The 62,887-nt window shown below is 35.0% G+C and overlaps 1 protein-coding gene across 4 annotated transcripts; it reads right to left on the bottom strand.

Moving 5' to 3' along the window:
- Positions 1-9,176: 9,176 nt before the first annotated feature.
- LOC104906171 (uncharacterized) lies at positions 9,177-41,499 on the bottom strand. 4 transcript variants are annotated; one of them, XR_007271009.2, is made up of 18 exons: positions 41,216-41,499; positions 41,008-41,084; positions 39,371-39,436; positions 39,184-39,255; positions 30,583-30,655; positions 30,376-30,413; positions 30,177-30,293; positions 26,312-26,431; positions 26,138-26,218; positions 25,986-26,054; positions 20,549-20,623; positions 20,297-20,446; positions 18,588-18,695; positions 17,732-17,800; positions 17,595-17,657; positions 17,359-17,510; positions 15,713-16,133; positions 9,177-9,304 (listed from the first exon to the last, which is right to left on the bottom strand). XR_007271009.2 is itself a non-coding variant. In XM_048638511.2 (18 exons), the coding sequence occupies exons 4-18, from the start codon at positions 39,410-39,412 to the stop codon at positions 15,839-15,841; spliced, it is 1,524 nt and encodes a 507-aa protein (XP_048494468.1). In that variant the 5' UTR covers positions 39,413-39,436; positions 41,008-41,084; positions 41,216-41,229; positions 41,343-41,497; the 3' UTR covers positions 15,177-15,838. The 4 variants fall into 4 exon arrangements, 3 of the variants coding, with proteins under 3 accessions (XP_048494468.1, XP_010693188.2, XP_010693189.2); XM_048638511.2 differs by lacking the exon at positions 9,177-9,304 and having other exon boundaries at positions 15,177-16,133; positions 41,216-41,229; positions 41,343-41,497; XM_010694886.4 differs by lacking the exon at positions 9,177-9,304 and having other exon boundaries at positions 15,177-16,133.
- Positions 41,500-62,887: the final 21,388 nt, after the last annotated feature.

Here is a 62,887-nt window from a genome sequence, read left to right as displayed (position 1 = left end):
AATATTTTCTTAAACTCCTAATATGTGCCCAGAATAAATTCTTGCTCACTCGAATAAATAAATATTTAACTTGATTCCTCCAAAAGGGTATTATTAAATAATTGTTCTAACTATAAGATTATATTTTCCTAAAAAGAAAAGTACTATAAAACAAATCTAATCATTGTTGGCTAACTATCCAACATTATTATATATTATTATTTTTCTTTAACATAAATACATAAATAGTGATCTAAGGTGCAACATTATCATTCTTGTCCTTAGATTGCTTGTACCGTTCAGGCGTAAAGATCTCATCTTCAAACTCATCTATGTCCTTAGTGTTATAGTAGTCCTATTTAGGTCTGATATATTTTCAAATATAAAACTTAGAGAATCATCAAAGCATTATCGCCCGTGTGATAACGTATCGACTTATTTATAATTTTGCAGCGGAAAACATATAACTAAACTTTAGAATTGAAATATAATAAATAACAAAGTAACTTTAAAACCAAACAATGTTAACATTGACTTCAAACCAAACTTAAATATAATGTATCTACTATAAAACAATAAATAATCAATATGCTAAACAAGCTCTCCATCGAAACTCCATGACGCATCATCTGCGCACCTGTAGATGTCAATACACTAGAGAAACTGCTCACCAAGAATGGGTCATCACATGATTAATAAGGCAAAGCCATGATCAACACGTACAAATAAAGCACGTAGTCAGCAAAGCTGGGTATTAGAGAATAATAAATAAACATTCCTAACATGATAGTAATAAATAGTAAGCAGGGATAAATAACAACATAACAATCTGCAGATAACTTTTACTGAACTAAAATTTAACAACCTTTTTATTACACTAATGGAATAGTCATTGGACCGAGTTGTCTAACTAAAAACCAACCATCACCTAGGAAGACGAAATACGGGCGCAACTTCGTATTCCAAATGACCTACAATATCGAGGAACCTTTTAAATAGAAATAGGAACGATGATCAATCCAATTTCCAGAAAAAGTCATGGCACGCTCACCATGTACCCCAACTCCTGATTGTCCAACTTCAGACGTGCATCAGTCTAAAGTTTATTACTATCCAAATTTCACTTTACATTATTTACCAGTTACTACTTGTTATGATTTTATGACACACAAGCAACACAGATAATATATAATCAAACATCAACAACTTTATTTATTTTATCTTAGGATTAAATAAGTGATCATACAACTTATAACCCAAGATTTTTTTTTTTTTTAATCCAATCCTTCTTATTTGTTGAACCTAGCAACAACGAACTTACCTTTCAAAGGTATAAATTATCAACTTACCAAAGAAGACCCACAATTCTCATAGAGTAGTGAAAAATAATAATATAAGAGAACACATGATTCAATCATGATCCAACTAATAAATATATTAATTTCTCCATGTGAATTAATAAAATAAAGTTTCCAACCAACATGCTTGCATCAATCTTCCGTATAAACATGATATAAATCTCATAATTGACCCTCATACTTAACATTTTCGCACACATGCATAAAACAAGTAAAATCCAACAGTTATTATTATTATTTTAGTTTACTCAAAGGTTTTGCAAAAAATAAATAACAATCATATATGAACCTACAAGTTCCTATACATGATACTACATAACTTTCCTTCCCAAAATCATGATACTGCATCAAACAACACATAAGTATGTATGGACATTGTGTAGACAAATTGATAGACCACTTTAACAACTTTAGAAGTCGCCTACAGAAAAATCTCCGCCTAAAACAACCAATAAAATTTATAATCAATACTCTAAATAAATTCCAGCAACTTTAAAATACTTAGAATATCCTTTAAAAATATTTAATAGTAATTTTCATCATTAAAACTTCAATTACTTATACTCCCTAGCATAGTACTACTATATTTTGAATCTCCTTTAAAAATTCATAAAACTCCATTATTAACAACCTTTTTAAAATTCCAGCAACTTATAATTTCTTAAAACTCCCTTTAAACATACTTAAACATGCTTAAATTCATAAGTTTAATCAATTTCATAGTTTATAACATGCTACTATGATGTTTCAATCTTTAACACCCTAAAAGTCCATGCTTTGATAATTAAAATTCCAATTTAAACATAATAATCAAATCTGAATTTTTATTCTTTCACTACATAATTTATATAATCATAAATTCATCATTAAAATAGTAAATTAAAGCTTGTAAACATATTTGGTACTAAAATAAATCATAAAAATATAATCTTTAATCAAAACTTGAGGAAGAAGAACAGTAATCAAACCAACACAAGAAAGAAGAACAAAGAAGTGATGATCGAAGCACAACAGCAGCAGCGACATCAGCTCGTGGTCGGCGGCAGTGGTGGTGTGAAGTTGGAGAATTTCTTGTTTAGGAAGAAAGTGTTTCTTGGAAGAGAGGAAAAGAAGAAGAAGAAAGAAAAATTGTGAAGAGGGAGAAGTAAAAGGGTGGCCGGTTCTTTGAGTGAGAGAGGGAGGAGAGAGAAAATTTGTATGGGTAAAATATTTGGGTTCAAGGTATTTATAGGTATATTTTCCTTTTGGGCTTAGGAAAAAGGCAATTGAGTTTTAAGTAGAGTTGAAAGATTAATAGGATGGATGAATAAAACTCCTAACATCACTAGAAGTCCCTTTTCCTAGTCCATTTAGTGCTTGGGTTCCTCAAATCCATTTAAATTTCTTTTTCAAATCCAAATAGTATTTTAAATGTTTTTCAAATCATGCCTTAACAAAATATTTTAACTTCCTTAAATCTAGGGCTGTTTAGAGTGCGGTTTGGATCGCACCAAACCGTAACCCAAACCGTTTTTTCACGGTTTGGGTTGGTTTGCGATTTTAAAATTGCGGTTTGGGTTATGATTTCAAGCAAACCGCGGTTTGCGATTTGGGTTGGGTTTTAATTTTTGTAAACCAAAACTGCACCGCAAATCACAATTTTATAATTTTTTTTATAAAAACATTAAATACACTTGACAAGGTGCCATACAAGTATAAAACTGAAAAAAGAAGTCTTGTCTAAAGAACTTTAACACTTTTAATAAATCATTATTTAAGTTTAATTATGAAGTCAACTTCATATCTATTTGGACTCTTATTAACAATGTTTTTTACTCTTAGATTACAAAATTAATTTCGCGGAGGAAAAAATGGCTAAACCATGTGCACCGAATTGTTTTGTGCGGTTCGGTTTGGGTTGGTTTTGGGAAAAGTGCGATGCGGTTTGGGTTGGAAAAATGTCAAATCGTATATTTGCGGTTTGGGTTGGGTTACATCCCAAACCGCACCGACCCAAACCGTGAACACCCCTACTTAAATCCTTAAATAGTTCCTTTGACTTTCAAAATAGTTAACAGTTTAAGTAAATAATTTATTTTAAACTAAATTATATTTAAATATAAATATATATATACTAAAATTTATTTATAAAATTTATAAATTTACGGGGGATTACAGGGAGTGAGCACCTCTAACCCCTTTCCTTAAACCCCAAGCTTCAGCTTGGATAATAGAAGAGTAGGGGACAAGAGACATAGCACCAGAGAGCAGGATTGTACCTTCATCATTTCGGATAACAAATCCAAAGGAGCAGTTACCATAGCTGATTTTAGAACCATTAAAATTAAGCTTAAAGAAATTATTAGGAGGAGGGGACAAATGAGATTTGTCCTTTATTTGGAAATCTTAGGACTTTTAGGACAAGGGTAAGAGGAAGCAGAGTGAATATGACTATCACAGAAGCAACTTTGAACTAAGAAGACACAAATTTATTAATGATAGCTAAAGCTTGAAAAGGAGAGAAGTTATCTTCATTAAAAATAGATTTGTTTCTAAAGAACCACACAAACCACCAGATAATAGAAAAGTAGTAGATATCATCATTTGAAAGACAAGTGTGGCATTGATGAAGAATCGAGCGAAAAGACATAGAAGAGTCAATAGCCATGCTATTCGGGAAGTTATTAGGCCGACTATATTTGTTATCAAGCATAACAATTGCATCAGTCACAAATGGGCAGAAAAAGCAAATATGGGAATCTGATTCTGAATGAAAATCACAAAAGACACATTCATGTGGCAAGAAAATATGACTTTTTTTCCAAACTTTCCTTTGTGGGGAGCCTATCGTTGCAGGCTTTCCAAAGGAAATTTTTAGTCTTAGGAGGGACGTTAATCTTCCAAATCCAAGCATATTCCACTTTGACAATGTCAGGATTGAGGAGACCTTGAGCTAGAAGAGCTCCCGACTTGACTGAATATTTTCCATGAAGGGGATAAACCCAACAAAGAGCATCTGTCTAGGGATTAGAAGGGATAAAAACTGCCAACACAGGGTTGACTAAGACCGGAGGAAGAAAGAGATTGAGTTTGGCTATATCCCAGCAACCATAAGAAGCGATAAATTCATTCACCCAAAAGTGATAAGAATTAGGCAGAGGCTGAATAATGGAACTAAGGGGGTATTGAAAAACCCAAGTATCCTCTGAAAATTTAATATCCTAGCCATTCCCAATCTGCCATCTCAAGCCTTGGGAAAATTTCACGAAGGTTCATAAGGTTTTTCCACTGCCAAGAAGTAAGGGAAGAAACCTTGTAGGACAAAATATTTTGGTCTTTAACATACTTCCTATGCAACAGTCGAACCCATAGATTATTTTGATCCTTGAGAATCTTCCAAAGTAACTTCATTTGAAGAGCTACATTGTTAGATTCTGCTTTACAAATCCTATTCCATCCCATCGAATTAGAAGTGGAACTAAGAGAGTTCTTATTCCAAAAGAAATTTCTATAGGTTTTGTCTAGGCTATTTAGAATAGTCTTTGACAAGTAAAAACTCTACATTTGAAAATTAGCTTTAGTGGCCAGATTGGACTGAATAAGAGTTGTTCTACCTGCTTGTGAAAGAGGGTTGGATTTCCATTTAAAAAGCTGAGAATCAACTTGAGAAAGAACTTCCCCAAATGTTTTCGTAGTCTTTACCAAGATACTCACCTAGATCATTCCGTCATACCTAGAATGGAAGCAAAGTTGGCCTTTTGGTGAGGAGAAACATATATAAGGAGACACTTGAAAAGCATATTTATGATAATTAACTACCTGGCCCAACATAGAGCAGTATTTAACAAGGATTTGGCGAATAACGAAGAAGCTTTGGTCATTAGCTTTAGCAAAAATCATGTAATCGTCTGCAAAAGTTAAGAAAGGGATTCTAACACTAGAATTGCCAATTGGAATACCAATTAGCCTATCTCGCTGAGAGCTAGCAATCGCATATTGACGGGCAAGAAGCTCAGCACAAAGAATAAATAAGTATGGAGATAAATGGTCTCCTTGTCTAATTCCTCGGGAAGGAGTAAAGGACAAGCCAGTGATGCCATTAACTAGAACAAAGAAAGAAGAGGTTGATATACAAGTCTTAATCCATTCAATCCATTGAGTATCAAACCTAAGCTTTTCAAGCATGACAAAAACAAATTTCTGTTCTAGGCGATCATAAGCTTTTTCCATATCAAATTTAATAGCTATCCAACCAGTCCTACCGGTATTCCTTCTAAATGAGTGAAACACTTCACGAGCTATAAGAATATTTTGGATGAGTATATCCGGGACGAAAGCCCTTTGATGAGGGTGAATAATCTTTCCCATAACGACTTTCAGACGATTAGTGATAATCGTTGAAATAATCTTACAAATTATAGAGCATAAACTTATCGGTCTAAAGTGATTGTCAATTTTAGGAATTAATGCAAGAAAAGTGTGATTAATCTCTCTTAATACTTTTTCAGAATGGAAAAAGGCTTGAACAATACGAATAATCGAGTTTCCTACTAACGCACAATATTACTGGTAAAATAAGGGGGGGGGGGGTAGCCATCTGGACCAGGAGATTTATCCAGGGCTAAATCAAAAGTAGCAGTTCTAATCTCTTCTCGCAAAACAGGACTAATAAGGAAAAAAATTTCTTCAATTGAAATATTGGGGAAATTAGAGAAGAGTCTTCTAAAATACTGAAAGAACACATAGGGTTGGAAATAAATCTAGCTTGAAATTCTTTCGTAATTTCATCTGTAATATCCAAGGGGGGGTAGTAACGACTACATTGCTGGCAAAAGTGAATTCCTTTAGTTGATTTCTATTCCTTCAAATAGAAGCATGGGCGTGGAAATAACTTGTATTGGCGTCTCCTTTAGTTAAATAATTAGTTTTACTTTTTTGCTTCCAGTACCATGGCTAAACGAAAGAAGTTTGGAACGTTTAGATAGAAAAACTACTTATTTTTGTTGCAAGTAAACATTATCATGATTAATAATTTCGACCGCTTGGATTGAGGCAATTTTTTTGTCAACTAGGCGAAGTTAACGAAATATATATTCCCTAAACAGCAACATCTTTTCTAGTCTATGGTGAAAGCGGTTGGACAAGCTTTTCATGTTATCTCATTTCACAAAGTTTTTGTTCATTTTATGTTTTGTTTATTTTATGTTTTTGCTCATTTAACATTTTTATACTCATTTAGTAACGTTTTTGCCCGTTTTATGTTTTTTAATTTAGGTCTTTTTCTCATTTAACTTTTTTCGTGCTCATTTTGCGTTTTTCTCATTTTATATTTTTTTGCTCATTTTCTGAAGCATTTGCTTATTTTAAGTAGTCTTCACGATTCCCACCATAAAAGGGTTCTCATTAAGACACAACCCTATATATATGGATTATTTATTTTAATAATACAACCTTTGGCCGTTCGCAACGAATAAGGTAACATTTTACTTATTCTTAAATAATGAAACCTTTATACCCAAAATTTTTGGAGTAATGACTGGTTACTTGAATAATTGGTAATTTAATTTCCTTTTTGCACTTTTCACCAGTCTCCAACACTTTTAACCACTCACCTAACCATTCAAAAAAACAAAATTGAAGCAAATATGAGCCCAACAATGAAGCAAATTGAAGGTCCAACATGAGGCATGCATCCACATTCGAAGTGCCTGTTTGGGTTTTATTTAGTTTCTATTTATTTTTATTGTTTTGAGTTGTAATAAAATTGCTCGTCAAGTAAGCTCATGATTAGGAGTGTGATTAGGATCACATTAGGCAAGAGATATGGTGATGTTAGGCATGATTATTGTGCTAATTTTAACTCTTGTAACAACTCATTTAATGGAGCTTAACAAGAGGCTTAGATCAAGGAGCTTTGTAACTCCTAAAACAGCTCCTCTTTGGACGGTTTGTAGGAGTTTTTGAAGTCTTTTGACTTCCTCTTTGCTACTCATTACTCCTATAAATGACATCAAACCAAAAAATAAAAGGGGCCCCGGGGGGGATTTGAGTTTGAATTAAAAATGTTTTTCTTTGTGAAACTTTTTTTTTGAGTGTGTCTCAAACCCCTATTACAACTTGAGTGTGTCTTGGTTGTTTAGGATTGATAGCCTAAATTGAGTGTGTCTTGTTTGGTTGTATCAAGATCCTATAGTTCTTTGAGTGTGTCTTGAGAACTATATTTAAATTTTTAGTTTTCCCTATTCGTTCTAATTTATCAAAAAGAGAAAAATTGTTAAAACCAATTCAACCTAAATTAAGTGAGAAAGTGAGGGTCGCATTTGGATGAAAAACCCACCCAAACCACCAAAACCCACCCAACCCATCCCTAAAACGAGCGGAACCCACCCACCCCATCTCGGAAACCACCAAAACCCACTCACCCCATCCCTAAAACCAACGGAACCCACCTACCCATCCCGAAAACCACCAAAACCCACTCACCCCATCCCGAAACCACCTAAACTCACCCACCCAACCCTAAAATCACTGAACCCCACCCACCCTTGAATTAAAATCCATCCTAGAGTTCGTGCATTGGTGCGTTCTATACGGTGATTCGTGTTTCGTGTTTTGTGAGGTGGTGATGGTAGTGATAGTGATGGGGGTTTCATGAGGGTTGTTCGTGGAACGAAGAGGTGGGTGAGTTTCGGTGAAAGAGAGAGAAGAAGGTGGTGATGGTGGTTCGTGAAAGAGAGAAGAAGGTGGTGATGGTGTTTCGTGAAAAAGAGAAGAAGGTGGTGATGGTGGGGGTTGTGAAGGAGGTGAAGGTGGGAAGAGTAGAGAGTATCGTGGCAGCCACTGCCATGGAGGAGGGATTTTTTTTTGTCATTTTGAATTTTAATTCAAGAACCAATTAATAGTTAACACGTGTCTCCTTTTAGCTATTGAATAAGTTGCATTCGATTTTTACCCATTCAAAGAATTTTTTGTTAAAAATTGCATTATTCAGGAATAATTAAAAGGTAGCTTATTCGTTTCGAATGGCTAAAAGATTGCATTATTATAGTGGGTATATGGGACAAGTTGGGGTCATGTTTTGGGCTAAACCTGAACCCAAACCCGAATTTTAACACCTTGATCCAATGATTCTCAAAATTTTAGACCCAGACCCTTATAAATGGTTCTAGTCCAACCGGGACTAGTTCGGGTATGAGTTCCATGCCCATACCTACCTACGACTAATTGGATGACCCAAATGAACACTAATAGTTCAATTTTCATTGACCAAGCCTGAATGGGCTGCTCCTGCTCTTGGTTTCCGTGGAAAATGGGGTGACAAGAGCAGCTTGCTTCATTGGATCATTGCTCAGTCATGTTTTGGGCTAAACTTGAACCCAGACCCGAATTTTAACACCCTGATCCAATGATTCTCAAAATTTTGGACCCAGACCCTTATAAATGGTTCTAGTGCAACCGGGACTAGTTCAGGTATGAGTTCCATGCCCATACCTACCTACGACTAATTGGATGACCCAAATGAACAATAATTTCGGATTTCCAACTAGATACATCTGACTTCTTCAGTTAACCCTAAAATTTTGGCTCTCCCATCTCTCCATTCCATCTCTTTCATTTCCCATAAGTTGTGCCCAGTAGATGTCATTTACTTTACCTCTCTTTTACTTTCACGTCTTTGTCCTCTAAAAATTCTAGCAAAAAAATCAACCAAAGTTAACAAATAAGGGCATATATGTCTTTTAAATAACCTTCCAAAAGGCATATCAGACTTCTCAGGGCAATGTTCACTGACCACTGAACATTGCGTCATTTAGTATTTTTCTAATTGTAATGCGAGACAGACAGCAAATCAGAAATTGCTGAACCAGAAGAATAATCAATCATATAAAGGCTTGTGTACATTTCCCCAAATCTTTCTTTCATTACGCTCTGAATCAACTTAAAACCTATATGTAATTTTGAGTAACCATTTGATCATTAAATAACACCTTCACGAGTCGGGATCGAGTGAGAATGAAGAGTTATGTGAGAATAGAAAAATATGTGAGAATAAACTACAACCATTAGATCATAGCAAACCAAGGGTTGCGATTTGGCCAAGCTCTAATAAGAAAACCCATCAATTTTCATTTCCGCGACAACAAATCGTTTGAATCGTGAAATACAGTAGCTTTCAAATGAGGAAAAACCAAAACTCATCTCTCATCATCGATCAATTGATTGCGAACTAAAATATAAACTTTTCACTCCGATAGAAATTCATCTATCAAGTGTTGTTCAATTCATCATTCTATGCAACTTCTTGTGCTACTCAATTTTTTGTTTTCCAATCATCATTATCAGGTATGAAATTTTCAAATTTGAATGAAATTTTGATTGCTCTAGGTGAAGTAAAGCCTAATTCATGAAATTCCTCTTCTAGTAAAAATAATTCATGCAACTCAATTTTTTTTTAGAATTGATGTACTTGTGCTCGACACTTAATTCATGGATTCCCTAATTATATAGGTTGCTTTTTTAACATCCTTTAATCGAAAATTAGTAGTTTTAGAGACTATATATGGTGATGGAATGTTACTGAAACAGTGAAACTTTTGTTCATATTCTTCTATATATATGTCGTTTTGCGCTGTTGTTGGATATCAATGAGGAACTTTTGTTCATGTGCGTTGCTCTTGAAGTGTTTTATCATCTTTATATTTTCTTTTTAGCTAGGTAATAGGTAAGAGTTTTGCCATGTTCATCAAATGTTTACTATATACACACAACTAGTACATTAAAATTTAAAAGTACATTAAATCTCAAGTACAAATATACTTCTCTGATTAATTGATTAGCGTTTTGTTTTAACTAGTTGGTAAACATGTTATGTTTTCTTATAGGAGTAATACCTTTGACTACCACATTAAGTGGAAAGTCTTTAAAATTAATACTAAGTACAAGTTGAGAATTTATATTTTGATAGAAGGAAACCTATATGATTAAAAGAAAGCATAGAAAAGGAATAAAATCTTATAGAGATTTATGTAGAGAAGTAGAATGGGAAGTTTAGAAGAGTTATGCAGTACACTACAAAGGAGGTATAATAATTATGCTGGTCTCTTTAAAATAGAAGCTTGTAGGTTCGAAAAGGGTAGCCTATCTAGTACTACGAGCTAACTACCTCAATGTGATTTAAATTGTTGATGTAGTAAGGTATTTTTTTTCTTTGTTTATTTTTTGCTTTTTGACTGGCCAAATCTAACTATTAAATCTAGAACCAATGATTCCTATTATCAATTTGGTTGAGTTGGTTCCTTTTATTTATTTTTCTTTTTCCGATTTTGTGTTGTCTTGATTCTGGCATTTAATGTGTCTTGGCTCATATCTGAATGGCAGGAAGAAGAAGATCAACTGTTGCATAAAACACACATAGAAATGCACGCATCAGCAGAACAACAACAAGGTCCCTGTACCCAAAATTAGTAAATGGTTCAGCAGCAATATCACCTTCGAAACATAGTTTGTACAACCTAAGAATTTTGAGGACTCTGGTCTTCTCACGGAAAAGGGGAAAAAGAGATAACAAGGCGACCAGTCTTCTCATGCCACTAACAAGAGCCGTCTACAAGACCTGATAATGGGGACTCTGGTCAGTCGAGATAAAAAAGCATGTTTAAATGTACTGACAAAGGTAGCCTTGTGGATTCTAAAGTTGTAGGGAGGCTAGTTTCACTCATGCAGCCTCAGAATTTTGAGAGAAAAATAGACTTGACATGGCAATCCATGCTCACTTGTTTTATAGCTACTGCAGTGAAGCTTGAGTTCCTTAGTTTGAGTAGCTTAGAGGTCTACATGTATTAAATCAATGGCTCTAGGAAGTTCACAAGGGTAAAAATTTGAAGAGATGCCAGAGACAAGAAGCTTCTCTCAATGGCTCTAATCCTATGCAGCTAGAGTCACTTGTCCTTCTCGTACATGTATTTAACCCTGTGAAATACACATTTGGAACCCAACAAACTTTCTTCACTATTGGAATCGTCACCTGCTTTATATAAGATGTTCCTGAAGCTAGGACCACACTATTAATATGTATATATTGTATTCTGGTTAATGTAATAGTCTTTGTTGTTTGTCCCGCTATTAATATAAATTTGAGTTTGGAAATGCCAGAAGCTGGAATTTTACAATATAAGCAAGAAAACAATCTTATCTAACTTCTACTTTTTGTTTCCTCCCTAGTGTTATGAAGTGTTAGCAGCATAGCAATATCTTATTGTGATAGTAAAGTAACTCTTTGCTAATTGCTTTCAATTACAAGTGACTCACTACATGACACAACCCTTTCATTTCATTTACTATGCTTAAATAAAAAAATATGCAGTGTTCTCATCAATATTTACATCCATGTGTATTATTGTCCATGATTCATGGAAAGAGTGACATCAAATTGAAAACGAACCAGTACAAACCGTTGGCTAATATACATTAGTCATAGGGAGAAAAAATATATGCTTTTCATTTCCTATCATAAAGTATACATGGTATCCGACATCGAACATGAGTGTATGACATATACACGTCTCATGCAATGAAATCCAATAACATTTGTGTTCCTGTGAACAACTTGCTAAGCTGATTCCGGATCCATTGTTGTCTTGAACACACTGGATAGTTGAGGATGTCACAACGCATCACTAGGATTTGCTGCATGCATCTGAATTTGCTGCTCTAATTTGCAATAAGTAGCAAAAATTAGATATTTGAGTACTGTGCACGGGCCTACACCATGTCAACCAAACACCATTTGTCTTTGTTTCTTAAAAGTACATCACCAATGGATCAAAAGTACATCAGTGATGACTTAAATGTACATCAACGATGGCTCTAAATTGCATCTACATCACTGAACGTTTTAGTTCTATAATCAATATGACATACAACAATAGTAGCAATGGAGTTCGATAAACATAACTACTAGAATAACCCCCTGGATTGTATATATCAGTTTCAATCGGTACATATAAGGAAAATAATACATATATTGTAAAATTAGAAATTCCATTAGTTAGGACCGATTTCTTGCTTAATACATATACATATGTTGTACATGTAAACTAGAAGTCATATAAGAAAAATAATACATATATTGTATAAAATTTTACAATATAATACATGTACATCGCCATGCTTCTATGAGTACATATATATAAGAAATTCCATTAGATAATTGAAATGACAAAGCATTTGTCAGATGTACTCATAGAAGCATGTCAATGTACATGTAATGTACTACTCATGTATATGTAGTAAAGATCTAATGTACGTTAAGTAAAATTCAATTTCATATAAAAAAAATAATAAAGGATCATATAAATCAATTATAATTTTTACAAACAATCTCAACTAATGGTTAACTTGTAATGGTTCCAACAATCCTAAAGCAACCACCACATGATTCATAACTTGCCAACAGTTCAAAATAGAGAAGGTGGTGATGGCCAAATTTTAAGAACTTATAATTCATGGAGGTCTACTTTCGGAGAAATCTTTGGGACAATCTAAGATAGAAAGTAATTTGGATTGTTTAAAGAAGGGGGGCATTGTTCGGACTATTGGTATCAATTATTTGAAAAGGTATCATCATTTATAGGTGTCCAAGAGTTGTTTCATATATATTAGAATAGTAAATTGATAACTCTTAACGAGTTGCAGAAACAGTTCCAGATTTATGAAGACAACACCACATGACACATGAGTTGCATTGGTTTAAAGAATAGGCTACCAAAAAACAGTTTTGACATATACAAGCAAGATCTTACCTATATGAAGACACAAGCATTAGTAGCAACTTAAACTTTGTTTCTTTTCAAGGAATAATAAGTACCAATGATTTTGGGGGTGAGGAATATATATCAATTCTCGAGAACTCAAAAGTCCAGACTCAGTTAGTCAAGCTGGACAACTTTTATTAATCTCTATTATATAAGGGAAGGGGGGAGCATTGGTGTCCTCTTTTGAAACGCCTATTTTGCCCTCCTTCTCTTTCTAAATTACAAAAGGAATGTCAAAATACCGCAAATAAATTTACAACACTCACTCACAAATCACTTAAAAGAAGAAACTTTACAAATCACCCATACAATTGAGAAAATCACGTTATAAAAATCACGCAAATCACTCAAATAATCAGAAAACTTTATTGAAATTTAAAATTAATATACAAACTAAAACTAATAACCTAGAACGTCAATACATACAACAACATTTACAAAAATTTACTTACAAATCACTATTCTCAAGAACCATTCATAATTAATGGTGGGTCATGATAAAAAAATAGAGGTGTTTTTGTAGTGAAATCAAAATTTAAAAATTAGACGAGGAAAAAAATTATTTACGTTTTTTAATAGTGTTTCCTATATATAATGAAATTTTTACATATATTTGGACGTACTTTTTTCTATTATATAATAGTGATAAATTATCAAGGTAAAAAGGTTTATATAAAATATCATTCAAGAATTAAAGTACAACATAACTCTATTATATAAGGGATCGGAAGGGGGGAGCTATGGTGTCCCCGAATGAAGAGACTATCTTACTCCCTTCCCATTCTAAATTACAAATTCATTTACAAATCAAAGGAGGCTTCAAACAAAAATATCAAAAATATAATTATAATAATCATCCACAAGTCAACTAAAATCATAAAATTGCATAATTTACGTTATGCAAATCACTAAAATGAGGAAACTTTACAAGAACTTAAAAATTCACTTACAAACTACAACCTATGAAAAAATTGACTTGAAATCAAAGTGTCTACTTTCTTTATAATTTATGAAGTATTGTACTTATTTCAAAAATCAACTAAAAAATAATAATATTAGAAATCATAAATAAATTCAAAAAATTTTCTATTTTATTCATAGAATTTAACTTTGAAAAGTAAAAAAAAAAACAAAAACAAAAAGAATGGTAAGAGACTTAAGTGACAAAAACTAAACCAATCAAATTTTGCAACTAAAAGCAATTATACTACGTATGTCTAATGTTCAAATTTTGACTATTATGCCGAAGAAAATTGAGTTTCTATTCGGAAAAAATTCAAGCACGCATCGCGTGCAAAAAATTCTAGTAAGATTCTAAGGGCAATGACCTAACATAGGGGGGAATTTGGTTAGAAAGGATATGAACTGCAAAAAGGACACCAAGGAGCAATTAGAAACATGACTGAAGAGGAGCAACCCAATAAGGGGATCTTACTCTTTTGGGCAGACTAAACAGGCCGAATTGAAGATTCGTAAAGATTAATTACAGCTAATCATGATTGATTATTATCTATTGCAACTTTGCAAGCATACCATATGAATTATAGAGCTTGAGATGGGATGGACAAGTATCATTTAGCTTATCGAATCATCATTAAAATTTGCAAAAAGGAAGCAGCTAACAAACTTGTAAAGCTTTATCCTATTTCTACTTTACTCAGCTTGAGTCATTCCACCGAATCATCTAAAATTAGATGAGTTCTATACTTCTGATTCTATCATTCAATTCAGCTTTTCGTCGAAAAAATCCTTCAATTAGTTCAAATCAATTATATTTCTATCATTCATCTAAGTCCAAATCTTGAATTGTTTCAGCTTATTAGTGAGTAAATTTTTTTAAAAAAAAAATGAATTATGTATTTTACTCCAACATTAGAACAAGGATATTACCAATAGTCAATATTTACATCATCAACAATTATCACCAGTTCTCTGACTCATTATCAACTGTCTCAACTAATGGTGGCTCAAAAATACATTGCCAGTGGCTGAAAAGTACATCACTAGTTGCTTAAAAGTACATCACCAATACAAATGCAAATCAAAATACACTTAAAAAAGATGGAAGTTTTACCAGACAAAGTTCTAAAAAAATAAAATAAAACGAAACAAGTAAAACATACAAGCAAAAATGAGAATCACATTCTCCAAATATAGCTTAATTTCAGAGTGGCAACATCAAAACTATGAAAATTAAACCCTAAAATCCGAGAAATAACTAAAAAATATAGCTTAAAAAATCCGAATAAATACCACTTTGTATCTTGCTCGAGCTTCAATGGAGAACGTCAAATCTTATTCTTGTTTGAGCTTCAGTTGAGAATGAAATCGTTGTTTTGAATCTTGTTCGAGCTTTAATAAAGGACGAAATTGTTGATTTGCTACATTAGGTCGAGCTACTGTAGAAAGGAAGGTGAAGGAGAAGAAGTTGTAGGTGAAGGAAGCAGGATAGTCTTTTTAAGGATAATGAAATGCGATATATGACTGCCGTTAGATTAGAGCAATCCTAGGGCTCAGATTTATTCTCATATAACTAGGTATTCTCACATAACCATGTTATTCTCACGTGAGCCCAAATCACACCTTCACTACTCCAAGAACAACCTACATTTCTTACTATTGTACAACTTCTTCAGGTTGATATTCCCCCTTTCACTAGTTACCAGAAGATCAGGATCAAAAATTGTGCTCCTAAAGCTTCCATTAGCTTCAATAAAAGCTTTGATTACCCCGAGAAAGAGATTCGGGTTGAATAGGTTCACCTGTGAAGGGATCGAATTTGTAAGGTTCACCTGTAAAAGGATCAAATCTAACTTGAGATCGTGTGGGTTGGTGAGATGCCCCCTGTATAACAGGTGATTTCATTCCCATTCTCCCGTAGCTTGATGAGGAAACCGGTAAGTGGATTGGGGAAGAGTTCCTTTCCTCCGATGTTCTTGTGATGCCAGCTCGAGGTGATAGTGAGTAGTCGAAATATGGCAAACGAGGAGAATATCTCTCATACCTACAGAAATGATTAAAGCATACAAATAAAAAGTCAGGGGTCTACAACTCAAGATGCGATGCCAATAGAAAGAACTATAACTTCATCCTAAAGTTCTGTTGGTTTAGGTCCTCAAAACTCGAGGAAACACATCATTAGCACAAGTAACATGTCAAAATTCATTCATGATAGTCAAGAATTGAGAATAACAAAAAAACAAAACAAAACAAGCAATTTGCTAATATTCCAAGATAATTAACATTCTTGTTTGGACGGCTGAACCATTTCAAGGGGAATATTAGTTTCACTCCCTTATCTCATCCACCCACTTAGTCAATCTCAGAATTTACAATATAACACAAGATTTAGTATACATACAGTTTTAACACCATATACCCTGACAAATTTATTTTTTTGCACCATATACCCTTTCAAGTTTCTAAATTCACCCTATACCCTCTACTTTTTCAAAAAATACACCCACTTGCCCTTAAGGACTAACGGCATTGACGTCCATTAGTCATTAACCCCCTAATTCCCCCTAACTCAATTAACTAACCTAAACCTAACGGACATTAATTAGGGTTAGAGGGCAGATTAGGGTAGGGTTTAGGGTTAATTAGGCTAGAGGAGATTAGGGTTTGCGTTAGTTAATTAAGGTTAGGGGGTTAATGACTAACGGGCGTTAACGTCGTTAGTCATTAAGGGCAAGTGGATGTATCTTTTGAAAAGTAGAGGCTATATGGTGAATTTGGAAACTTGAAATGGTATATGGTGCAACAAAAATTTGTCGGGGATATATGATGAAAAAACCGTAGTATATGTTACAGAATATTTACTGTGTACGCCCCAAAATTAGTTGGTGTTCCCAATAGGAGAGTGACAAAGATGTGAAAATAGGATGTTGAACACTCAACAAATATGTCATCTATACAATTATTCAGTATACATGGACAAAGCACAATTACAGGACCAATAAAGCATGCCAAATGGCCAATTTAGAAATAAATCCAACTCATTTAAGTGTAAATATCAACAAAGTTTTTCAGCCACGTGCAACAAATGGTGAAGGTCTAGCTACAAAATAAGTTCATAGAAATATAACATTTAGTTCATTCCCCTCAAAATTTCAATTTTACACTACCCTCGTGTCCTACTCCTTAGCAAATAAATGTGTTATCTATTAGTCACTTAGTTTGTGCACACAAAAATGTGTACGGCAGGAGAAGGGCTGGATACAACTGACCTTGAGGTGGCCATGTGAGAAGAAAAGGAGTCCAAAGCTGGCACCTGGCTTCGACTCCGCAACCTGGCCAAGTCTGATCGTACACTGATAGATTCATTTGCTCTTGATGTATATTCAGGCACTTGACTTATCCCAAAACTTCTAACCTGGTACTGAACGCGAGAATCCTCAATGGAATGTTAAAGGATCTCCTGGAAACTACAATTTTATAATTTGCATCCAGGTGAGGTGAATACCTTGGTAATCAATCCAGCAAGAAATGCTCCTTTGTCATTCTCATCTGCTCCTGATAACAGAAACTGCATACAGGAGAGTATAGTTGGTTTCATACAGGAAATGAGAAGAGGAGATGAAGATACAACCAAAACCTCACCTGATCAAGGACAGATATTGCAGCTGATTCTGGAATCTCATTAAGACTTCTCAGGCATCGGATGTCAATCTGCCAGCATGAATCACATTAAAACCAAAGAATGGAAAAATAGATGAACAGAGCCAATATCCTATAGGAATACAATGAATTAATTAGAGATTTGCTGGAGACAAATGATGGGAACATGTAATGAATTCAATCCCCAAACCTTGACTGACGTATGCACGCAAGAAATGGAGGGGCAAACCTGTCCAAGTGGGAGAATAGAGCCACTACCAAAGAATATTCAGAAATGTCAGCACAAATAGAGGAATGTCAGGTCAGCTCAGAAGAATGTCAGTAGCCGTTATTTTTGGAGAGCAATAGTCTATAAAATAGGGGGTAAGGGGAATAATGGTGTGTGTTGAATTTTGTAGTGACTTGTAATCTGTGGGAGAGACTGAGCCTCTCGAATGCTCTGCTTATTTTCTTGCCATTAATCAAAGCTCTCACTTTTCTCTATCTTTCTTGTGGGTTTCTTTATTGTTTTTCAGCTCAGATGACTTGAGAGTGATTTCTTGATTTCTTGGGTGATTGAATTTGTCATACATGGCGCTGTCTTTGATTCTTATTTTCTTCGGTAAAATTGATTTCTTAGTTTGGCGTTGAAATCATCTTCGATTTTACTTCATGGAGATTTGCACTCGTCATTGTCCAATTGGACCGACAGTCTCACCCAATTTTTTTTCATTTCATTAAAAGGCATTATTTATGTGCTACCTTCGTTCCTAAACCTAAGAATGCACACAACCAAAAATAGCTCCATGCAAGGAAGTAGAAATAGAAAATGCTAAGAGGTTAAATTGAGAATGCTTACATCATAACGTGAAGCAATACCCAGTCGTAGGATCCGAAGCAGACGATCTTGGACAGCAGCAGGTAGTGAGACAACAGCTGCTTCATATGGGTCAGCAACAATATGTTCCTGATTACAAAATACACCATATCAAAGAATAAAGACAACAAAAAGAATTACTCCATCCTAAAATGTTCCCCCACAATGGTGTTTAACACAATAAAGGGTAGGATATAGATACAAGCAGGCATATGAACTGGTAGGTGTTTTATTAGAGCTATCAGAGAATGGCGATAAACTGAATCAACAATTGTTAGTGTGGGTATATATATAGAGAAGCAAAAGTAACCGAAAGAAGAGGGAGGAGAAGAGAAAACAAGGTTGATTTGATAGAGAGATAGGTTTTTCTTTTAACTGAAATGCGAAAGGTGAAAAGCATTTTGGGACAGTCACTTGAGGGAAGTGTGAAAAACATCTGGATGGAGTATTAATTGAACACATTAGACACTGAAACTAACACTTCTGACTTACAGCTCCCAGAATTATTAATTCTCAGATTTATGAACACAGTGATACAATCATGATATCACCTACCATAAACAATTAGCCCCTGAAATTTTCAAAATCAACTTAATAGAAAATCCCTAGTCTTCAAAGATCACAATGAACATAATAATCAAATTTAGTACAAAGGTACTTCTACTCGTGTTCTTTTTCAATCTACACAATTTAACTTTAACATTAGCCAACACATAACTTTAACCATTAATATCTTTGATTATCAACATGTACTCCCTCCGTTTTCTTTTGATGTTCCTGTATTCCATATTGGGAAATTTCAATATGTTGTTCCTATTTTGAATCTTTTCATAAATACTATAATTTATGAATTAAATTTTCCATTAGTTTTATATTGCCATAAATGTGTTCACACTATTTAGTAGTCATTTTTTACCTTTTAACCCTTCAAATTTTTGTCTGATTGGTTGTCTAACACAGAGTAACTCAAATAGCAATAAATGAATTCACACTCGTTTGTAGTTACTTTACTCTTTTACCCCTCAAACTTTTTGTATCATTGGTTGTCTAACATAGAATAGCTCAAAAAGGCAAGAATCTTTATTTTTAGTTAATTTAATTTTATTTAAAATAATGGAATCTTGCCCATTTTTTGAGTTGCATTGGTTTCTTCCCCGATCCCAAATAGGAACAAAAGAAAACGGAGGGAGTATAAATTATAAAATTGATATTTTAAAAATAACTTTATAAGACGAATCTAACAAGAGCTTACACGACTGTGTTTTTCCTTTTGGTTGTTTACAAACGGTGATCATAATGTGGTATGTGAATAGTGCAAAAGTACACAGATTGCACAATAGTAGAAGAAAACGAAGGGAGTAAGTAAACATATTAATCCACATTACACACGAAGGATCAAATTGCAAATTCTCACAAAACTATTAACTATATACATAACAGGAAAGGAAGCCAGACCGCGATGTTACTTAAAAATAGGTTGATTCAAGGGTTCAAGTGCAATGTCAACTTTACTTGACAACAGGTTTAATATGGAACAATAATATCTGACACTTTCCTTTGACAGAGCCACAAAACCCCTTAAATGAAGTACATCCTTAAGGAAAAGATATTGCATGTAAAAACCATATATGTATGACAAAAAGGCAAAAGTGGTACAATGAAAATTTTAAGAAGTGGTCACATCAACTAACCTCATGCAGATCAAACTTACAGCCACCTGAAGAAGCGGATTGAGATTCAGCTTTCAGAACTTTATATTGGCTCACAATCTCAGTCACAGTCCTACTTGATCCTTCACGGTCTCGCTTCTTGCTCTTCTCAAAGGGTCTGGCAACTTCGACCTGTTGATACATAATCCATTCTAAATTTGATAGCAAAAATACTTTTTAGACCCTTTGGAAACAACAGCGACAGTAAAATCTTACAGTTGCACATATAGATACCTGGAGCTTAAAAGAAACAGCATTTGGCCCTTGTACTGTCCTATCATGCATCGCCTTGACTGCACTGTCAAGATCCTGGGAAATGCAGTGTAGTTTTAATCTGAGTAAAAATAGTCTATTCGAGAGGCCAAACCAAAAATAAAAGGAATTTCTCTACAGTCTACCTGCAAAACACACTCTCATGTCCGTTCAGTCCACAATTAGCCAACCACATGATGAAATGATTCATAGGGTTTTTTCACAAAAGAAAATGACCAATAGGTGTTTGGTCTTGTGAGCAGCACATAAATAGAGGTTGAATTACAAAATACTGATTGCTTTCATCTCACCTTATCCCAGCTAAATAATTTGTATTTTCTTCTAGACTGTACATCCCATAATACCAATTGTTCTTCATCTCCCTCAATGATATGACAAGCACAAAAAGCATGACAACTAACTGATAATATGCCTTTGCATGCAGTTATAATATTTGGACTAGAACTAATGGTTCCTCTTTAGGGAAAATAATTTATTATAACACAAATTACCCACCAGGAAAAACTGTAGAGAGAGAGAGACAGACACACAGACAGAAAGAGAATATACCATAGAGGATCAGATAGCCACAAAGAAGGGGAATGAAAAGGAAGTGAATCCAATCATGCTATCTGTGAAGAAAATACTAAATGCCACAAAGAAGGGGAACGAAAAGAAAGTGAATCAAATCATGCTATCTGAGAAGAAAATCCTAAATGCCACAAAGAAGGGGAATGAAAAGGAAGTGAACTCAATCATGCTATCTGAGAAGAAAATCCTAAATGCCACAAAGTAGATAAACACACGACGACTCCCACAGAGATATGATGCGACACCCAATTTCAGAAGACATTCCACCATTCTTTTCTGAAGAAATCAGCCAAAAGATCACAAAGAAGCTGCCATCCACTATACATTTTACCCTTATGCTTACCCAAGCTCATATTGCATACCTGCAAGTATGTTCTGCATCAAAAGATACACTTTTTGGTTTTACTCATCCATCTTAATTGGCACCTCAAGAAAGGGGAAAGAAAGGGGATCATGAAAACCAATTCAAATCAACACGAAACACTAACAGGAATTCCAAAAACTGGATTCAGAGAGACGAGAAGAAAAGGGGGGGGAAAAGGGAACAAGAGAAGGAAGAGGAAGCTCAAAGGGAGAGAAGATAGTACAGTCAGGGGAGAAAAGAAATAAAACCCTTATCAAGAAGCCGAGAACTGAGAAGGTGCTATTGTCGATCTAGTCGCTGCTGTCTAATACTTTGAGTTCTCGGGAGAGACAAGAATACGAGAGAGAGAGAGAGAGAGAGAGAGAGAGAGTAGAGAGACTAGAAGAAGCATTGAAGCAGAGGAAGACCAGAAGACCTGGGGAGTTTCCCTAATTCAGCCAGATTACTTTTCATCTTTTCTTTTCTCCTATTTCTTAAATAAACAATCTAGGTAAAGATGTGTCAGAGCTTCACTAGCCGTCCCCATGAAGAACTCATCCGTCCCCACCGTCCCTATCATGCTTAGTTACATTTTCAAGACATCTCCAAGCCAATGAAGGATGCAACCTTCTAGGTGCTTCCTTCATAGGGTAAATGCTCTACTTACAAAGGATTTAACTAGTTTCATCTGTAAAGATTTCTTTCTGAGAATTAATATAAAAAATCACAGTGATCTACCCCCCAGCACAACAAAATCTAGAGCAGAGACCAAGGAACTGAGTCGGATTTGTGGACAAGCAAAGAGAATAAAAGTAAAGAAGATGGGGAACAGGTAAAAATGGACTGAGGTCAGAATCTTAACCTTTTTTTTGGCAGGAAAGCGTTCGTAAGGAGCTACAAAAAAAAAATGAATATGATTTAATAAGGTGCTTATTAGACACCAAAACTGGTTTTCAAAAAAAAGGAAAGGCTCTATCATACACCAAGTGTTTAAAATTTTGGTCTGTCATAAATTTTCCTTTGTTTCATGTAAAGCTTAAGTGTTTCCTCGGGCAAATATAATGATGAACAAAGGCCACCAATTTGAATCAAGTGATGCTACATAAATTTGGCTTTTTAAATGAGATTAAACACTAATGCACCTTGTAAAATCCAAGCTTAACGGATGTTATGAGATATTATTATTTGCACCAAGTGAAACTATGCCATACGTAATCCAAGTGCATAAATAAGCCCAAATATAACATGAACCCATATCCTCTAAGCCTAGTTTACATTGATAATATAAGCCATACCCCAGAATTTTCAAAAAGCCAATAAAAACACATCATTCTCCCCTTCTTGACAAAAGATTTGTCCTCAAATTCAATGTCCCTAAGTAAGAGTAAGATCAACAACAAAATAGCATAAACCATTGTCCATAAGTTGTCTCTTGGTAGGAGGGTAATCATTTGACTTATTTGCGCTAAACTTGTTCAACCTGATGTCCCCTTATGTTTACAACTGATTAGACCTAATGAACCCTAATTAGACCTACAACTTTTCTAAAAAGTAAAGAGAATACATCCTTAGTCCATATCAAAGTATAATTCTCAATACAAGGATGAAAAATCTTACAAGAATCCAAGTGTTAGTTTCAAAGGGATCAAATTAATCTTTCTTAGAAACACCCACTTTCATTAATCATTTTTCTTCTAGGGTAGACAAAAGAAATAATTTGTGCTACATGGAGTCCCCTTCTTCAAGATCTCATGCGACTTCACGATTATCTTTATCTTCTTGATGTAATCCATCCTCCTTATTGCTTCCTTTATTGCTTCTACACAAACACCTCTTAGTTCCACACTTTTAACCCTAATATCACCAAACTCTACTATATTCCACACTTTTAACCGTGATAACCAAATTCCACACCTCCAACTCGTTTCGACAACATTTAACTTCTTCGACATCCCAAAACCACTACAACCCTTAATTGAACATTTATTCCACTACTCTAGACCTTGCTCCTTAAAATTGTGGAAATTGACCCACCTAATTTCAAATCTAAGAGAAGTAGAGCCTACAAGGAAGATCTGAACAGCACAAGCATCGGTGCACACAACTCTATTCAACCGAGAGGCCATATTAAGAGCCCCACAAGCAGACCAAGTGAAAGTGGAATTAAGAGGGACATATTCCTCAACAAAAATTCTTACAAGTACAAAACCACCTATTATGTGAGGCATATATATCATCTTACAATCCCTTTAATTGCTATTCTTGTATATTATTTTGCCCGATTACTTTTTTCTCATCCATATCATCACTTTTGCTTGCGCTCATTACCCCTTAATAGAGCATTCCTAGTTAAGAAAGATTTCTATGGGAGAGTTGTTCTCATGACTATTAGCTCTATTCTAGCATCTCATTATGTTTGTCGAGTATTAGTGTGTCCAATTCTTTTTCAAATTGGCTCAGGTGAATTCAATAGGTGACATGTTCTTTTTACACCTTTCATTCCTTCAGAGATTATAAAGCAAGCAACTTAAGGAACTCGTGGCTCGCTGTAAATTATTGGGTTTTGTCCCATATTTTAATTATTTATTCTTGGAATTCATAACGTTGATCTGATTCATGTACGTCGTACGCGGTATAACCATGTGGAAATTCATTTGCTAAATTCAACTTGGATTATCAAATTTTAGTTTCAACAATATTTAGCATGATATTACTGCAAGCTGATATGTGTTTGTGAGGCCACATACTAGTCTACCATTTCAATATGGATTAAACTGAGTCCATAAAGAAGCTTAGGATGCTGGTATTATCTCTTCTAGTATATTATCAGCAAAATTATTTTCCATAGTTATGCAAAATATAGCTATATTAGTGCATGATTCCTACATAACTTGGCATAACCATATGCAAGTTATAATGCTGAATTTGATTTGGATCGTCGGAGTTCAGTTTTGATAGTATTTGCCATGCTCCTAATCCAAGCTAACATGTCTTTGCCAGACACATACTAATCTAAATCCGGAAAAAAGTGTATAATGTTGGCATACTTCTTATAGTATATTATAAACCAAAGAATGATTCCTACTAAATATAGATACAATAAGATTAGGGCTACCATCTACATGTATAAACAGCTTGCGCACACAACTACACAAGAAGACACACTGACGCACATATATGTGTGTGTTTCAATTCTAACTAATTATAATAATATTCTGTATTCATAGATACATTTCTAAAATTATTACAAGTATTAAATGAATTCAAAAGAGAAATCAAATATTTAATATAAAGATTCAGTTATCAACAGAAATAAAAATAGAGGGCATTGGACCCTCTATAAGAATGGTCATACAATAGATTAGCAATCCAACACTTACGGAAAATCATGAAGAGTCCTCCAAATATTCTAGTCTTGATTAATGATCCGTTTTCAACTTTTATCGAATATAAATAGAGAAGAGAGGATAGGTTCATTACATCCAAAAAAGGATATGAAAATTTGCCATAAATAATTGAAGTAATTGAGCGTGAGAGCAATTTCATATTTTCATATTTCATATTTTCACGCTTGCCGATGCATGGTTTCAAACATTGATATCTTTAATTATCAATGAGTAAAGTTATAAAAAGTTGATATTAGAAAATACTTCCTCCGTTCCATAATAAGTGAAACATAGGTATTGGGCACAAGCTTTAATAAACATCACTTTCAAAAGCCAAAAAGTCATAAATTACCCTTTTCATTATCAAAAGGAGAGAGAAAAGCAAACCAGACAAGTTTGTGATGGGTACTCTTGTCATTTTGTCACTTTTTTTTTTCCATTTAAAGTATGTTTCACTTATTGTGGAACGGAAGAAGTATATATTTAGACGAATCTAACAAGACCTTGAATATGTTTTTTTCTTAAAATATAAATCACAAAAAGACAATCAAAGTGTAAGATGTGAATAGTAAATACCCTCCGGTTTTTATTAGTTTACTCACTTCTTGGGCCCCGAATTTTAGGTGTAATAGGTGAGTGGGTCATAGGAGGAAAGAGAAATTATTAACTTATTAGCACATTGTATCAAAGTAAATGTTCTGGGCCAAGAAAAGTAAAGTGGGAAGGTAAAGATAATAATAAACAATTGGTGGGACCATTCTAAAAACTAGAAGAAAAAAAAGTGGGTAAACTAATAAGGAACAACCTAAAACGAAAGTTGGTAAACTAATAAAAACCAGAGGGAGACTATGGAAATGGTGCAAACTATTTTTAAAGGGAGGAAGTATTTATTGATTGAAATTTAAAGATATTAATGGTCGTGTGTTGGCAAACGTGAAAGTCATACTGTCAATATTAAAGAAAAGAGGAAGTATGAAGTAAAATATATAGTTTGATAACAATTATGGAAAAAATAGAGGAACTCTAAAAAAAAAAGTAGCATTTATGCAATGATGACATATTTACAGATACGCATACAGTCGTACACACATTATATTACCTGTCTTGTAGCATAATGGACAAACCCAACTTGAAACTGACCCTTCTTGGACAGAACTACTTTCTCTATCTGAAATGCCAAAAGAGTGCATAATTATTTTAGTAGAAAATCGCCTTTTGCAGATAAAAGAAACTTCTGAAAGTTGTGCATACCTCCCCATAAGGTCCAAACAGCTTCTTCAGGAACCCTTCATTCACATCTGCAGGAAGGTTTCTGATAAATGCAATCTTTACCTGATGTTGCAATCAGCATGTCAAGCGAGTTCTATATTTACAACGAAGGAGAGAAGCTCTCACTGGAAGCAGATAAATAAATAGGCAAGCCACCTTAGCAAGATCCTCCGGATCAATTTCAGGTTCCTCCTCAGCCCACTGCACAGTAGGGTGACACTTGATACCAAGAACAAAATCTGATCTCGAGCCCAATCTAAATGCACGTCCTGCAGCCTGTAATTATGAATTTTGAGGAGCTATGGTCAAATTTGGAGAGCTTAGGATGCGTGACTGTGGAACTGATAAACCCCCGGAAGGCAATATCTGTATTGGTAGTCTACAAGCAGATAAACTGTATTTGCGGATATGATAGGGAACATTTAATTTCTTTAACTTCATCTTTGATTTTTCTTCTCAAATTATAGCATAAATTATCTTTGCTTGTCAACAAAAGGCTGTTTTTGTAGTTGAAATTTGAAAACATAAAAATTTGGTGAATTTCTTTGACAGTAGATGTATAATCATTAAAGAGAATAAAAATCATTGCCTACATGACCGTTTAGATTTCCACCAATTGCAAAGAGCCAAAGATATTAAGGGAACTTGCCTATGAAAAAAGAAAACCCCGAAATGGAGAAACTACATGATAGGAGCAGGAGACAGACGACTTGATTAGCGATTCAGCACTTTTAGGTGACAACTCGGTCACGCCTTCACCATACTAAAACAGAAGTTCTAAGAAATAGCTTGCCCACATTATAAAGCAAGGCTTCTACTCTGAAAACGAGAAATGCCAAGGGACTACATATGAAGCTGTCTAAGGATATTTGTAGGATATGTTGAGCTTTCACAGGAAGAAGCAGCATGGAGTAACAGGATTATATGAAAGAAAAGCAAGCATCATCTCTGATGTGTACATCACAGAGAAGCACAGTGTTATGAACCATATCAGGAGAAAGGGGTCAGGAACAATAGTCAACTAGTGTTGAACACATTAAATAAGGAACAAACTTAGCCAACTCAGGTAGACGAGAAATGCTATTAACAGCAACACAGAATAGGTGACGAGGAAGGATAGAAGTAGAATAAGCCTCAAGGACGAGGAGTCTGTTGAGAAAAATCCTGCTAATAAATATGTAGGCTAAATTACCACATTGGTATACAGAAACAAGAGTGTTTACCACATTGGTATACCCAAAAAAATAGAGAGAAAAAGGAACATTCTAGCTGATATATTAGTACATTTATAGGGGTGCAAACGGAGTGGAAAGTCCATTTTCCAGTTCCACCGGATGGACTAGACTCAAGAATGTTTCTATGAGCTTCGAACCCAAAATTTTTCGAGTTCAAAATATTACAGACTCAGCTTTTTGCATGTTGAAGTGCAAACTTAAGTCCAACATTTTATTCTTTGCTACTATATACCACTATATTTTAGCACCAAAGAAGACATAATGCAAAATTATAATTTTAGTATTGAAAGCTTCACTTCCCTTGAAATTTTCCATTCGTGGCCAACTGACTCAACTTCCAAAATTTTACTCTCCCAATTGGGCCTAACAGAATATGAACAAATATAAAATCCGAATATAAGATTGGACAAGATTTGAACTCAATAAATTACCACATTGGTATACAGAAACAAGAGTGTTTACCACATTGGTATACCCAAAAAAATAGAGAGAAAAAGGAACATTCTAGCTGATATATTAGTACATTTATAGGGGTGCAAACGGAGTGGAAAGTCCATTTTCCAGTTCCACCGGATGGACTAGACTCAAGAATGTTTCTATGAGCTTCGAACCCAAAATTTTTCGAGTTCAAAATATTACAGACTCAGCTTTTTGCATGTTGAAGTGCAAACTTAAGTCCAACATTTTATTCTTTGCTACTATATACCACTATATTTTAGCACCAAAGAAGACATAATGCAAACTTATTATTTTAGTATTGAAAGCTTCACTTCCCTTGAAATTTTCCATTCGTGGCCAACTGACTCAACTTCCAAAATTTTACTCTCCCAATTGGGCCTAACAGAATATGAACAAATATAAAATCCGAATAAAAGATTGGACAAGATTTGAACTCAATAAATTTTTGGACTGGAATTGAAAAATGTTTCATGTATTAACTAGACTTGGACTTAAACATCGAGTTCCAAAGAATTTTGGACATGGTTTGGACTTAAAAAAGACTAAGCCAATTTATGAAAATAGTGATGGTTGTTGGCCTAAGTAGAAGCATATATAGTACTTAACCCTTTTTATTTATTTAACCATTTTTCTAGTTATAATATTATATGATAACCTTTCCTAAAATCACAAAAACAATTTTCGGGTCGACAATTGATTTTTAGGTTAATTAACAATTACAAAAGAACTTGGAAATAAGAAAAATATCGCCCGGTACAAAACATAACCGAAGAGCCTTGAATACTAGAAGAAAAGCACCTATACCTAACACGATTAAGTGAATGCCCAAGATTGTGGTCCAGATATTTATATCTTTCCAGACATAACTGAAGAATGGACAAGATTCTTCAAGAGTCTCAGAAGTGCGTGATAAAAACTACCAAATCCCAATACAGTCAATGAAATTGTGTGAAGTACTCCAGATATATAGTATGGAAAAACCTACTCTTGCAATCATATTTTAAAATACTTGTTATTGCTCATATCAAATGTTATTTTTCTTTTTAACAATGAGGCAAATCCCTCCTATTTTTCTATACCAATCAAGTAACTCAGCCGTGACATTTACTGCAAAAACAAACTCAGCTAGAATGAACCAAAAGCATCATCTTCAACAAAGAAACTCAAAGGTAGAAAAGATGCAAGCCACTCAAATAGGATAGTTTAAAGGAACTGAATAGTTTAGCATCATTCAAAGGATCGAGGATAGAGTAATTCTTATATAGACAGTTAATTTGATAATATTGATGGACTGAACTATGTTATCAATAGTTGGAAAGAACTTTTGAGAACTCCTTTGTTTTGACGAATTCTTAGCAGTCTTAGTACGGGTTGAAGGACAGATATAGCTTAGATCAATAACGTAACTGCAAGTTTACATCAGATACATCACATCATTTCCAGATGAGGATTGAGTTCACAACAAAAAAAAAGGTGAACAGATGTACAGTTTACACGTATGAATTGTGGAGCTGAACGAGTGTACTGTATATGAGAGATGATATGGAACCAGTTGGAAGCGCATTTTTTTTGTTTCGAGTGTTAGAGAGAGATTAAGAGCAGTTATGTAGATGAGATTTGATCCTAGGTCTTAACTCTTACGTACCATCCCCACAAAAATTTACCAACTAAGCTAGATGGCATCCACTTTTTTGAAGTGCATATTTATTGAGAATATTGTTAAACATTTGTTGGTCAAAAGTTTAAGTTGCCAGAGAGGAGGTTTTTGGCATTTTTTTAAGATAAATTTCAAACTTAGGAGACAACCAAAAGCAACTTACTGAGAAGCAGCATCATATTGTAAGAATAATTAGAAAGTGTAATGCATACTGTGATACTGGTAGTTAGGCAACATGAACTGACATGGAAGAGAAAGCAGTCTTGTGGGGGTGGAGCACAATTGCAACCAATGGAACTATGAATCTTAGGAACCGATTAATTAAGGAGGGATTCCAAACATATCATCATATTCTATTAGTTTTGGTGCTGATCCTGAATTTTAATGCCTAATTGGGTGGATTTTTGGAGTTTAGGCTGTATTATTGAACATGAAGGTTCTGCTAATGCTTTTTATTCATGTCACAGCTTAGCATATGATTTTTTGAAACCCTTATATTAACCCCCCCCCCCCTAAATTCATTGATAAACAATCCAATACATGATGAACCAAGTGTCAATCTCACGAACCTGATCCTCTAGCTTGTATGAATTCAGATGCAATAATAAGTCATCTCCACATGATGAACTTACAAAATTAAACAAGTACAATATAGATGCGGATGGCTCACAGCATGGGACGAGAACCTCACAAAACCAAATCCCCGGTTTTTTTGCTTTTGAGTAGAAGGGCCAACAACATCATTAGAGAGCATTACAAGATTTACAGAATCCACATCCTGAAAAGCCTGAAGAAAAAGAGAACCCTTCTTCAGCTGAAGAAAACAATACACCAACTTACAATCAAGCAAACACAAGGCATATGCATACCTGCCTAGTTACTCTGTCAAATTCATCCAGACTCCACTCTGAAAATAACAATCAAACATGAATCTACAGAAGTCAAAAGAAATAGGCCTAGAAGTTGAGACCATTTCACATATTTTAGCATTGACAATAAGCAAGGAAAGATAAAATCACGGAAAGCTTCTGGTTATTGGTCAATGACTGAAATATAAGGAAGACACTGAAACTGACCTTTGGGAAGATTCCCCAGAAACAGAGAATTTTGCTCTGTTGATGGAAGCACTCCGATTTTCCTCCCTTCTAGCTGAGACAAGAAAAGAGAAGGGCGGTAACCATCACACAGAAAACAAGTAATTGTCAAATAATTACTCTGAAAACTCCCAACAATAGGATTCTCAATATGAAGATATAGTCTTAAGACAACATTATCGCAGGAAACAATACAACCAAAAAAATAGTGCTCGGACCAACTGGTAAGTGCCACATCCAAAGCTCTAGGAGATAATAGCACAATAAAAGCTCGTATATATCACAAATCAAGACAGCAGCACAACTTGTATATCTTAGGCAATGGTTACAATTATTACTAATATATTAATACAACATGAGTAGGCCATGCAGCTTTTGACATACAAATATTTCACAGGTCAACACTATCCAATAGTTTTCTCATTTAAGCCATGGATAACATGTCAGCTTTTTGTTAAAGTTCAATGTTGTATAACTTATGTCCTACAGTAAAAGTACCTACTTACTGACCAATTTTAGATTCCATTAGTCGTCACAAAGCAGAATCCAAGGGTATTTCTAGATATCAACGGATTTCCTTGAATTCCAATTGCAATCTTAAAATGACATCAATTTTCTAACAAAAGGTGTGTTGAAGCATAATCAAACCTTTCACTTGATATATGTCTCACTTGCACCATTGGACAGAATCAATCCAATGGTAAGAATCTAAGACACCAATCTCCACTCTACATAACTAAGTACCAACAAATTCAGGATTGAGTACAGAAATTTACAAGGATGTATAAACAGCACAATGTGCTGACAGCACAGACACTGGAAATGGTAACAAAAGTATTAGAGAGACAAACTTAAGAAATGATTGATCGTCAAGTCTGTAAGGATAAAGGGGGTGACAAAATGAATTGGGAATATTTAACACACAAGTAACAACAATGCACAACAAAGATAGAGTATAAACCTATTTTTTCTCATGGAAATGCGACAAGAGTTGAGTGCTTCCTGGAGATACAAAAGCTCCTGACTTCTAATGCTCTACTTAATCCACTTTCATGGTCTCACTTCTTTCTTTTTTTTTATCTTTCATTAAAAACTAGTTAAAGATAATTCCAAATCCTTTGAATTTCGAACTCCTTTGAATTTCCCTCATTGAGTTAAAATCCCTAACAGCCTTAGATTTTGAGGCCACGAGACTGCAAAACAAGGTTACCCATCTCCACCACCAAGGCACCAACTCTGGTTGACTCCATATCTTTCCATGATGACTCTGTCCACAATATCGTTCACTAACTTGCTCTATTGAAGAGATCATTCGCCGAACTCTTTCTTGTTCACTTTGTCTCCATCGTCTCCAAATCTATGACCTGATTATTTTCCCACCTTTCTCTCATTCGCTGTGTCATGTAGAATATCCTTGCTTAGATCTAGTGTTATTTGTGACTTGAAATCTTGTGAATGGCATAAGGCTGACTTTGAATGCACATATCTCCCGATATATAAATGGTTTTGATGTGATTCATATTGGAGGTGATAGCTTGTTCAAAGAACATTCCAAAAATAGGTCATATGCCCAATCGCTGAGAAACGAGAAAGTTATGCTCGTTTTACAAAAAACTGCCGAGAGCATACCGCGACTTGCGGTTTGCGAGATGCGTTTCTGAATTAGTTTTCTTTTTAGGATTTTGTACGGAGTATATTCTAGGGTTTTTGTGCGGGGTTCCTTATGTTATAAAAGGATCTCTTGGTGCTCATTATTTACACACAACTTATGAAACACTTTTAGCCTCTAGAATTTAGGACTCCTTGTATTATTCTCTCTGATTTTTCTCCATTATAGTAAAGAACCTCTAATCCCCCACCTAAGGACGTAGGTCAAATTTGACTGAACCACGTAAATCCTTATGTTCTTTGTTTGTTCATCTTTATTATTTTCTTACCTTTATTATTTCATTGATTTTCTGTTCCGCATTAATCAAACCATAACACCCTGTTTCCTAACATCTAGGGTCAAAAAAAAAAGGAGTACTTGTTTAAGTGGTGTGATTTTGTTCAGAGGAATTAAGAGTCGATTCTTGGTGATGGGTGCACCCTAACTGTTAAGAGCCATTGCAACAAGAAGACACTTAAATCCTAATCACTTGGAAACGTTAAGAAAATCAACTTCTAATGCATATGATTATCGTTCCAAATTATTAGTTCAAAAATCTAGCTCCCTTGAGCGATACCCACCTCCTAACTCTAAGTAGGATAGAGTCAAGTACAGGAAAGGAAACGGGTACAGGACATACACAACTGGGAATTCTAAAAAAGAGTATGGCAAGGAAATGGCAAAATTTATAATTATTATAAAATCAGGAGAAAATGAAAAACCTATTTCAAATAAACACGAATATCAGGCCACCAAGATCACAAGAGGGGGCGGAGAATAAGAGGAAGCCCAAAGTGTACAGGAAGGTATTGCTAGGAATCAAAATCACACAGACTAATTGAAGGAAAGCTTAAGGGGTATGAATGTATTAAAGATCCAAGATCAACTAATACAGACTATCTCACTTTCGAGAGGTGAGGTCTCTCCAATATTAAGGGCTAATACAAATATCTTTTTTAACATGCCTTTCTTAATCTACCTTCCTCCTATTTATACTACTAGCTACTGCTGATGACTGCTGTCACCTTTTGTCCAGCCTACGTCACATTCTTCTGCTGCAATAATAAGTTAGTGCCACTCACTAATCACAGAGAATATGCTGCCATCCTGCCACCCTCTGTTGTCCTAAGCTGCTGTGTCATTCTTGTTATTTGGAATTCCCCTTTTTACCCCTTCTAGAATAGGTGATTAGGAATCTTCCAGGTGGGTTCCTTACCCTGGCCCCAAAGAGCCACCCTGTCCTCAAGGTGGAAGGAGGGAAACTTGTGTGCAGTGGCTGCAATATCTTCCCAAGTGGCTTCATACTCAGGTAGGTGTTTCCACTTGATCAAGGCCTGGTTGGGGTTTTCAGAGTCAGGGAAAGTTGACCTGAGATCCAAGATGGATTCTTGTTCAGCATCTAACACCACATCAACAGTGATCTGGGCAGGTAGGGTAGGGTTGCCTGGGGTAGGGCCAATGGCCAGTTTGAGTTGTGAGGTGTGGAACACAGGGTGAATTTTGGAATGTGGAGGGAGTTTAAGCTTGTAGGCTACTGGCCAATCTTCTCTAGAATTTCAAAGGGGCCATAGAATCTTGGGGAGAGCTTTCCATTAGCTCTTTTGGCGAGGGATTTTTGCCTATAAGGTTGCAACTTCAGGTACACAGAATTTCCCACTTCAAAGTGGACTGCTCGCCTTTTTCCATCTTCATAGTGTCTCATTTGCTGTTGTGCTTTGATTAGATGCCCCTTTAAGTCATCTAAGATAGCATCCTTTCCAGCAATTGCTCTTCTAGGGAGGAGACAGGAGACTTCCCCTGCGTGTACCTGGTGAGGTGTGGGGGATCTCTGCCATAGAGAGCATTGAATGGTGTGGTTTTGGTGGCTGAATGTAGAGAATTCAGCCCAGTGGATCCACTTAGCCCATGTCTTAGGTTTTCCCATTGGTGAAACATCTCAGATACGACTCTAGGCTCTTGTCTACCACCTCAGTTTGGCCATCAGAGGGTGGTGTGGTAAGCTGTGCTATAATGCAGAGCAGTACCTTGGAGCCTATGAACTTCCTTCCAGAACAGGCTAAAAAAAACCTTGTCTCGGTCAGACACCATAGTGGTAGGTATCCCATGTAACCTTACTATCTCTCTAGTGAACAATTCAGCAACCACACGTGCAGAGAATCGGTGTTTAAGGGTGAGGAAGTGCCCATACTTTGTGAGTCAATCCACCACCACTAGAATGGTGTCTTTACCTTGTGAAACTGGTAAACCTTCAATGAAATCGAGTCTGATGGCCTCCCATACTTGATTAGGTATTGACAGGGGTTGGACCAACCCCCTTGGTTTCATGGCAGAATGTTTGTTTTGCTGGCATATTGGGCAGGCTTGTACATACCTTAGGACATCCCTTCGCATTCCAGGCCAATATCACTCCTTGGCTAACCTTTGATAGGTCTTGTGATCCCCATAATGCCCCCCTTGATGCCCATCATGGTACTCTTTCAACAAGAGTGAGATCAAAGTACTTGTGTTAGGTAACACAATCCTGCCCTTATACATGAGCAGACCGTGCTGTATGGTGTAACCCAGTGGGTGTGCTCTATTTTGCTGAATGTCTTCCGTAAGTTGTTGTATGAAAGGGTCTTGTTGGACCTTGGGAAGCCATTCCTCCCATGAAAAAGTACTCGAGAAATGGACCTCATTGAGCTCTGGTTCTTCTCCTCCTTGCTTGGACTCTGCATCAGCTACAATATTTGTAACCCCAGACCTGTAGCTAATGTCAAAAGTGTACCCCAACAATTTGCTCACCCACCTCTGATATGCAGGACCAATCTCCCTCTGTTCCATGAGAAACTTCAAACTTTGTTCATCCGTCTTAATGGTGAAATGTCTACCAAGAAAGTAGTGCCTCCACTTTAAAACCGAGAGCCCAATGGCCATTAACTATTTTTCGTATATGGATTTAAGCTTGGCTCTTGGACCTAAAGTTTGGCTAAAAAAAGCGATGGGATGGTTGTCTTGGGATAGCACAGGCTCACAGCTCCCAATCCAAAGTTGGAGGCATCGGTCTCCACAACAAAAGTTTTGTTAAAATCTGGTAAAGCAAGGGTGGGAACGGAGGTCATGGCTTTTTTGAGGGATTCAAAGGCCCTGGCAGCCTCCTCAGACCATAGGAAGTTGTGTTTTTTGAGTAGTTGTGTGAGGGGATGAGCTATTTTGGCATAACCAGCCACAAATTTCCTGTAGTAACCGGTCAATCCCAGAAAACCCCTCAAGGTTTTCAAATTGTGAGGAGTTGGCCAATTACTCATGGCCTTAATTTTCTCCTGATCAACCGAGACCCTGGCAGCCGATATGATGTGACCCAAATAGAATAGTTCAGTCCTCCCAAAGTGACATTTTTGCAAGTTAGCGAAGAGTTGATAGTGGATGAGTGTTTGGAGAGCTAAGGAGAGGTGTGTTTTGTGGAGTTCAAGGGTAGGGCTATATATGAGAATGCCATCAAAGAACTCCAGGATGAATTTGCGAAGGTAAGGTTTGAAGATTTGGTTCATTAAGGCTTGGAAGGTGGAGGGTGCATTGGTAAGCCCAAATGGCATGACCATAAACTCGTAATGGCCTTGGTGGGTTCGAAAAGCTATTTTGGCCTCATCCCCGACCCTCATTCTGATCTGATGATAACCGGACTTCAGATCCAGTTTGCTAAACATAGTGGCCCCCTTCAACTCATCCAAAAGTTCATCTATCATGGGTATGGGATACTTATCCTGTGGATTTGTTTAGTGCTCTATAGTCCACACAAAAACGCCAACTTTCGTCTTTCTTTTTTTCACCAAGAGGACGGGGCTAGTGGACGGCCTGATGATTCCAGCCTGTAACATATCCTCTATCAACCTTTCTATCTCATCCTTCTGTATTTAAGGATACCGGTAGGGGCGTACACTAATGGGGTCACTTCCCTCTTTCAAGATAATGGAATGCTCGTGTCCCCGAATAGGAGGGAGGCCCTTGGGCATGTTGAACACAGCTTGGTTGTGATCTAGGATGGGTTGCAAGTCTGGGTGTGGGCAAGAATCATTCATCTGATTGTCTTCTCCTTCCAATCTATTCAGCTCCAAGAGATACCCTCCCCCTTCCTTTCTAATCGTCCTGACCATGGCTTTCAGTGCCCAGAGATGGATCCCCCCTTAACGTGACACTTTCCTTCCCCAGGTTGAATTTCAAGGTCTTCCAATTATTCGTCATGGTCCCCAATTTAGCCAACCACTGGATTCCCAAAGATGAGGTCAGAGTTTCCTAACTCTAAGGTAGGAAATCTTCAACTATGCCAGCCCTTGTAAATGTAAAAGAAGGGATTGGCACTTACCTCGCCCCTGCACAGCCTCACCTGTGCCGAGGGTAACCCCGAATTCTCGCGTCGCAGTGATGGGAATGGAAAGCCTTTGCACTGTCTTGGAAGAGATAAAATTATGAGTTGCCCGCGGTCTATCATGAAATCACACAGACTAATTGAAGGAAAGCTTAAGGGGTATGAATGTATTAAAGATCCAAGATCAACTAATACAGACTATCTCACTTTCGAGAGGTGAGGTCTCTCCAATATTAAGGGCTAATACAAATATCTTTTTTAACATGCCTTTCTTAATTTACCCTCCTCCTATTTATACTACTAGCTACTGCTGATGACTGCTGTCACCTTTTATCTAGCCTATGTCACATTCTTCTGCTGCAATAATAAGTTAGTGCCACTCATTAATCACAGAGAATATGCTGCCATCCTGCCACCCTCTGTTGTCCTAAGCTGCTGAGTCATTCTTGTTGTTTGGAATTTCCCTTTTTACCCATTCTGCAATAGGTGATTAGGAATCTTCCAGGTGGGTTCCTTGCAGGTATAAAGTAAAATAAAATAAACACAAATCAAGAACAAAGAAGAACAGAGTTTAGAGAGTATGTATGTATGAGAGGTTCCCTGCACAATTACATACATGAAAGCTATGGTTTCAAAGATCAATATTGACACCAGACATTTGTTTGGGGCTCGCAGAGTTAGTTCAATGCAATAAGTGGGGGCCTAAAGATGCCGGTGCAATGAAGCATGGAACATTTTCGAGGGTGTGGAGTATAAGAGAGTTGTGTCGCGCTGTGGCCTGATCGTGCTCGTCTGCGAACCTGATTGTTCTGGAATTGGTTTGAGGCAGACTACTATGCATAACCGCGGAAATCATGATCAAAATGTTAAGCATCCATGAAGCATCAAGGCATGCTTACATGCAAGCCAAGTTTTTTCCTAGTTTGCAATGACGTGTCTAACTTCCCATAACTCACTTTGAACAAATCTTTACACCATAAATAACTGTAAACCCAACTTTTCTTCGCGAGAGACAAATTTTGAACACGTAGTCGTGAATTTCTACAGAAAGCTCTAATGAAGCTTTAGAGGAGATCTTTTGAGAGGTTCGTATTACCATCTCACATCTATCAAAGTCCTAGTGCTGACTTGGTGATTTTCCTTCCGATTCTTGGTTTCCACGTTAATCTTGTTGTGTTCTTCATTGTTGTTCTTATTATTTTCAGTCTGTTATTTTCGCAATACTATCTTATATTTCTACAATTTGTGAGCCTTAGATCCTAACATCATGATGCAAAACAGGACTTTTGACCCATTCTTAACCCTAAAACAAGTGCGTTAAGTTATTGCTCCACGCCAACAATGATGGATTTCCAACAATCCAAATAGAGAAGTCTTACTAGTTAGACCCTAACCTCTCAACCCCATATTTCACTTCTAAGAGCATTCTTTCGGAGGCTTCCTCGTCCAAGGAAAACATGTGTAGCCATTTCATCCACTTTCAACTAAAGTTCATTCACAAGACAAATTGGTCTCATAGCAAGTCCATCTACCTTTTCGAGTGGAATACCTGAGCAAAATTCACCCAATAACCGTTCTCAGACATAAAACCAAACAAGCAACCAAAACCGACCAACCAGATAACCTCCCCCCCCCCCTTCTCGCGCGATAAGAAAAGGGGGTTTGGCAAGGGGATACATTTGGTATATAGAGGGATGGGCCATTTCTATTTTTCTCATTAGCCATGGTCCATAGGTCAACATTGTTTACACTCAGATTATACAACAAAGTGTTCCTTGATTTTTGTTTAATAATTGCTTAGGTTTTGTCTTTGAATAAATAGAATAAATTGGATTCAAATTGGTAAGCCCTTTACTCTAATTGAGTTTAATATGATGCGTGAAGAATTTTCTAATTATGGGAATACGTTATCTATGAGACTCTCCGCTACCCGAGTCGAACATTCAAATATCTGCCGTGCATTCATTCGTGGGGTACCTAAATAGCACCAAGACGGGGACAGGGACGGGACCTAAAGGAGTACAGTGATGGGGTCTCTAACTGAAAAACTGAAAAAAATCTGCATACGGCTAAGAAATTATGTAATTCAACTCAATTTTGGATCATCCACAATTTTCAAGCTATACCCAAATTGAAAAAATATGGAATTTTTTCCCCTTGAAAAATATGATATTTTTGCTCAAGGTGTAAAGTATTATTATATCTAATGTTGACGCTTTTCTTTCATATCTTTGGTAAATTGTATACAAAATGCTGTAATTAGTTCCTGCTTTTGGTAATTTGGATACGAATGGTTCATTGGATCTTGGCATTGAGCTTCGTGTTATTCAATTGGCTGATTTAAATTAATACATACCCCATCCCTCAAATCCTTGATCTGCCCCTGATCTTCAGTTTAAGCTTGCTATACTGCCACATTGCGACAACAAAAAATAAGAAAATAATTGAAAGGACGGCTGTAGTTCTATGTTTCCCTGTATAGCCATAAAGTAAGAATGTAATTTTGATGAGGCAAGACCATCAAGTTCTTAGTGATAAGCCACAAAGCTCCGAGAAAGATAAGCCATCATGTATTGCAACTAACACTTACCATAATTCCAGATTTATCCCTCACAGCTCTGGCAGCAGCTTCCTTGGTTGAGAAACGAAGAAAACAAAACCCCTGAAACATTAGGGAGATCTTGAATTTCAAAAGATGATAAGCTGGGAACATAAAACAATTAGAACGAAACAATCAAACAAATAAATTAATAATGAGAAAGCAAAAACGAATGAACCTTCGCTTTGCCTTTCTGGTCCATTATCATCCGTACCTCCATGATTTCCCCACATGTGGAAAATACCTGAATGATACCTTTTTCATTAATTAAAAGATAAGATATCAAATCCACCATAGTTCCGCACCCTTCAAAAGCCTAATATGACAGTGATACTCACACTTTTATATTGAATTATTCTAAATCAAATGGTGCTATACAAAATCTAATGCCGCATAAAACCTAGGTAATCTAGTGAAAATAGGTAATCTAGTGAAATCTATATAAATATATTAAAAGGTGTTCCTAAACAAGGAACGATGCCATGTGAAGCTTTCCCTTAAAGTGTTTAGGTTCATGTAATCCACATACAGTAAAAAAAAATGCATTGTATACTATACTAAAGTCTTAACCATAAACCAAGTGATCATGATGCTATCATTTTAGACGAAAATATTAATAAATGAAAGATACAATTATCCGTAGCGTAGCCTAGGCCTAAAAACTAGTTAACTATAAAACTAAGGCTTTGACATCGTTGTTGTTGTTGCAAATGGTATGACTTACTTTTGTTAACTAGGAGATCAAATTGGCTCACATGTGACATAGATATATAGCCAGGGGTCTAAGGAGGTCAAAAGGTTCCTTAATATTCATGAACTCATCGAACTAACTCCAAAAGTGACTGAGATCATTACATGAGAGTGGCTAGTGTATCAACATGAAAACAGCATGCATAAGCTACATTCTGCTATTTATCTGTCTAATCTCACAAGAATATGTGCAAGCTCGAAAATCAAGGAAAACTATCAATAGCATGCACACAAACTGGACCCATAAAACAAAAACCTGTACAAAAAAAAATAAAAAACTCTGCAATCTGCAAATGATCGACCGTGAATTAAGAAGTTAAACTTCATCAGTTCGTTTATAATTTCCACGTTTTGACCTTTACCTATTCATATAACTTTCACCCTATCGTTTGCTGATATATGTAAAATGAATGTTACCTATCTAATATGTTGTTGGATTAAATTCAATATACTTTTTCCATTCTGTTTAGATGAAACATTTGTTTTTTCACGCAACTCAACACGCTTCTTAAATCATTAATATCTTTAATTGTGCATACGTAAAAAATATAAAAAAAAAAAGTTATAATTTGATAGTATGCATCGAGACGAATAGTCGAATCTAACAAGATCCCACTTAATTATGTTTTTCTTTATATAATGGCAATAAATTAAAATCGAAATTGATCAATAAATAGTGTAATTTCACCCGATGTTCCATTCAAAACAGAACGGAGTATATATCTCATATGAACTCACTTTTATATAGGTAAAATCACATGAGAATGCTCTTACATGAGACATGAGAAATGAGAAATGAGAATGAATCTCAACCATACGATTGGATTATAACAATTAATCATTAGCGTTATACTCCTAAAAAGATTTTGAGCCCAAAAAAAATTATTTTCATTATCATGTAAGTATGCATTCTCATGTGAACTCTATATATATATCAACTCTTTATAATTTTGACCAATCAAATAATAAAGATACTGAAAGTCAAAGTTAGATGTGTTAGCAAACCTGAAAGTCAAAACCTAGTAATTATAAAGGAATAGATGAAGTGTTAAACAGGTAATAAACCTCACGAATTTTGGTTTCAGTAGATGATGGAGCAAGCCCACCAACAAACACTTCAGTTCCTTTGACACCAAATTCTTCTGACATGCAACAACAAGAAAAAACAAAATCAATGAGTAAGATTTTTATAAAAAAAAAAATCGAGCTTTCACAACAATGTACAAAACAAATTAAATTCAGTAAAAAATAACCACCATTATTGCATACTTACGGTGATCTGCTGAGCTATGATTAGAAAAATTATTCATCTGATTAGAAAAAGACAAAGAAAGAATTGGCAACAAAAAGTGAGTTTAATGAAAAATTGAGGGAAATATATTAGAAATTATCTGAGGCACTTTTATTGCAAAAATTGGTAAGGTAGCCTTGAAAATTGTCGAGCTTTAATGTATGGATGGTGATGAACTGATGATGGGTGCTTCGCGGTGGGGGTGGGGGTGATGCTCAGATGGAGAGAAATTGGTCGGGGATTTGCAAAAAAAAAGTTATTTGGAAAATGATTATATTTTCAAACGATTTTGTAAATTAAAAAATTTACATGATTTTCTCCAGATATTGTTACTGAGTTGCTAAATACCGCTCTAAAATCAATATATATCTATCTATCTATATATATATATATATATAAAACAAGGTTCATTCTTGCCACATGGCAGTTAACCAATACATTTTGCCACGTGTCATGATTCTTGATGCTACATGCCACGTGTCTTGCGATAAGGAGTGCAAGTGAGCATCATCCTTCTATAATAATGTCAATTATTACAGGTTTTCATATACGATTAGTATAACTGATTGACAATCATAATCAATCAATGCACCAATTGCCTGTTCTTTTTATGGGAGGTTTTTTTATATGGAATTTATTATAAAGCCCTTCATTTAGCTCTATAAATATACATGAAATGATATTCAGTCTACAAAAATCAGTAAAGGAAAAAATAAAATAAAAGTCCCCAATTTTTCAACCATCCTGCTTTCACCATATCATTGCTTGATGCTTATACCTTTCTTTCTTAAATTATTTCGTTATAGCAGTAATTATGTGATCATATATAAATGTTTACATATATTGCTTTCACCAATTCATTGCTTACATACACTTTTCTTCTATAAACGCAAATGGCTGAAAATGATTATGCACCTTTTTGTGTGGTTACATCCATATTGCCACAATTGGAAAGAAAGAGCTAGGTTATTGAGGTTATCTTATGAAACTTACTGGAATAATTCAATATGCAAAATAGTTGATTTTTAAATGAACTATACTAATCTAAATTAAGTTGTACTTTTCTGTACAAATCTAAATATCATAAACTCATATTAGATATGAATTTATGTGCGAATTAAGATGTCATTGAGGTTACAATTCGTCAACATATAACTTAATATGTCATTGAGGTTATAATTAGTCGATAAATGTATTATGGGTTTCTTTAACCTGTGGAATTAGATATCAATTTGTTTTTTCTTTGCTCAACAAAATTGATATATATATATATATATATATATATATATATATATATATATATATATATATATATATATATATATATTACGGGTATTAATAAGTTGTATTTTACCCAGACTTTAGCCTTATTTAATGATAGACAAACAAGGCTTTTACATAGAGTTTTATTGAGTGGGATGATGGAATACATATAGCCTTGAGATAATTGTTTAATTTTCATCAAACTTTATACATAAGATTATATGTTTACCCTATCAATAATGTGATAGAAGTAATATTTTATATTATTTTAGTCATTTAAGTTGGGTGAATTTTTTAAGGCATAATATAATTAAATTTATTGTCTATTTTGATTATTGTCATGAGTGTAGTATAAAACTGAAGGCTCATTAAGTTCATTAAAGTTAATAAACATGAAAAGTTAAAACGTAACTGATGTTATCATAATCCATAATTAAATTTCAAACTAAAAGAAAAGGAGCTTATTAGATTAATGTTAATAGATTAAAAGGATTTTTACATTCCTTTAATTAAATGAACAAAAATTTATATTTCAACGTGGATAATGTAAAATTTTGATATTGTGAAGTACTTTTAGTCGAACTTATAGATAGTTAACATTTTGGATTTATTTTTCTAAACTAATATGAATTTATTTATCAATTTTTAACTTCTAAATCATCCCTTCTGATATGCAGAACCATGTGTGTGGTTTCTGACATTACTGGGACCGATCGTAATGCGTGGGTGCAACCATAAATATTCAATCAATTTTTCTCTAGGCTAATACACTTGCTAACGAGATAACATATATATATACATGAGTTATATTATCACATCATACACATTTGGCATAATATCCATAGACTTTCCACATCGAGGTCCAATTTTAATTAATAGTTTAATACTCACTTAATAATCAAAATCGAACATAGGTATTACAACTTAGAAAATTCATGATAACAAGTTCATTGGAACATAATAATAAAAACCTATAACTACTACTTACTCATGTTGCTCTATTCATTTATTTAATATAAATTATAAAGTTTTTGTTTCTTTAAGCAAACTACCTGTTTTATAATTATGAAATTCACTGAGTTGGTGCTCGAAATCTTGATCTCAATTTTGTAAGGAGCAGTCGATGTGAGATATAAATAATGAAATATATTGTTTATACATGTAATAAGTCAAACTTATTTTTTAAATAAATTGAATTGGAAACTGTCTTTATACTTTATTTTTTGTTAATTTATATTTAGTATATAGGATAAATTACAATGTCAAGACTTTTAAGTCATCAATATCTTACTAAATATTTAGTTATTTACACAAAATTTTAAGAAACATATTTTAAAATATTTTAAAACTAAAATTTGAGGTGAAATATTAATCAACTTTTCGATCTGAGTGAACACAAGTAACAATCACAACATATACGTAAATGATATAGATAATATCGAATCTCAAATATCAAACAAACTGAAAATAGAATTGATAAAAATTAAGTATTTTTTAGGTGCAAAAAATCGAAATATCATTTGTTATAAAATAGATCAACAAATTTAAGGTTGTAATTTTTGGCAATTTCGGTATGAAAAAAATTGAGTGTTGGCAATTTTGAAGGAAAAGATAGAGAATGAGGGAAGAGGAATGAGGAACGAGAGTGTATAACACAGTGGTGGATGATTAGAGTGTTAGGGTTAGTAGGTTTTATATTCAATTACTATTATGTGTATTGGGAGTACAATAAGTTTATGTCAGAGTATTTCACTTTGGGTCAAAACAAGTCACTTTCACGTTGAAATGGGTTACTGTATTTTTAATTCAGAATGGGTCACTTTTAATGTTAAACAAGTCAGCTTTGTATAAGTAAATTGACGCATTTAGGGAATAAAGTTACCCATTTTTTTCAGCTGGGTTATGTATTCAACCACGGACAATTATATGTTACTATTTCAGTTACAAGCAAAAAGGGTATGAAAATCTTAATATGTGATAAAGATTGTGGCAATCATCTGTTTCAACCAATGTGGTTTATAAGGAAGTTTCTCAAAATGTTTAAATCGTGTATTGAGTTGTAATTGACCCAATTTTATATTATCAATTTAGATAGTGAATTGTTTGTTTGTTTATCATAATGTGTTGTCAATTCAATTTGATTTCAATCAATCTCATTAAACAAAAATGTTGCTGACATTAATAACATTTGTCTTTTTGTCTAATAAATAATTTATAATATCTCATATAAATATGGCCTCCCGTGCATTTTTGCACGGGTTAAAAGCTAGTATATATATATAAAGGAGGAACTTTTCGGGAGCATAGAGCGCGCCACCTAGGATTGCCACGTCATCTTATTAATTTACAAATAATAAAATATAGATAATAAAATATAGAGATAATATAGATAATAAAATTTAGAGACAATAAAAAATTATTGCCACGTCCCTAGGATTGCCACGTCATCTTATTAATTTACAAATAATAAAATATAGAGATAATATAGATAATAAAATTTAGAGAAAATAAAAAATTATTGCCACATCATCTTATTAATTTACAAATAATAAAATTTAGAGACGTCATCTTATTAATTTATAGATAATAAAATTTAGAGATAATGTAGATAATAAAATTTAGAGATAATAAAAATTTAGAGAGATAATAAAATTTAGAGATAATGACGTCATCTTCTTAATTTATAGATAATAAAATTTAGAGATGATAAAAATTTAGAGATAATAAAATTTAGAGTTTGAGAGATAATAAAATTTAGAGATAAATTTGAGAGATAAGACTTATCTATTTCAATATTTTTTATTTTTTATTAGAAATATAAAACATATTTTCATATTATTTCAATTATTTTTTTCTGTTTGCGTTTCAATTGCTAAGAAATATTTACTACAACAATATATTCAAATGATGAGAATCGAATTTGTTTCAACTGGAAAAAAAAAAATCAAGGGAAACCTCATCAAAAATATCTCATGGTCATATCCCAAATAAATTATCTAATTGCAACGTCATCTTATTAATTTAGAGATAATAAAATTTAGAGTTTGAGAGATAATAAAATTTAGAGTTTGAGAGATAAGAGTTTATCACTCTACGGCTATGATTCACTCTACTATAAATATGCATGTTTAGCTAACAATTGACCATTTCCATATACTTACAACACTAAACTTACAACAATGGCTCACCAATATTCTGATCCAAACTTATCACGAGAAGCAAGAAAAAGACGTCGAACGATAATTAACCAGAATTTATTCAAGGTTATACTCTTTCATACCTATAATGGTATGAATTTTACTAGCTTTATGAATCAACTATGCAAATCAGAATCTCTTATGCAATTTCATAGCCAATAATCCATCTAACTATTAACATAAAGTAAAGGTAATATTGACAATTAAAGTTGTTTTTTTTTTTTACTAAAAGTTGATTGGTCCAAATAGATAATTAAAACTGCCCAAAGTGGTGATTATTGCAATGGAAAAGGAACAAATGAAGTATGTAAATCAAATCGTGTTGAAAAATCTCATTTTACAGTCACACAAAATCAATAATATTAAGAAAAAATAACAAAAAAATAAATAAAAAACAACCCGTGCAACGCACGGGCTTCAAAACTAGTTTCATATTAAAGCCCTAAATACGTATTTTTTATATTGTATTTGTATATCCTATCTCTACCTTTGCCCTCACTTCCCCTTCCCTTTTTCCTTCTTCTTCCATTACCAGTCCACCACTATTTTATTTTTTTGATCATTTATGAACCAAAATTAATTGCGAATCATCAATAAGTACACAAGAAAGAGGCGTAAACGAAAGCTGAGTGTACTTACATCCAATACAAAGCATCATCATCTTCAACCTTGTGACAATGTTAACTCAATTAGCAACAATCTCTCTGTTCTTTTTTTTCTCAACTGGAAAAACAAAACTGATCTCCCCACCACTATTGAAGCACCATTGGAGCCACCACCACTACCAATTTTCCGGCGAGTGTGACCGCTCCGGCGACACATCATTTCCTCCGATGAGTTTGACATTTCACCAACAACCCAAAAATTGAGAATTTTTTTTTTAAAAAAATATGATGAGCGTCCATGGTGGATGCCCCACCACAGGCACAGGCGCCCATGGTAGGCGCCTGCACCTGTGGTGGGGGCGTCCATGGTAGACGCCCCACCACAAGTGCAGGCGCCTATCATGGACGCATGTGCCTGTGGTGGGGGGTCCACCATGGACGCTCACCATATTTTTTAAAAAAAAAAATTCAAATTTTTTTTCTCATAAACTCTAATCTTAAATTTTTTTGTGTGGGATTTATGTTGTTGATTTAAATTTTGTTTTTGCGGGTCTGTGGGGCGTGGTGGACTGGTTGTTGGAATCACATATGGTGATTGTGGTTAAGGTGGTTGTCATGAGTCGCCGAAAAACTGAAATTGTTAAATTTGGGGCGTTTAATTTCACACCCTAATTTTTGTAGTTGTAACATAGAGAAATCTACTGTTTGATTCAGTTGAAGAATTGATTTCAATACAACCATATTCATTCCAGTTTCTTGAAAACTCCAACTCACTCCAGTAATGGCGGAAAATAATTTTTTGGAAGGATTGGGGAGTAAGGGAAGGGGAGGAAAGAGAAAGATAAAGGGAAAGAAGGGATAGGAAGATATAAAATACAGTATAAAAATACATATTAGGGCGTGAGTAGGAAATTTTAGGGCGTCAAATAGCAAAACTCTATTGTTAAAGGGACTTTTGATTTCCTCTATGCACCAAAGTTGAATTTAATTCCCTATATACCGCTCACATAATAGAGATGTAGATTGAGAGAACTTTCTGACCCAACCCGACCGGTTAACTTAAACAGGTTGGGAATTACAATTCAACCCAACTTATACAGGAGTAGTTGATGCAAGTTTACTAGCTCTTGTACATAAGAATGTTTCGGTAGACCTTGGCTCAATTGATGTACATGGAGGACTCTTCATGGGGATGACTACTAAGGTGGTAGCATGCTTGCTAACCAACTTAGGTAGCATAGAGTAGGCGTGTGATATTAGCATATATGCCTATGAGAGTTCTAATTCTGTTAGGACTCATATCTTTATTGCTTTCCTAGTTTTGTTTGTATTAGGAATCATGGTTTTGCCTACGTTCTTAAAACGATGGATTTTACATGATTCAAAAAGTCTAGAGAGTCTAGGACTTAGGGATTTCTCCTAAGCCTGCTAGGATTAGTATAGGTGTTTCCTACTAGGATTAGCATGTTTAGGATTAGTATAGGTGTTTCCTACTAGGATTAGCATGTTTAGGATTAGTATAAATACAACCTATGTAGTTCGAATTTTCATAGAGTGATTAAAAAAAGTTTTCGTGAGTTTTTAAAACTTAAGTGTATTTACACAATTCTCTTAATTGTTGGTGGTTTTGCCTTTTTACTTTCAAACCCCTTAGATTTATTCATTGTGGTGGCCTTGCCTTTATTATTGAATAAGCTAAGAACTATCTTGTTCTTTGTTTTCTTTAAGTTGTTCGAACATCGCTACTTAGATTACACAACTTCTGCACTTGTTATTTGATCTTAGAAAATTAAATACATCATCTGGTATCAAGAGCTTTGGTGACATCCATTGAAGAAGTTCGAGCATTCATACAAGCCTTGCTAGTGCTCGAAAAAATTTCCTCTAAGGGGGAGTAGTTTGATCTTCAAGAAACTCTTAAAGATCAAATCTTTTTTTCTAGATTCTTGAATTTTCACAAAGTTTCATCAAAGGACATCATTACTAGACTGGCTGGTGTCCAAAAAGCTCTGATCCTCAAACTGGCTACCTCCGGAACCTTGAATTATCTCTGACTATGGACTTGAATATAACCCCAGATTAGGAAAAAGTCCATTGGCTAATTAGGTCTAAAGAGGGGTGGTTGGTTGGGGGTGACCAGAATTTCAGCTTTTCACCACTCTGTGTTGGTGAAGAGGAATAAAAATAAGATCAAAGCCCTCAACACTGAGCTAGGGGTGGAAATTGTCGACCAAAAAGAGCTTATTTCCCATGTTAGGGACTATTTTATGAACATGTTCATGACTGAACAAACTTGGTCTAATAAGAAGAGCACTTGGGACTCCCTAAACCTTGTCAAAATGCCTAGCAGATCTGAGGTCAGAAAAGTTGTATTTAGCATGGGCCCTCTAAAAGCCCCTGGAAGAGATGCGTATCACCCTATTTTCTTCTAGAGGCACTAGGATTAGATTGGCCAGGATGTTTTTGACTTTGTGATTGGAGTATTCAGGGAGTGCTCTATCCCCCCGAGATCAACAAAACTCTGATTAGCCTAATCCCCAAAGTTGATGACCCGAAGAACATCAAATGATTTAGGCCCATTAGCCTCTACAACAGATCGTATAAGATAATTACCAAAAGTCTTGTTTAGACATTAAGGCCCTTATTAAATGGTATGATTTTACTTAACCAGAGTACTTCCTCTCATGAAGGGTGTAACACCCCTAAAATCCATACACGTCTATGACTACGTTGCATCGACTTTGGGAGTGTTACTGTCGCGGAGAAACGCAAGACTTATTGAAAAGAAATGTTAACTTAAATTATTGTCACGAAAACTGAATTGCAGCGGAAATAAAGATGTAACTACAACTCGGGAATCATCAACGACCCTTTTATTCAAACCACAAACTAAGTAAATCATAATAGTCTTATAATGCTTAACCAAAACGCTTAAAAGTTTTAAGACTAGTAACTATCCCCCGAATGCTCAACCTCATGCAGCAACACCATCACACCTAGTGTGCTCCCCATTGTAGCATCAATGGTTCATTACAGGTCAACAAACAACACAATAACACACAATCAGCTATGCTAAGTACATAGTAAAGCATTGAGTGCATACACTAGTAGAATAAATGCTATTTGATGCGGTTAAAAAGTGTCCTATTGCTGCGGTTTTGGGCGCACAACATTTAAGGGGGCAGCAATAGGTATTAAAAATATTGCTGCGGTTTGGCCTAAAAACCGCAGCAATATCTACAAATATTGCTGCGGTTTTTAGGCCAAACCGCAGCAATATTTTTATGTATTATATATTTAACAGAGAGTATTGTTGTGGTTTTGGGCCAAAACCGCAGCAATATGTCAAACTATTGCTGCGGTTTTGGCCCAAAACCGCAACAATATGTCAAACTATTGCTGCGGTTTTGGCCCAAAACCGCAATAATAGGTCTTGGTAACCAAATAATTTTTTTTTTTTTTTTTTTGCATTTTGCAATCAAATTTGAATTAAAATCAGGCAATTAATCCATCCACTATCACCTAATTCATAGAAGAAAGATGAAATGACATCTTATAATAAAAAAACAAAGTTGACGAAAAGAAAGAATATGAAATAACTAAAAAAATCTAGATCTGGTGAAATTACCAGAAAATTAAACAAAACAGAAATAAAAGACGAATTACAAAAAAAATTACACAAAAAAATACAGATCTGGCGAAAATAAAAAGGGAAATTCTATATGGTCACCCTCAATTTTTTTAAATTCTATTTGGTAGACAGCTTTTATCTTTCCTCTATTTGGTAACCCTTTACTTTATTTTCTGTATTTTCTTTGACCTTATTACATTTTAAAATTATTTTTTAAATAAAAATTGATCTTTTTAATTACAAAAAACTGATTATAAAATGAAAAAAAAAAACTCAAACCCTCCCCTTCCCTTCTCCATTTCCGGCGCCCCCTCCCCTTCCCTTCTCCATTTCCGGCACCCCCTCCCTGTTTCCGGCACCCCCTCCCCTTCCCTTCTCCATTTCCGGCTCCCCCTCCCTGTTTCCAGCGCCCCCTCCCCTTCCCTTCTCCTTTTCCGGCGCCCCCTCCCTTCCCTTCTCCATTTTCGGCGCCCTCTCCCTGTTTGCGGCGCCTCCTTCCCTTCTCCATTTCCGGACCCTCCCTTCCTTCTCCATTTCCAACCTCCTTATCGAAAATGCAACCCCCTCCCGAAATCATCTCTTTCCTACTGCTGCAAAACCACCTCCACGAAATCCATTTCCCTGAACCTTAACCTACAGGAAAAGCCGAAAGGATGGAGGTTGCGTGAAGGGGAGGGGGTCGAAATTGGGGACGGGGTAGGGAGTTGGGGTCGTAATCAAGGACGGAGAAGGGAGGGGTGGCCGAAATCGGCAACGGGGATGGGGGCTGAAATCGAGAACGGGAAGGGGAAAGCTGCGGGGAGAGCTAGTTTTGGGGGTGGCGGTGCTTGCAGGGGGTGGGGTTGCGGTGGTCGTAGGTTGTGGGGTGGGTGGGGGTGGTAGCAAGAGGCCGGAACCGGGGGATTATTTGCGGTGGTCACATGCTAGGGGAGGGGAAAGGAGGGTGGGATGGGTGGTAATGGTAAGGGAGGTTTTGGATTTTTTTTAAAAATTTCAAAATCAGTTTTTTGTAATTGAAAAATCAGTTTTTAAATTAAAAAATGATTTTAAAATGCAATAACGTTAAAGAAAATTAAAAAAAAGAGTAGAGGGTTACCAAATAGAGGAAAGATAAAAATTGTCTACCAAATAGAATTTGAAAAAGTTGAGGGTCACCATATAGAATTTCCCATTAATATTACATGAAAAAAAATTCGGATCTAAAAACGAAAAAAAACAAAAAAACTCGTCGAGGCGACACTTTAATTTGGCAACACTTTGGCGGAGAACGAAACTCGATGAGCCGACGAGGTGCAGTGGACCATGGTGGTTGCCTTAAGTCCTAAAACGACTAATTACAAACAGATCTAAAAAAACGAAAAAAAAAATTAATGGCTCGAATGAACCAGATCTGAAAAATCGTGGCTCGCGTCTCAACCTTGAGAACCAGATCTGAAAAATCGAAACCCACGAACGAACGCGTATGACGAACGACGAACGACTGGTTTCATCGTTTTCTTCGTTCGCTGTTCTTCAATTGCTGTACGAACCAGATATGACAACAGGATCTAGGATTTCGACTCACGAACAAATATCCGCCGACCGACTACAAACGAACGAAAAGGAAGAGGAGAGGGAGATTTCCGGGATGACGATGAAGAACAAAAAATGACGAACGACGAAGGAGGACGAAGAATGACGAACGACAAAGAAGAGGAGAGAGGTCAGATCTGATTGTTGAAGCACGACAGAGAGATGACCACCACTAGGCGACGGAGACATGTCGTCGTTGTTGAGGAGGAGATGAGAGAGAGTGAGGAGAGAGAGGAGAGAGTGTGAGGAGAGCGTAATTTTTTTTAAATTGATGAGGAGGAAATGAGAGGGAGAGAGAGAGGAGAGAGAGTGAGGAGAGAAGGTTTAGAACGGCTGGGAAGAGTTGTTAAAAGGAAGAAGAAAGAAACCCTAATTGGGCCGAGTCCTTTTTTTTTTTAGAGCAGACAATATTGCTGCGGTTTTGGGCGGGAAACCGCAACAATATATTTTAAAAATATTTTTTATTATTGCTGCGGTTTCCCGCCCAAAACCGCAGCAATATTAGTCTCTCCAGGCCCCACTTTTTTTCAAAATGTATCCGTTGAACAATATTGCTGCGGTTTTGGGCGGGAACCGCAGCAATATTGTTATTTTCTATTTTTTCTTTTCTTTTTGCGTGTAATATTGCTGCGTATAGGTAAAACCGCAGCAATATCACAAATTGCATTTATTCTACTAGTGATACAAAGCATAAACAAAGCAATAAGGATCATTCCTAGACATGATACTACAATAGCATTACATTCTTTATTTTTTATTTAGTTGGCAGCGAACGAGCATCGTCATCTTACTAGAATCATATGGGCTACTTAATCCTTAATAGACAACTTGGTCTATTAGATTAAATGCAAATACGGTTTCGTTCCATCCCACATCCATCACCTTAGTATGCATACCCCTAAGATCGTACAGAACCTTCCGCCTACTTGAGTTATCAAAATTATAAGGACACTATTGTCGTCATAGTAGGCCTACGTATGAGTGTAGAACAAGTCCCACACTTCCCCCATTGTTCATCACTTGTAGGGAGTCAAACTACAAGTTTATCGCCAAAATCTTTTCTTAATATTGTCCATTCATACCACATTGAACATGTAATCATTTAATGTTCCTTCTTAGATACAATACTCAAATCTTTACTTCTTGTAACATCCTTGTCACACCATAGATCAAAGAATACAAATCCAATAATCATGCTTATCATACGATAGAATTACGCATTACAATGCCACATATCGATTTCCAATCACAATCATGTTACCAAACAATCTCAGCAATCACAATTGTTCCCTATCACAATTCTAGGTTCTAATAGAATAATTCACAACCTAACATGATACTAGTAATTGCAATTGAATTGGTACGCGTACGTACCTTGTAACGAAGAATTTTCGCTGCCTAATCAAACGCTCCGCTTATGAAATTGGGACCGAAACAAATAAGGAAGTACTTCAATGCTACGTCCTTGATATTATTAACATATAACACGTGACTATCTATATCAACTTAGTATTTTGGAGTTTAAAAGTAACTAATTTCGTTGTTTATTAACTTTCTTTTATTTCATAACTCTATTGAACTTAGCGTCTTTTAAGAGCCAATAACAATAAGCAAAGCTGATTTTAGCTAATTTAATAACATAATACCTTTACCAACTCCATTTAAATCCGTATGTCCAATACTACTAAAATCATATTTGAATAACAAGGCCATTATAACATTCTAACTATAACCAATAATCTGATTTCTTAACTTTATACCTTACTTACTTACAAAACCTTAAATCAGATTTACAACTTAAATCAATTTTACAAACTTAATCAATTAATAATTTACTCTAATTTCAGCTTAAATAAATTACAACTTAATTATAAGAAAACAGATTATACAATATTAAAACTAAAATAAAATCATATTATACATATTACTGTTTTTATACCGCTAGACTTGCCGGCGATAATCACCGGTGATGTGATTCCAACAGTGACGCACAAGGCTCTCGTAGCCTCGACGATGCACAATATCGTCACACACACACAGTCATACCTCCGTCGCACCCTCGTCCAACTTGAGCCTCGTACCTCCACATCACGCACACCCTCAAAGTCTCGCCCTCAGACCTTCGACGGCTTCACATGCACCTATCGCACACACCTTGCCCTCGACACCCTCGTTAGCAAGTCTCGCACAACCTCTTGCACAAGACCCTCGAACGCACCATACACGTTTGCACAAGACGACACACCACACGGCGCACACCCTCGCAATTCGTTGCACACACCACAACATTGCACTGTCCGACGCTCGCATAGACGCTCGACTTCGCACCCTCACTCGCGCAGCCCTTGTCGGTTCGCCTCGAACACCCACCCACACACACTCGAGCACTCACCACTACTCGCACACCCAACTTCGTCGAAGGCGACAAAGTTCAGAGGAGTGACGAGGGAAAAGGAGAGAGAGTTTGAGAGAGAGAGGGAAGAAACGGCTGAGAGAGGAGAAAAATTGAGAGGGATGGCTGAGAGGGAGAGAGAGAAGGATTAGGGTTTTTTCTATTTTTTTATTCCTTTCTTTTATTTTCTCCTATTTATAGTGTGGCCATCCTAAGTCTAATAGGACTTGGTTTATTTTATTTATTCCGAAATAACAAATAAATCGAACTATAACATAATTACGTTATAGTTGTAAGCGTACCCAAATTGTATTTTTTTTTTTTTGTAAATAATACTAAAATACCTTTCGATTCTATTCTTTATATTTTCTTTTTTAATTATAAAGAATAACTCCAAAAATATGGAGTATTATAAAGGGGGACTGGACAACAATTACATTGTGCATGGCCTCTGAGATCCTCCATTCAATGAAAAATAGGAAGGGGAAAAGGGAATGGATGGCAATAAATATAGACCCTGAGAAGGCTGATGATCGCCTTGAGTGGGATTTCATACATGAGATGTTGATAAGCCATGGCCTAGACAGACACTCCTATAACCTAATCATGAGTTGTATTTCAATTGTCTCCTCCTTTGTCATCTTTAATAGCCAACCCTATGAGTGCTTCCACCTCTCTAGAGGAATTAGGCAGGGGGACCTCTTTCCGTGTACATATTCATTCTTTGTCTGGAACATCTAACACATATGATTAATGATGTTTGTGGGAGAACAAATTTCTAATACCCCGAATTTTCAGAAGTTATTTTATTATTTATTAAGGTTTAATATAATTTCCACTCAAAATTTATTTTATGATAATGCGATTTTATTTGATAATTATGTTTATTAAAATAATGATTTCATTTAGTTTTGATTTATTTAACAAAGTTTAAAATAAATCATTTACTTGTTTTATTATTCATTTCATTATTTCTAATTAATTAAACTTTACACATTTGTTATGAGTATCCTCATACTAATTGTCCATTCATAATTGTCCATCCATATTGGACAAAGCCCAAATGCCAAGTCCATAACCCATATGCTTTTAGCCAAAAAGAAAAAGGAAAATAAAACAAAACAAAACAAAAAAAAATAAAAAGATGAAAGCTGATTTCATCTCCCTCCTTCTCCTTCGTCTGGTTAAGCTCAAGAACCAAGGAAAAAAAAAACTCAACACCTCCATCTCCTCCCTTTTTCTTCGTCTGAATTCAATGCACAAACCAAGATTTTGCAACACCAAAAACCTCAACTTTTTCAGCAATAATGGAATTAGGGGCAAAAAAAATTTTAAAAGCAAAACTTACTCATTTACCATTGGACTTATGACCGAAAATCCCCCAATAAATACTAATTCACTCTCATCAGATTTCTCAAGCAAAACAACTCAAAAGGTTTGCTTCAATCCTTTCGCTTCTCCCTTAAAATTCTGATTTTTGGTTTTGAAATTGAAAATTTTGGAAATTTCAATCCGCCATTTCAAACCTCCTCTGTTTTTTTTCTCCGCCGGAAACCGCCACCTCCGACCACCCATACCACTTCCTGAAACACACCGCTTCGCAGATCTCCGAAATCGACCATAGAATCGCGACCACTGCCAGCCCTTTCCCCTTCCGGTTCGCAGTATCTGCTGCGTGCCCTGCAACACGCCAGCCACCCGCAAACCACCACTCGCCAGCCACCCTTTTTGGCGGCGCCCGCTCCGCCGCGCACTAGCTACCGAAAAACCCGAGCCACCTTTCTCCTTCCACTCCCCCCTGCTTCGCCTCCCCTGTTTCCTCTCCCCTTCTTTCGTGCCTCCTCATTTGTTACTCAGTTTGAGAAACTGAGTTCTTTTGTTTTTAAAACCCCTTTTTCCTTTTTTCCTTTTAGTTTACTTGTGTTTAAGGAAGTCTTATGTGCTTACTTTTATTTTATTCTCGTAAAATAATAAAGAATTTCTTTAAGTTATTTGGATTATTTAAATCGTATATTTTATAAAAAGAGGTTATTTAGGTAACTAACTTAGATCTCGTTGACATTTATTGTAGACTCCGATTGCGTAAACGAGGAATATCAAGAGCGCTAATCCGTTCGGTGAACTTAACTTTTGGGAACGCGTCACGAGGTAATCTCCGATGTCCATCTTAACATAGATCCCGTTAGCGTAAAACGAATTGATTACGTGATTATGTGCTTACAAAATTTATAAGTATGGATTATAATTATGGATTATGATCGACTAAATGCGGATTATGAATATGAATAACAAAATGGACAACGACTATGGATTCCGATTATGAATTATGAATAGTGACGATGGACGATGTACGATATGACTGATGCGGATCCAAAGGCATCAAGTCAAGTGGAGCCAATTTCACTTCTTATGGAACACATGGGATTCACTTTGAAGTACAACAATGCATTTGTATCATGTGTTACTTGGCTCGAAGAAGAAGACTAGTTAGCATTTTAACTTAGTGTCATTTTTAGTTAAAATGTTAGTTAAAGTAGTTGAGTTGTTAAGTCTTCAATAAATCCGAAAATTCTAGGAGAATTTCGGATTCCTTAGTCTTAATATTTTGGTTGTATTTTAGGAAAGAGGTGCCTTAGCATGGAACATAGTTAGGCGTGTGATCCATGTAATTAAGGAAAGATTTGCTATCTTTCCTTAAAGCTTTTGTTTCCTTAAGTTCTAGCTAGATTCTAGGCTAGAATCAAGGGAGAAATCTTTCCTAAACTACTCTATGTTGGCCGAATGGCTAGGTTGATTGGAGGGCAAGTTGATTCTTGTCATTATAAATAAACATGTCATGCTGCTACCTTACAAGAGCATGAATGATTTAGACAAAAACCTTTGTTATTGATTTTAATTGTGCCTTGCAATTATTTTCGTCCACTAATTAATTTTCAGGAGTGTTAATTAACTAGTGTTTAATCTACTTAATTCCAGGAGTGGTTTGAGTGAGATTAAGAGTTAACTAAAATATTCAGGAGTGTTTATTTTAGTTTTCATATCCGAAAACCTTGTGTTTGGTTCGAAATTCTTGAGTGTTCAGCTATCCTAGTTGTGCATTCATATCAATGACAACGATGTTTATTATAAGGTTATTAAAATCGGTTAATGTCATTTAATAATGTTATGATTATTATTAGTATATTAATATGATTATTATATTATTATGAACATTATAATAATTATTATTATGATTATTATTGTTATTATTATTACTTTATATCATTATGATTATCATGAATATTCACTACAAAAAAAAACTACATATAGAGGCAATCCAAAATTGCATCTAAATATACATCTGTAGCCTCTAATGGTGTTTAGAAGCAATTTTCTCGCTGCCTCTAATTAGTCCATCGCTAATTATAGGTTGCCCCTAATGCCACCTTTTAGAGACAGACAAGTTATGTTGTTGCTAATTGTTGGCTGCCCCTAATGCCACCTTTTAGAGACAGATAAGTTAAAGTGTTGCTAATTGTTGGTTGCCCCTAATCCCACCCTTTTGAGGCACAAAACTTGTATTGTTGCTAAAGCCACTTACATTTAGAGGCGACCACCAGGCAGTCGCTAATTATAGGTTGCCTCTAATGCCATATTTTTGGGGCACACATGTTACATTGGTGATTAGACCATTTATATTTAGAGGCAACCATAAGTTTGTCTCTAATTTTAAGTTGCATCTATTGCTTAGTTTTTGGGGCACACAAATATTGTTTCTAAAACCACTTATGTTTAGATGCAACTATAAATTTTGCCACAGATTATATTTAGATGCAATTACGTTTCATAGGTTCAAAAACCATTTAGGGGTATTTATACATGTTGCTCCTAATTATATTTAGATGCAACTGTAAAATTTTATAAAATAGCTTTTTAGATGCACCAAATTTTTATAATGATATTTAATAATAATGCTACGTAATTTTTAATATTATTTATTTATTTACTTATTTTGCATAATAATTCAAAAATTAACGTAAATGGAAAAGAAATTATATATATCAAAGAAAGAAATATGCATTTATATAAAAGTGACCACACTATATATACACAATCCAAAATAATATCCATAGATGGTGAAACATAATAACCTAGAAAGTTTTAACATAATCATTCCCGTATTCTAAGGAGCCAAAATCTAAGTAACTTAAGCTATATAATAGAGATGCACCATATCTGCCAATCTGTTCCAAAAAGTATGTGCCCAAAAAATCTCCTAAATATGCAACTTTCTGTACATCTTCATTAATAGTTATAAGCCGGGCTTAGTAATACCCTGTAACCTCGTCGTCACTAACACTAGTATCACTAACAATCTCTATGATCTGATATTCTTCGCTTTCATAAGCTAGAGCAGAATATCCATCCCCTTTCAAGAGCTCTATGAGATGATCATCACTGTTTTCACTTTCACTGTCCTTATGTATGTCTTCTTGGTCAAAGATCATGACCCCGTTGTTCGTCCTCTTCCTGTAAGACTTCTTCTAGGAGCAACCAATCCTGTGTACAAACAAAAAGATCCAGCATTAAAATACAGAAATAACATATATAATAAAAAGACAAATCACTGTACAAGCATGAAACCACAAATAGATCACCCAACTAGCTATGACTTCTAATATCAACTCAAATCTATAATCTAGCATTCCTTGTAAAGATTTCAGATAAACTGAACATTCCACCAATACTTGCAGCAGCTATTAGAAATACAATGCTGCATAATAACAGTGAATTTTAATCCTTAAAATCCTTAATCTCGAATGTCGAACCATGAGTTATATGATAAAGCCAAAACCATCCTACATTCAGCAAAATCATACACATTTGGGAACTTAAATTATCAACTACTACCTGGAAACACCAATAACAACTGCAATCAGAAAATTAAACCAACCATTGCCTAACAACTTAATCTAAGGGATCATATTGTCACACTCCTAACTTACACTTCTTAACTCAGGATATAATCTCCTATCCACAGGGATACTGATGAAGAGATCAAAGAGAAAACATAATGTAGAAATGGAGTATTGGCCTTGTAGAAGTGTAAACTGAAGGAGCATGATGGTCTTTCCGGTTTGGTGGAAACTAAAATGTGTAAATTTGTTTTAATGTTGGTACTTTATTTCGATTCTGTAAGGATCGTTTTCATTTTGTCCCTGCTGTTATGTTTCCTATTTGAAGCATATGTTACAGTTCAGTGTAAATTGAATAGCTAAAAACATTTTTATTGTGAGTAAATTATCTCACATCTGAAAACTTTCTTTTAACTACAGTTGTCTAAATAAAACATTGCTCTTTTGTAGCTTACTGGAACTTATGATTCATTTGCAATTACAAGAGACTACAGTTGAATAACTACAGTTGAACTTATGATTCATTTGCAATTACTGGAACTTATAATGTGTAAACTGAATAGCTAAAAACATTGCTCTTTTAACTACAGTTGTCTAAATAAAACATAACTACAGTTCCACATTTTGAGAAAATGTTGTACGACCAAGGGCAGTTAGTTAATGTTTATCTGGATGCATTTGCAATTACAAGAGACTTGCAGTACTCAAATGTTGTGAGGGATGTTCTTGATTACTTAAGGAGAGACATGATAGGGAAAGAAGGAGAAATTTTCTTTGCAGAGGATGCTGACAGTGCAGAAACAGAAGGTGCAGCAAGGTTTATTTTCCACAATAACTCTAGGAGATCTAAAAACTTAAAGCAGAAAAAGGTCACAATTTTCAGAGGTTGAAGCATATATAATAATATATATTATAGGAAAGAAACTCAAAGGTGTTCACGCAGGACTGCAAGACGTGCTTTTCATATTGCAATTTCACTTCTCCAGCTAGCCTAATACAGCAGCCAGAAAAGACAAAGAAACTTACAAAAATAGAAAACAACAAAACCATTTAAGGACAAATGTTATAGGTCATCATCATAATTAAATCAAACAACAATTATATCAACTATATAAATAAAGATGCTAAACATGGTATTGAACCTTAAATGATGCATAAAGAACACGCTTATTTCCCCCTTGATCCCAAAAATTACCTTCTGGAGGTCAAAGCAAAACATAGATTTACTTGGATAAAGGCATCATCAATTTGCCAAATATACTTCAATCAACTATATATATTCAAGACTAGATAAGAACCCTTACAAGGACAATTTGGAAAACTAGATCAAAAATCATAGTCTTTCTGAACTTGGGAACAGTCATAAGTTCAGAACGTTAATTCAAGTTATAAACTTCTGAAGCAGATCCTTTGATGAGTCGCTTAAGTTCTTAGTAGACAAGAGGTCAACAACAACAACAACAACAACAACAACAACAACAACAACAACACCACCAACAACAACAACAACAACAACACCACCAACAACAACAACAGCAACAACAACAACAACAACAACAACAACAACATAATAATAATAATAATAGAATTAAAGGGACGTAATTAGACCTTCTGATTTGAAAAAAAAAAAATTATTAATAACTATATTGAACCAAAAAAAATACTTTATACCTTCAGAATCATCAACCATCTTCTCCTTCCCCTTACTTCCAGCCGCAATTTTCGGGGATAAACCCTTGCTTTCTTGCGTTCCTTTTCGTTGACCAGTTCGCTCCCCTTTGCTGGAAGGGCACAAACAATTTGCCTACCTTCTGCAACCTCTTCTGCAATGCTTCGCATGACTTTGTCGAAAGCTGCTTTGGCAAATACACTCATGAATGGCGTTGTTGATTCGGTTCCCCTCAAAGAAAGATAAAAATCAAGGAATTTTCTTTCACTGATATGCTCGAAACAAAGTTTCAACCATGCTTTTCGTTGTGGATCTTGTTCAATTTCATAAGCAATTTTTAATGGTGTTAAATCTACCATTTTTGGGTGTTTTGGGGTTAGGTTTACCGGAAAAAGGGAAGGGATTGGTGTTGTACAGGACCGAAGAGTGAGGAGGCCGAAGGAAGGGAAGGGAAGGAAGGGAAGAACCGGAAAAGAGGATGGGGATTAGGGTTTAATGGGAATTAATTAAGGGGTCATATAGTTGGTTTGGCAAAGGGAAGGGGAGACGTTATTAGCAGGTTTGTTTCGTTAAGGCGGGAATCTAATTCAGAATTAAAAAAAATTCCCTCCTTATGTTTTTTTTTATATCTTTGATTTTTGTGTTTGAAAAACTTTGAAATTATACCGTAAATAATTTATAAGATTTTAGAGAATTTTATATTTTCTTTTTTATACAACAGATATTTAGTATCGGGAAAAAATATTCATTTATTGTTCCTTATGAAATAAAGGACATGTTCTCTTCCGTATAAAACAGCTGAACTGAACTGAATTGAATTGAAATTGTATTAAATTGAATTGAATTAAATTCAATGTAATAAATATATAATAATATTCAAACAATAATAATATGAATATTAAACAATAATTATAATGATAAATAATAATAATAATGATAATAATATATTTTTGATATTTTTAAATGATGTTATAAATAAATAATATTAATAATCATAAATTAATAATATAATAATTAATGATAATAATGATAATTGCATCATATAAAAACCGTTTTGACGCGATTTTATTGGTTTATGAGATAAAAAACGTGGTTTATGTGTGCTTTTGACCTAAACCATGTTCATCCTAATAATAATAATATAGTAATAATAATGAGTAATAAAGCTACAATAAACAAAATAATATATAAACAACAACAAAAAACGATAAGAATAATAATAATATTTAACAAAATGGTTATATAAAAGATTGGAGAGAACTGAACTGAACTGATTGGAGCTGAGTTGAACTGAAATGAACGAAACTAATATATACTTGGAGCTGAACTGAACTGAACTGATTTATGCTTAACTCAACTGAACTGAAAATTAGTTGAGGAGACAAGGCCCTAAGATAAATTTCTGCACGATCACATACACGTTGTCATAATATTGGCAACAATTGAATATTTTCAGAATTTTCTATTTGAAGCAAATAATGCATGTCATCACCGATCACTTCTTAACAAAGACTAAATTTATTGATTTATATTTATTATGAGCATAAGTTGCCAATAACTCTGTTATGAAGATTGTATTAATAACTCACCAAACTAATTTATCGACACATGAAATGTCTTACCCTAATAAATTGATCGATTTGATTGAGTCATGAGTGAAAGTTAACCAATTAACTTGTGCATAAATATTCATCATTGTACTGGCTCCATTTAAACTTCTTTGTTGTTTTGATTGTGGTTTGAATAATTACCGCCTATAATTCTATAGCCTTTGATGAGGAGCTTAAGATTATGCACCAGACCTGACATGGTGCATGGTTCTTGGTTCATGATAGATGCCCTTATATTATTATTGTCATGTCTTCTATCTTTATGCACCAAATTAGGTTCATTCAAAGATGGAGCGAGGTTGTTGGTGGTAGCCCGGTGTAGTTGGCCTAATCATACGAGGATGGTAAATCCAGGGTCAAGGTAATTGAAGATTTTGATTTTAACGAGCGGTTATGATGTGTTTTCACATCTACGTACTAGGTAATTTCAAGGTGTTGGAATTAAGAATTGGAGATATATATTTGAGTATTTAATTAATTTGGTTGTTGTTGTGGTGAATTATTTCGGTGTTGGAGGAATTTTGTTGATAGTCATAATATTGGTGATTCGATTTCATTTATTTAGAACACTCACTCACAAATCACTTATGTTACCCCCTTTCCATTCTAAATTACAAATTTTCTTACAAATCAAAGGTGGCTTAAAACAAAAATACCAATTATAGCACTACGAAATCAGTAAAGTGTGATCATTAATATCAAATGACTAAAGTGAGTAGATATATTTGTGTATGTAAGGAAGGTAATAATCAAGTTTGTGACACGGGTCATTTTTACAGTAATAAAATTGACGTATTTAAGGCAAAAGTTATTACTCCCA

The sequence above is a fragment of the Beta vulgaris genome, chromosome 2 (assembly GCF_026745355.1).
Source record: "Beta vulgaris subsp. vulgaris cultivar EL10 chromosome 2, EL10.2, whole genome shotgun sequence".
NCBI lineage: Eukaryota > Viridiplantae > Streptophyta > Magnoliopsida > Caryophyllales > Amaranthaceae > Beta > Beta vulgaris.
This window is presented reverse-complemented; position numbering and strand designations above follow the sequence as displayed.

Coding starts and splice junctions, on each gene's coding strand:
- LOC104906171 (XM_010694886.4), bottom strand. CDS start 41,252: ATGAATAATTTTTCTAATCATAGCTCAGCAGATCACC. Junction 26,055..26,137: donor TGTTTGGACCTTATGGGGAG/GTATGCACAACT, acceptor TTGGCATTTCAG/ATAGAGAAAGTAGTTCTGTC. Junction 20,624..25,985: donor TCCATTATGCTACAAGACAG/GTAATATAATGT, acceptor TGCATTTCCCAG/GATCTTGACAGTGCAGTCAA.